Source organism: Toxorhynchites rutilus, chromosome 1 (assembly GCF_029784135.1).
Source record: "Toxorhynchites rutilus septentrionalis strain SRP chromosome 1, ASM2978413v1, whole genome shotgun sequence".
NCBI classification, from domain to species: Eukaryota; Metazoa; Arthropoda; class Insecta; order Diptera; family Culicidae; genus Toxorhynchites; species Toxorhynchites rutilus.
The window spans coordinates 125,313,606-125,385,694 of record NC_073744.1 but is presented as its reverse complement, the minus strand read 5'-3'; the positions used below and the strand labels follow the sequence as shown (position 1 = coordinate 125,385,694).

The 72,089-nt window shown below is 39.9% G+C and overlaps 1 protein-coding gene and 1 long non-coding RNA gene across 4 annotated transcripts; one reads left to right on the top strand and one right to left on the bottom strand.

Moving 5' to 3' along the window:
• Window positions 1–4,263: 4,263 nt before the first annotated feature.
• LOC129763573 (uncharacterized) lies at window positions 4,264–5,116 on the bottom strand. 2 transcript variants are annotated; one of them, XR_008740979.1, is made up of 3 exons: window positions 4,885–5,116; window positions 4,693–4,827; window positions 4,264–4,612 (listed from the first exon to the last, which is right to left on the bottom strand). It is a non-coding gene; the product is annotated as an uncharacterized LOC129763573 (long non-coding RNA). The 2 variants fall into 2 exon arrangements; XR_008740985.1 differs by having other exon boundaries at window positions 4,915–5,116.
• Window positions 5,117–36,408: 31,292 nt separating this feature from the next.
• Window positions 36,409–64,703, top strand: LOC129776643 (proton channel OtopLc-like). Of its 2 annotated transcripts, none has more exons than XM_055782402.1 (6): window positions 36,409–36,651; window positions 37,330–37,659; window positions 42,502–42,722; window positions 42,890–43,033; window positions 43,250–43,522; window positions 62,949–64,703. In XM_055782402.1, the coding sequence occupies exons 1-6, from the start codon at window positions 36,542–36,544 to the stop codon at window positions 63,980–63,982; spliced, it is 2,112 nt and encodes a 703-aa protein (XP_055638377.1). In that variant the 5' UTR covers window positions 36,409–36,541; the 3' UTR covers window positions 63,983–64,703. The 2 variants fall into 2 exon arrangements, with proteins under 2 accessions (XP_055638377.1, XP_055638387.1); XM_055782412.1 differs by lacking the exon at window positions 36,409–36,651 and adding an exon at window positions 37,167–37,274.
• Window positions 64,704–72,089: the final 7,386 nt, after the last annotated feature.

The following is a 72,089-nucleotide window of genomic DNA, read 5'->3' as shown; positions in this document are numbered from 1 at the left end:
ATTTGTTTTTTGTTATCAATACCTTTAAACATTCACGTTTTCTTAAAGGGTGTGTCACATCAAATTGCATCACGGAAAAAACGCTGTAGAAATTCGCCCAGTAGACCGATCCTTTTGAAAATTTTAGACAGTAAAATAAAAACTATTAAACAAGTTTTGGCATTTTCTTTTTATTCATACTTCGAGCCCAAGCCCGTATGCTCGCACCTTCCTCTTTACCCCGTTCATAAGGTTCTGTACAACGTCAGGTTGTAGTTTTTTTGAACAGAAATCCATTTTCTCTTGAAGTCCGCCTCCGATTTGACAACTTTTGGGTTCTTCCGGAGGGCCTGCTTCATAATCGCCCAATATTTCTCTATTGGGCGAAGCTCCGGCGCGTTGGGCGGGTTCATTTCCTTTGGCACGAAGGTGACCCCGTTGGCTTCGTACCACCCCAACACGTCCTTTGAATAATGGCACGAAGCGAGATCCGGCCAGAAGATGGTCGGGCCCTCGTGCTGCTTCAATAGTGGTAGTAAGCGCTTCTGTAGGCACTCCTTAAGGTAAACCTGCCCGTTTACCGTGCTTACCGTGGTCATCACGAAGGGGGCGCTCCGCTTTCCGCAAGATCAGATCACTTGCCACACCATGTACTTTTTGCCAAACTTGTATAGTTTCTGCTTGCGAATCTCCTCCGGAACGCTGAATTTGTTCTCTGCGGAGAAGAACAACAGGCCCGGCAGCTGACGAAAGTCCGCTTTGACGTAGGTTTCGTCGTCCATTACCAGGCAATGCGGCTTCGTCAGCATTTCGGTGTACAGCTTCCGGGCTCGCGTCTTCCCCACCATGTTTTGCCTTTCGTCGCGGTTAGGAGCCTTCTGAACCTTGTATGTACGCAGGCCCTCCCGCTGCTTGGTCCGCTGGACGAATGAACTTGACAAATTCAGCTTATTGGCGACATCCCGGACCGAACTTCTCGGATCACGTCTAAACTGCTTAACTACGCGCTTGTGATCTTTTTCACTGACGGAGCATCCATTTTTGCCGTTCTTCACCTTCCGGTCGATGGTTAGGTTTTCGAAGTATCGTTTTAGTACTCTGCTGACCGTGGATTGGACGATTCCCAGCATCTTACCGATGTCCCGATGTGACAATTCCGGATTCTCGAAATGAGTGCACAGGATTAATTCACGACGCTCTTTTTCGTTCGACGACATTTTTCCAAATTTACGAAAAATTGACAGTGAAGCATGGCCAACGTGATCTATACACTCTTATCTGATTATAAGCGAAAGCTGAAGATATAATTCCTAAAAATTAAATTTCTACAGCGTTTTTTCCGTGATGCAATTTGATGTGACACACCCTTTACTATGAGCAAGTTCATGGGTCCAATCGCAAACTACCATAGAAACATGTATTGCATCCTAATACCCCAATATGCCTAATTTGGTATCATTTGACACATGCAAAATTTGAGACAGACACATGCAAAATTTGGTAACATTTGTTCTCGAGTTATGCAGAAATTTGTGTTTCATTTGTATGGCAGTCCCCCCTTAGAGAGGAAGGTGAAGAGTCTAACTACCATAGAAACATTTATAGCACCCTAAAACCTCAATATGCCTTATTTGGTTTCATTTGCTTGATTGATTCTCGAGTTATGCAGAAATTTGTGTTTCATTTGTATGGCAGTGGTTTGAGTTCATGATGGGTTGACAATAAACCGTCCATTGATGGGGTAACTACTTTTTGGCATCAGAAATCAAGTTTTCGTTCCTCTTTATATGGACGTAAAAATAAGATTGCATACGCGGGTAACAATTTCGTTACTAGGGGGTAGAAATGAGAATGAAGTCAGTTGAAGGAAGAGGCAGATTTGTATTCATTGGTCGCGTCAGTTGGAATAACCACTGACTGGACTAGTTCATCAGTCACCTCGCTAGTCAACGCAAGTCAATTTATTTTCTAGTCGATTCACTTTTTGTTGACGGCAACTGCCGAAGCAGTTCCAGTTCTAGTCGAAGCGAAGCTACTGAGAGTAGTGTCGGTCTTTATTTTTCACCTTCGAAGATTTCGGGCCCTGCTGGCAGCTGTCGTGATTTCACTGACAGAATGTATGGCTATCCTAGGTTGTGAGTTTCTTGAATATACATTCTGTCGAATATATACCGGGAATTTGTGTTTTAAAAAAATGTTTTATTTAACATTGAAATTTATATTATTTATATTATTATCTATATCATAATAGGGTCCTTCTGAAGCAAAACACTTATCCCAACGAACAATCCAGTCATCGAAACAATTTTTATAGTTCACGCAACGAATTCGTTTTTATGTCTTCAATGCTGTCAAAATGGGTCCCATGAAACGGTAATTTGAGTTTCGGGAATTTCGAACGTCATTATTTTCAATCCAAGAAGCATAGCTAGCAATTGACTAATTTACAAATATCTGAAGTCGTACAGCATCTCGGATCATCGGACAATACTTCAACTATGCAAAGATGTAAGTGAGAATGTACACAAGCAACTAAATACGAAAATGATTTGCTTCAGAACCATCCGAAAGGAAGAAAGTGAAACGTTTTTCTAGCCCGGATTGCGTTTATCATGCGCATTTGTACAGCGGAGACTATGATTCAATTATGATAACGAAAGACAACATTTTAGCGCATAAAATATGTTCGTTGGGGGAGGATTGCGCGAACAAGAAGGAACCAAAAAGTAGAAGCAATTTATTTTGCCTTCATTCCTATGATTTTTCCTCTTGTGACGACCGAAGAAGGGGTACTATAAGGGTAGCGTCGAATGAAGGAAATTATATTACACTGACAACAAAAATCGGATTTTCATAGCGCCTTCGAAAGTCGGGTTTTATTTTGGTTACATCCGAATTTTCATTCACGGTCTCGAAATGGGGAAGCATTCTTAAAGATAATGGCATATGTATGTATATTTTAAATTAGGTTAATCCTCACGTCTGAAGACGTATATATGTAAACGACGTCATCAGTCTTCCAATATATACGCTCTCACGAATCAGGGTGTTTAGGGGTATTTAGCCCTAATCTAGATTTTTTTATCCCATCCGTTTATTTTTATTATTATGCTTATCTAGCAATTCAGCTGTAACAGAACCGAATTTATCGTGTACATTTTTTCTCATGTTGTATATTACATAGTGGCCATATAGGCGTGAAAGTATTCCTATCTCATCGATACACCTTTTTATATAATATATTACACATTAGCCATTTAGGCGTAAGAGTATTCATTCCTATTCTATCGATACATAACACACGTCGCATTTTTCGGCGTAAGAATATTCCTATTGTTCGAATGTTCACACTTGGACACAGCGGGACTGTTGATATGAGGCTTCCATTGTTGTGTTTATAAATAGCACCAATGACCGATGCAGCAAATCGATCGTATGTGGAGTGAGAGGCTGGGATCACCATTACATGATGATTGTTGCGTGGACGTAGTAACTAGAATAACACACAAAGATGGTCAGTTGAGGGCCCTGAGTTATAAGCTCATGATTGTTCGTTTAGTAACGGACACGCAACCAATTAGGCCACGAAGACTCCCCCGAATCTAGATGATTATATCTAACAATTTCTGCGAAAATTTGAAGGTGTCGTTTCGGTAATTATGTATCAAAGATGCATCAGATTTTTTCCAATTGTCGGAAATGTCGATAAAATAATAGAAATCATTGATTGCCACCATCATGGAGGCGCTGTTTTGACGCTAAGCATTGCACAAGAAAATTGGAACCCCTTCAATAAGACTGGATACTATGACAAATGGTTCTTTTGAAAATCGCCCCCAAAAAAGCTTGTCAGAATCGACCGTCCCAGTTTTTAGTGCATAGTTGACCATAATCAGATCACTCCAAATATACTAAGTAATACCTTGAAGTTTTGTACCGATCCAGATATTCCATAGAACAACGTACAATATCGGTTATCCCATGGATCCATATGTCGGTCGGTATTGAATTAGAGAGACTTTAAACTCTGAGAGTTCATTCGTCTCTAAATCCATATGTGGTTGTTTCGAAGGCATTTAAGAGGTTTGAAGACATTTCGGAGTTTTACGAAATAAGGTGCGTTTTTTTATTTCTTAATAACAAACTCAATGAACTGATAATGTATTTATTTATAATAACTAACACAACTCTTCCTTCCAGCGTTTTGCTGCCAGAGAACGATGTGCCAAAGAGTGGCGTTAAGGTAGAACGATGAATTCCAACACTTTCCGCATCTTTTAAATGCGTGTATATGTCCTCAATTGAATCTTCAGTCCTAAAACATATGTAATCCGATAACACAATTTCCGCCGTTTCGTGATTTTTAAACATCGCAAACAACTCGAAGCGAACTTAACGCATGCATTCAATGGTTAGCATGTTCACCCTAGTCATCTACTCTAGCCCCTCCAGTTTCGAATCGAGTGAGTGATACACACGAGACGACACAAAGTTCCTCTGGAATGGGGGAGGACATGTCTCCCGTAGATGGCTTCCGCTTTTGAGACGGGCGATGGCGAATCAACATTTCCAGCGGCACAGAAAAGCATTGATGAGTATGCGTTTGGGTACAGAGTTATTACAAAAAGGAGAGCTGAGGATGGTGGAACGAAATTGAATCAAACTCTGCTCAAACTGGTATTGCGTGGGACAAGTAGAAAGTTTCATACTCACTCGAACCGAAATACTATACATGCTATGTTTAAAATATTGCTTTGATGACTTTCCGATCTTTAAGTGCTGTTACTCCTGTACATCTCACGATAGACACCTCTAGTTTAGTGTTCCCATAACATATTGATAATACGCCTAACAGGACGAAATAATCTTATTTTTCTAGTCGCAATTGTTTAAAAACAGGTCTACTGAGCAATCTACTGCTGTCAATGGGCTCACCAAACATAATGGCAGTCCATCCTTCGTCCTCCGACGTGGAGTTCAAAAGGTCCATATTTCCCAGTTATCTACTCACTTGTGTAACTCGTTCGCGAATCGGAACGATTCCCGCTTGATTTGACTTTGAACTAATTTTATTGAGCGGAAAATTTTCTATTACCATATCATATACATTCACATACGACGACGAGCGAACCCGTATGTGCCTTCGTCTGGCGATGCCTGGAACGGACTAGCGGAACTGTTGACACGGTGATGATGTTCTGATAGGGATGTCCACGTGCGAGAAACATATGAAGTTTTGACGTAGGACTACGTTTCGGCTACTACTACGGCTACTACTCAGGCAACAATCAAAATCAAGCTCCCTCCACTGGTGGTGAAGGCGGTAGCTCTCGACAAATTCACCAGAGAACGCGTATCGATGAGTGTGAGAGCAGAATACAAACTATGAGACATCGGCAGTGGCATTTTCACTGAAATGATATACCCCCGCGCAAGATGCATGCCTAAACTGAGGATGCAGTCATCATCCACCAAAGAGAAACCATGCGCTTTTTCATTTCACCGGCGAATATATAAAAAAAACTAGTGTGTGCTAGTTGTGAGAAATCTTGGTGCAAGTGAGTCACACTCTCTTACACTCTCTTTACCCTTGGAGCTCGAGTGTGCGAAAACCCTTGTCCAGTACTGAAGCGCGCTGATCCACACTCCGCCACACTGAGAAGTATACTGAAGAGTAAACTGAAACGTGCAATAACATTCGAAATATAATCCACACGCATGTCTCATCTCGGTTCACTTTTTTCAGCGAACCAAAACGCTAAGTTAATTGAAAAACAATTCTCATCAGCTCATCAAAGCTCATCAGAGTGTACTCTCCAGTGCATTTCTCCGCTACACTGTAGAGTGGTTGTGCGCTCTCTTTCCACACTCTAGTGCGACCGAGTGTTGAGTGAAAAAAACTGCTCCTCTATCTTCTTGCGCTCGCACATATCTAGAACTGTGGTGAATCAGGGCTTGGAAATATTGAGCTTGTTAAGTAATATTGAAAATATATTTTTGTCAGTGTAACGCGTTTATTTTGCTTGTCGATGCTGCTGTCGCTCATTCGATGGCAAACAAATTTACAACTGTGTTCATTCGTATTCATTCTGTGCTATCTGATCTTTCCTTAAAGCTCGAGTCGTGAGAATTAATTCACATTTATTCATTGCCATTGAATTGTCAGGAATATTGTGACTGTTCATTTTCAATATCCCGATATGTGTGTGATTTTCTCATTGAGTCAGTGCCGTGCCATTTTTGAAGTTACTCCGAAAGGGCAACACAAATCAGCTGTAACAGAACCAAATCGGTGGCGCAAGCGGAAATGCCAAGCAAGATCTGCATGCACACTCACAGCTATGGATTACATAGGCTTGGACGGCGAGGAGGTATTCTGTAGAATCGATCCGAGTAACGAATGCAAACTTCGTCAGCCAAAGCTGGATGTTGCCAATTTCATCCGCTGATCCTATAGCACAGTTTGATCCGTTTGCAAAAGGAAGCTCGAAATAGTCCCATTGCGGTCGTGTCTTGGACACCACCATTTTATGATCGTGTGTTCGGAATTTGGGTCAAAAATAAAATGTTTGAAATTTGAGTCAAGACGGTATTTTTTTACATCGGAATTGGAGTCTTTTGAAGCATTTCTGACAAGTGGAATTGGAATTGCATATTCACTATGTAAAATAAAAGCATTTCAACTGAGACGGAAACCTTGCATGCTTGAACAATTTAATTTCTTGTCACTATTATAAGCATTCTGTACTTCGTTATCTTCGTCACCCCTCTCATCAGTGCGTGAACAGCAACGGAATGGCGCGCCAAACGACTTCATCGCCATTAGTCGCATCCTCTTGTCGTTGCAGGTGATCTCAACGCCCGCCACGTTGACTGCCGGAACTACTGGCTTCTTTTCGACCACGTGCAGAATGGCCAGTATGCGGTTCAGTTATCGGATGAACCAACATTTACCGCTCCAGGAGGCCCATCGATCTTGGACAACTTCCTTTCGAACTTCCTTTCTTCCACTCCACTATCTCAGCTACGACCACCTGCCGATAGCTGTCGAAGTTGGGGTAAGCATTGTTCCAGCAAGGAGGAGTGACTTTAGAACAGGATTTTACTATCCATTCTATCACACAAAGCTCCGGTGAAGTTCTGGTCTGACTTGGCAAGGTACCATTACTGCCGAGTTGTCGTCAAGTGGTATGAGGAGAACAAGATCGATTTCATTGAAAAAACTATCAATCCACCAAATTGTCCGGATTTTCGACCCATCAAGAGATGATATTGTCCAATTATTAAAGTTGAACCGATCCCTTTGCCGTGCATACGGTCAAAATCTGCCACGCTTCAGCTGCTGTAATCGTCCAGAAACTCAGTCAACTATACAACCTCGCGTGATTTTGATGGCGAAATCAACAATATATAACTTGAATTTAGCAAAGTGTAATTAACGTCCAACAATGTCAATGATCTCTGCTGCTGAGTTGCGATTACGACGTGCTTGTTCTTACCGGAACGTGGTTACGAGCCGACATTGATGACACAGAAATAACATCTGCATACACACTTTTCCGATGCGACCGTAGTAGTCTAACCAGTAATTCTACTATGGGAGGAGGAGTGCTGATAGCGGTGAAAAAGCACCTGAATTATGAACTTGTTCCTCTACCGAATTGCGAACGTCTTGAACAAGTCGTAGTTCGTGTGAAAACTGCACATCGCTCGATGTATATCGTGACCATCTATCTCCCACCGTGCTCCTGTCCGGATTTGTATTCCACTCACGCAGACGCAGTGCAATGCATAGCAGATCTTCTGGGGCCGACATCATCATATCGGTAGGCGACTTCAACCTCCCTCATCTCCGGTGACAGTTTGACGATGCCGTGAATGGTTACATTCCATCAAACGTTTCATCTGAGGCCGAGGCGACCGATCATTCCCGGCTGCATGGAAACGTGCCTGTATTGTTCCGATCCATAAATCCGGAAACTGGGTTTATGTCAGCAATTATCGTGGAATATCAATACTGAGTTGTTTGAGCAAGGTCTTCGAAAAGTTAGTACACAAGGTGTTGTACAACGTGTCATCTTTCATCATCTCCGATAGCCAGCATGGCTTCATGAAACATCGGAGTACCACGACTAACCTCATGTGTTACGTCACCGCTCTATCTCGTGAAATAGAGCTCAGGCGACAAGTAGGTTCGGTGTACATTGATTTCTCGAAGGCATTCGACACTGTTCCGCATATTACTGTTATCAACAAAATGAAGCACATGGACTTTCTCGATTGGTTTATGGAGTGGTTATGGTCGTACTTGACGGATCATTCCGCGTACGTAATGGTTAATTATACAAAATCTATACCATTCAGTATCACGTCTGGCGTACCTCAGGGTAGCGTCCTTGGCCCTCTGATCTTCAACCTCTTTGTCAATGACCTGTCTTCACTGCTCTCTTCTTCTAAGTTTTCTTCTGCCGACGATCTGAAATTTTATCGGTACATCACCTTGCCCCTGGATCATGTCGCCTTGCAAGAAGATATAAACACAGTGCTGACATGGTGTGGCGATAACGGCATACAGGTCAATAGTAAGAAGTGCAAGATCATATCCTTCGGTCGCCGTTACAACGTTGCTTATCACGAATATTTTATGGACGCGGACTCACTTGACCGGGTCAAATCTATCTGTGATTTAGGAGTGACCATTGACGCCCAACTCAGGTTCAACGAACACGTAGGAATCACGACCGCAAAAGCTTTTGCTACTCTTGGATTTATCCGCCGGCACGCCTCCGATGTCACCGATATACACGCTTTGAAGTCGATCTACTGTTCTTTGGTGCGCAGTATACTGGAGTATGCTGCTACTGTCTGGTGCCCATACTACACATCGCACATAATCAGTATTGAACGCATACAGAGGAAGTTCATACGGTTTGCACTTCGTCAACTTCCATGGAATGATCCTATCGATCTTCCCCCATATTCCGACCGTTGCCAACCGATCGACTTGGAGACCTTATCCAGCAGGAGGGTCAATATGCAGCGCTTATTCGTCTTCGACTTGCTACGAGGCAATATTGACTGTTCTGAACTTCTGGAACAAATCTCGTTCTATGTTCCACCTCGACGTTTCCGGAGTTCGTCTTTGTTGGCACTTCCCCGTCATAGAACCAACTACGGCTACAACAATCCGTTCGACACGTGTCTTCGTGCGTTTAATAAAATCAGTGACAAATTTGAACTGAATATGTCCAAAAGCACATTTAAAATTAAGATAAAGAATATTGTATAGATTACTAACCATTATTCAGTCGGTACGTCTAGGACGAAGACGGTTATAAATAAATAAATCATCCTTACATCAATTTTACCAAAACGTCATCACGCTGTGCCGAACGATCGTAGTGCTCTGCCTCAACCGACAAAAACATCCGGGTTAGTAGTTGACCGTGAATATTTTCTAGAACTGTATCACGAACACTATGTACACCGCATCCGCACCCTCCCTCCTGTTGCTTTCTATCGTTCCTCAAGCAAAACGAGTCAACTGGTTCTGTATATCCTGTTTTTTACATCACGAAACGTGCGAGAACATGATAATATGCATCAAGAAAATGCAATTGTGATCCATCTTTGATTAGATGTCACAAACAAGTACGTCAGAATAGGAAAGATAGAAGACCGATAACATTCGATAATTTTCAGAACGATCACTAGTACGAGCGCGCCGCAACCCAGTACAACATCAATTCAATGTCCCGGATGGACTCCAACAATCTCCGAACAGAAACCCTCTCGTACTGCAATGCCAAGGCCAACTAACCAACTCAGAGATGCAACGCATTCGCACCATCCAACCGAGACGCAATTTCCAATAAATCCGAGCACTGCTTGTGTAAATTTCAACATTCTAATTTACTATCAAATAGTCGGTGAAATTAATACCTCAATCACTGATTACTATCTATCGCCAATAATAAGTAGATTTGTCACGCCGGATTCATGCCCGGTTGCTCGATGATGGACCAGATTTTTACACTGCGGCAGATCCTCCAAAAGTGCCGCGAACATCAAGTCCCTACGTACCACATCTTCGCCGATTTCAAAGCAGCATCTTAAAAAATCGGCCGACGACAACTATGGTGCATCGTGGACGAACACGGCTTTCCCCGAAAGCTAACCAGACTGATTCGGGCAACGATGTGCGGTGTGCGGTGCAGTGCGCGGGTCTCTGGCGATCTGTCGGAATCGTTCGAGACTCACAAGGGACTTCAATAAGGCGACACTCCTGTCTACTCTTCAACGTGGCGCTGGAAGGTGTTATGCGGAGGGCGGGCTTCAAACTGCGGGACATGATTTTCAACAAATCTAGTCAGTTTATCTGCTTCGCCGATAACGATGCAGGGCTTGGTATGGAACTCGATTTCTTTTGCATGGCCACCACGGGCACGCTTGCAGAAGTCCAGACGCTGAACCCAAATTTCACGCAATTTCACGTTCGATATTCGTACGAAGTTCATCAATCGTCGCTGGCTTGTTCGTATAGACCATGGACTTGACGTAACCCCACAGGAAATAGTCTAACGGCGTCAAATCGCACGACCGAGGCGACCAATTGACTGGGACATTTCGTGACAACACGCTCACCAAACTAGGTTTTCAATAAATCGTTCGTTAAATTCACTGTGTGGCCTGTGGCGCCGTCCTGTTGAAACCACATATTGCCCAAGTCCATGTCATCCAATCCGGGTCAAAAATATTCGGTTATCGTTGAGCGGTAGTGATTCCCATTCACAGTAACGTGCCGGTCTTGATCATCACGGAAGAAGTACGGCCCAATGACGTCGCCGAACGATAAACCGCACCACACCGTAATTTTTACGGAATGCAATGGTGACTCATGGAGTACGTGTGGATTACTGCCTGACCAATAACGCATATTTTGCTTATTGACGAAGCCATTTAGTCAGAAATGAGCCTCATCGCTGAAGATGATTTTTCAATGAAAAACCGGATCATTTTGAAGTTGTTGTTCACGAACATACGACGCTTCTGGTGGTCTAGAGGTCGATAGTTTGGAATATCAATTTTTCCCCTTTTTCCTATTCTCAAAAACTAATATCTTTTGAAGTGCTTAACTGATTCAGATGATTTACGGTTCAGTGAAAAAAATGGATTTTTCGGACCACCCTAAAATCAAAATGATCACCCTATCGAAAAACAAATAAAAAATACGAGTCTAATATTTTGCGATTAAAAACAAAACTACCACTTTTCACGGAAATCGGAGAACCACTATGTCGGTTTGGCATGGAATGGCTGTATAGTAAAAGAAAATTGTAAGGGGTCAAAGGGTAATCAACCAATGAAGAGTTCTCCGATTGGACCCACGAACGTTCGCTTAGTAAGGAAACGTGAACGTTTGAATCTATTTATATAAAAATGGATTTCTGTCTATCTGTCTGTCTGTCTGTCTGATTCTTATGGACTCCGAAACTACTGAACCGATCGACACAAAATTTGGTATATAGGGGTTTTTGGGGTCGGGGAAGGTTCTTATGATAGTTCGAGACCCCTCCCCCCTCTCTAAGGTGAGGGGGGGCTGCCATACAAATGAAACACAAAATTTCTGCATTACTCGAGAATTAACCAAGCAAATGAAACCAAATTTAACATGTGGAGGTTCTAGGGTGCAATAAATGATTCTATGGTGGTTAGATACCCTCCCCCCCTCTCTAAAGGGGGGGGGGGCTGCCATACAAATGAAACACAAAAATAGGGTGCAATAAATGATTTTATTGTGGTTAGAAACTAGTTAGAAACTCCCACCTCTCTTAGGAGGAGCTGCCATACAAATGAAACACAAATTTCTGTATTACTCGAGAATTAATCACGCAAATGAAACCAAATTTGGCATATGGAGGTCCTAGGACGCACGAAACGTTTCCATGGTGAATAGACACTCCTCCCCTCTCTCTGAGGGGAGGGAGGAGGAACTGCCATACAAATGAAACATACATTTCTGCATAATTCAAGAACTAATCAATCGAACGGAACCGAATTTGACATGTGGAGGTTTTAGGGAGCAAGAAACATTTCTAAGATTGCTCAAAACTCCTCCTATCTTTCTATGTGGGGGTAGGTGGCTGCCATACAAATAAAACACAAATTTCTGCATTACTCGAGAATTAACCAAGCAAATGAAACCAAATTTAACATGTGGAGGTTATAGGGTGCAATAAATGATTCTATGGTGGTTAGATACCCTCCCCCCCCCTCTCTAAAGGGGGGGGGCTGCCATACAAATGAAACACAAAAATAGGATGCAATAAATGATTTTATTGTGGTTAGAAACTAGTTAGAAACTCCCACCTCTCTTAGGAGGAGCTGCCATACAAATGAAACACAAATTTCTGTATTACTCGAGAATTAATCACGCAAATGAAACCAAATTTGGCATATGGAGGTCTTAGGACACACGAAACGTTTCCATGGTGAATAGACACTCCTCCCCTCTCTCTGAGGGGAGGGAGGAGGAACTGCCATACAAATGAAACATACATTTCTGCATAATTCAAGAACTAATCAATCGAACGGAACCGAATTTGACATGTGGAGGTTTTAGGGAGCAAGAAACATTTCTAAGGTTGCTCAACACTCCTCCCATCTTTCTATGTGGGAGGAGGGGGCTGCCATACAAATAAAACACAAATTTCTGCATAACTCAAAAACTAATCAAGCAAATGGAATCAAATTTGGCATATGGAGGTTTTAGGGAGCAATAAATGTTTTTATGGTGGTTTGACACTCCTTTCCCCTCTCTAAAGGAGGGTTCCCATACAAATGAAACACAAACTTTTGCATAAATAGAGAACTAATCAAGCAAATGGAGCCAAATTTGAGATTTGAGAGTTTTTGAATACGAGAAATGTTTCTATGGTGGTATGACACCCCTTCCTTTTCTGGAAAGAAGAGGGGGTCCCATAAAAATAATGCACATATTTCAACCAAACATATTCCAACCAAACATATTCCAACCAAACATGACAATTGAAAATTTTCAGAAAACTCTGAAGGAAAATGGGAAAATTCGGAAAATTCCATTCGCATATGTTCTTTCATTACATAGTGACAAGCGTTATTTGTCCATTTGATGTTTTTATTTTTATTTTTTATTAAGTCGTTTATTTTTAAAGGCTCAGTTACATAAGTTTAAAGGAGTCAACCTCTGAACTATATTTCAACTAGAATATATAACCATGTTTCCTTAATTCTATGGTTGATAAAATAGGAAACCGATTACTCGCGGTCAACTCGAGTTCAGAAGGGTGACACATTTTCGTTATGAAAAGGATGGGATGTAAGGAGATTGTAACAATATTCACACTCATACTCACATTCTCATTCGTACTCACACTTCACACTAAATTCTTAAAAACTATCCTTACATCTAATATGTATTACAATTCACCTTATTCCAATGGAAGTGAACCGATAACTCACCAAGGACGAAAAGGAGGGGAAAGGATATAAGGAAAATCACACACGAAGATCGATAGCTTTCAGGAAGACATATATTTGGGACATGTAATCAAGATCTAGCCGAGCCAACACATCTCTCACCGGCACATTGGGCTGCCTTCCTCTAGCCCGAAGAGAGTTTTCTAAATTCGATCTGGCAACAACATACCCCTTGCACGACCAAACAACGTGTTCGATGTCGTGGTAACCTTGGCCACAAACACAGATATTGCTGTCGACAAGATTAATACGAAAGAGTAGCGCATCTAACGAACAGTGATTGAACATGAGCCGAGAGAAGGTGCGAATAAAGTCCCGACTCAAGTCCAGACTTTTGATCGATGGTTTAAGGCTAACCTTAGGGATAATCGAGTGAAACCACCGGCCCAATTCATCTTCGTTCCACTTGGGTTGCCAGTTAGCGATTGTATTTTTACGGACTAAAGAATAAAATTCATTGAAGGTGACAGAGCGCCCAGTGTATCGCTACCAATTCAGCAATATACACTGAGCAAGAATTCTGAAGACTGTTGGAGGTGCTAAAAAATTCGTTGAACACTCCAAATCCGGTGGACTCATTCATAGAGGACCCATCAGTAAACTACATATTATTACAATTGACACGCCCATACTTTGCTTCGAAGATCGTTTGAATGAACTCCGATCGATGATAATCTGGAATTCCATGGATATCCTGCTTCATGGACAGATCAAAATGCACAGAGGAATTGATGTAGTCAGGGGAACAAACACGGTTGGGAATATACGAAGAAGGATCAACCTGCATGGAGATGAATTCATGATATGAACTCATGAATCCGGAGTGAAAATTTAGCTCGAACAGCTGCTCAAAATTTCCGATCACCAATGGGTTCATGACCTTACACCGGATGAAGAACCGAAGAGATAATAAATTGAAGCGATCTTTTAGTGGGAGTACGCCTGCCAAAACCTCGAGACTCATGGTATGCGTTGAGGGCATACATCCCAACGCAATACGGAGACAAAGATACTGAATTCGCTCAAGTTTAATGAGGAGTGTTTTGGCCTCTGATTGAAAACAGAAACTACCATACTCCATCACTGAGAGAATAGTTGTTCGATACAACATTATAAGATTATCTGGATGTGCTCCCCACCAGGTGCCGGTAATTGTGTGGAGAAAATTTATTCTTCGTTGGCATTTTTTACTGAGATACCTAATATAGACCCCCCCAAGTACATTTGGAGTCGAACCAGACCCCAAGATACTTGAATGACATAGCATGAGTGATCGGTTTACCCAAAAGTTGAAGCTTTGGTTTTGCTGGTCTATGCTTCCTAGAAAAAACCACCATCTCTGTTTTCTCCGTGGAGAATTCGATCCCTAGCCCAATGGCCCAGGTTGAAAAATTGTTTAAGTTATCTTGTAAGGGTCCTTGCAGATCGGATTCGTTTGATCGTACGACAGACACCACTCCATCATCTGCAAGTTGTCTTAGGCTGCAATTTTGTGTAAGGCAATTGTCGATGTCGCTTACATAGAAGTTGTACAAAAGGGGGCTTAAACATGAGCCCTGGGGGAGACCCATGTTAGAGAACCGACTTACTGCCGAATCTCCGTGAGAAAAGTTCAAATGTTTCTCACAAAGCAAGTTATATAACATATTATTCAATAGAGGCGGCAGACCCCGAGAGTGTAATTTGTCTGACAAAACCTCTATTGAAACAGAATCAAAAGCCCCCTTTATGTCCAAGAATACTGAAGCCATTTGTTTTTTTTTCGTGTTTCGGCGTAAGCCATTTGATTTTCTGATAAAAGCAACGCAAGACAATCATTCGTCCCCTTGCCCCTGCGGAACCCATATTGTGTATCTGAGAGTAGGCCATTCGTTTCAACCCATCGATCAAGGCGAAACAAGATCATTTTCTCCAACAATTTTCGTATACAAGACAGCATTGCTATTGGGCGGTACGAATTGATGTCGGACGCGGGCTTTCCGGCTTTTTAATAGCTATAACTCGTACTTGTCTCCAATCATCTGGAACAATATTATGCTCCAGAAACCGATTGAATAAATTGAACAAGCGATGTTTCGCCACATTAGGGAGGTTTTTCAGCAAGTTGAACTTAATTCTATCCGATCCCGGAGCAGAATTGTTACATGAAAGGAGAGCAAGAGAGAATTTTACCATCGAAAACGGAATCGGGACAAACCTTCCGTGCAAAATTGAAAATCCATCGATGTGAATATTCTTCGCTTTCATTCGATGAATAGCAATTTCTCATGTTTCGAGCCACTTTCCATAATTTTTTCATTGACGTTTCTCGTGACAAACCTCCCACGAAATTTCGCCAATAAGCACGTTTTTTCCCTTTGATCAAGTTTTTAAATTGATTTTCAAGGGCTAAATACGTTTGAAAATTCTCAATGGTTCCACGTTTCCGAAAAAGTTTAAATGCATTCGATTTATCCTGATAAATCTTGGAACACTGGCTATCCCACCATAGATTGGGAGGCCTTCGGCGAATGGTGAAACCTGGGATGGGTTTCGTTTGAGCGCGAACTGATAACCATGATAACGAAAAATAAATTTTGGACGGAACGAAGTTTGCGGGGTCAGCTAGTATTCATATAAAAAAACAGATTCGGACGGGACGAAGTTCGCCGGGTCAGCTAGTCATAATATAAAAATCGTTATCAGACTTGATTTTAGTACAAGTTCTTTCAGCCCTTGCAGAAAAAAATATGTGACTCTATCACATTGAATGCATATTGATACGATATAGATAATTTTCATTCTTAATTTTTGTTTCAAAAATTTGTCTATTCCACCCGAAAATTCTTTACCATTTCCACTCCACAGAAATGCAACACGGAGCTCAATGTCATCAAAGTCGAATTGTGTTACAATGTTGCCGCATTTGCTCAATCTGATTGTATTAAAGGGTGTGTCACATCAAATTGCATCACGGAAAAAACGCTGTAGAAATTCGCCCAGTAGACCGATCCTTTTGAAAATTTTAGACAGTAAAATAAAAGCTATTAAACTACTTTTGGCATTTTCTTTTTATTCATACTTCGAGCCCAAGCCCGTATGCTCGCACCTTCCTCTTTACCCCGTCCATAAGGTTCTGTACAACGTCAGGTTGTAGTTTTATTTGAACAGAAATCCATTTTCCCTTGAAGTCCGCCTCCGATTTGACAACTTTTGGGTTCTTCCGGAGGGCCTGCTTCATGATCGCCCAATATTTCTCTATTGGGCGAAGCTCCGGCGCGTTGGGCGGGTTCATTTTCTTTGGCACGAAGGTGACCCCGTTGGCTTCGTAACACTCCAACATGTCCTTTGAATAGTGGCAAGAAGCGAGATCCGGCCAGAAGATGATCGGGCCCTCGTGCTGCTTCAATAGTGGTAGTAAGCGCTTCTGTAGGCACTCCTTAAGGTAAACCTGCCCGTTTACCGTGCCGGTCATCACGAAGGGGGCACTCCGCTTTCCGCAAGAGCAGATCGCTTGCCACACCATGTACTTTTTGGTAAACTTGGATAGTTTCTGCTTGCGAATCTCCTCCGGAACGCTGAATTTGTCCTCTGCGGAGAAGAACAACAGGCCCGGCAGCTGACGAAAGTCCGCTTTGACGTAGGTTTCGTCGTCCATTACCAGGCAATGCGGCTTCGTCAGCATTTCGGTGTACAGCTTCCGGGCTCACGTCTTCCCCACCATGTTTTGCCTTTCGTCGCGGTTAGGAGCCTTCTGAGCCTTGTATGTGCGCAGGCCCTCCCGCTGCTTGGTCCGCTGGACGAATGAACTTGACAAATTCAGCTTATTGGCGACATCCCGAACCAAACTTCTCGGATCACGTCTAAACTGCTTAACTACGCGCTTGTGATCTTTTTCACTAACGGAGCATCCATTTTTCTTCACCTTCCGGTCGATGGTTAGGTTCTCGAAGTATCGTTTTAGTACTCTGCTGACCGTGGATTGGACGATTCCCAGCATCTTACCGATGTCCCGATGTGACAACTCCGGATTCTCGAAATGAGTGCACAGGATTAATTCACGACGCTCTTTTTCGTTCGACGACATTTTTCCAAATTTACGATAAATTGACAGTGAAGCATGGCCAACGTGATCTATACAATCTTATCTGATTATAAGCGAAAGCTGAAGATATAATTCCTAAAAATTAAATTTATACAGCGTTTTTTCCGTGATGCAATTTGATGTGACACACCCTTTAGATTCGATCGGATTGCAGAATACAACATTGTGATTAATTTCAAATTCGATCGAATTCCGGAATAGGGGTGAACCATTAGTTGTTTCATAATTATAGAGCCAGAAATAAATATAATAATCAAGAAGTATTTTAATTTCCCTTTTTTTAACGATAACTTGACATTTTTTTAAAAATGATAACTTGAACACTTCCGTTTTATGTCCTACACATCCGTTAGTCCCGAGAGGGGTGAGCGACGACGATCGAATTTGCTACAGGTAAATGATTATCAAACGGCGAGTTATGTTATGCTCTCCAGCATCGTCACCATTTAACGTCGATAATCACTTTTTATAATAGACAGAATATTTTCGCCTCGGTTCGATGAAACCCGAAGTGCCGCGCTGTGACGCCGCTCAACGGGAAGTGCGCTGCACAGTTTCTTTTAACTGTCTGCTTTATGGATAGATAGGCAGCTTCCGTTAGTGGATATCCTTGTTTTGACGTGCGAAAGGAGTATTCACTTTGATCGGTGTTAACATATATGTTTAACAGAGTTACGAGCAGAATTTTGCAAACAGCAATTAAAATGCATTCAACGGTATTCGGATAGTCAGTAACTAAAGCAGTTAAATTGAGTTTGGTAACCATTAAACCACCAACATGTTTATGAGAATCAAACCAATCCATACCACCACATCAATCATTAAAGGTGGCTTCCCAGAGGATGGCCTTCAACCAATCCAAAATTATTGGATTTTTCTCCAGGTTACTATAACAGCATACACCTACGCGCATACGTGAAATTATATGGACACTGGCCTTTTGTTGTGAGAATAATTATATTATCTTTCACAATTTTCTGCTCTGCACGCATACGAAACCATGCCGGGACATCAAGCTTTTGTAAATCTTAAACATTTCAATTAACCATGAATTTGTTCCACTTTAAAATTATTTTTGATGGAACATGCTTGTTGTCTGATGAAAACTACCCTCTTGAAGGTAAAACAAAACCTGAAGACTATAGAGGTTCAATTCACGTTTCACGATTAGACTAATTTGGCGTTGGAACGCCAATTATCCACTGTGGCAGTCAACGAAACTGACATGTATCATACAGAGCATCGTTGCGAAAAAAATGTTAACTACCCTGTGCGCGGAATGAGAGTGCTGACAAACCATCACTCTAGGCATCCCCTCCAGCATCAGCCAGTATTTTACCGACAGACCACTGTTTATAATTATTTGATATAATTATCATAATTTTATTAGCAATTTATTCAATTTACTCCCTCACACAAAAACACACACATATACACACGGTCGCGAACACCGGAACTCGCGCTGATGGCGCGTTTCACGATGAGTTGGATTTAAGCAGCAGATGGCATTCTGTCTCTCACACAGTCAGGACGCGTCCATCACGCGGAGCCCATCTGAACGCATAATTGGGTCCGTCCAAAACATCCCGTCTCATGATTATGATGAAGGACGCTCCAACCAACCACTGCTGGCTGTTGTCTGCCAAACACCAGTTGCTGCGGCGGGGGACGATGCATCGAAACGCAACGCATTTCATCGTCTAGTTGTTGTGGTTTCCAGCCACACAAAGTCCCCAAAATGCATCACTATAATTTAGAGTGGGTAACGCTGGAAGATGCGAAGTTTAGAGTACCATTTGAAGTGTATGTATGAATATTTCTGGGAAAATCATCTTCGATTTTATGATGATGACTACTTCAATTGGTACTCCATTTTGAATTATGTTTCATTTTTCCTTTTAAATATACGATTTTGACATAGGACTATGTCTTTGATTTCTATATAGGGGGATCACTCTACGAAAAATGTAACAATTCGTTAAGAGTTTTCAAACGAATATTACTCAAAATCGTTATTGCGACATATTTTTTGCTATATACCATTAGACAGGAAATTTATCCAGCTTTTTTTTTGCTTAAAACATAAACAGTGAATGTAGTAAAAAAGTTAACAATTTGGCGATAAAAATGGGTATGTTTTCTTTCGATTGCACTATCCATTCGATTTCCTCCCCGACGCAACGAGCAATCTTTTTGCCTAAATTCGGGCGTTAGCTCTTAATGTGAGTTGATGCGTATAATGAATTATTCTCCATTTACCGATTATAGGTATATACCAGTTGTTATATTGTATGTTACCCAATCAATTCGTTCCCACTCCACATTTTTTTCGTGTAGGTCTTGCTATTAAAAATTTATGTTATTGTGGTCCAGGATGTAGTAATATCGAGCATGTTGTTTTGTTATGCAAAACACGCAATTAATGAAAGACAGAAGAAAGAGTAGTAACGGCTTTAATGGTATTTTTGTGTACATTTTTGAACGTTCATAGGTCCAATCGCAGAACTGTTCATTGATGGATTTTCTAATCTATCCTTTAAAATTACCTTTTACTATAAAATTCCTAGTACTACTACCAAAACTCGTCATTGTAATATCAGATTATTTTAAGACATATATTCTCGTTCAAGATTTTTCAACCACTTGCAAATAACATGTTTCTCCGTTACATGGAATAAATCATGGAATAAATGTTTGATACAAAAAATAAGATAGAATAAAGACAGCCCTAAATCAGACAATTCCTTTCTACAGTTTTGCTCTTATATAGATAGAAGAAGATCTAGGAGTGCGTTTTATCACATTAAAAAAATTCAATTATCATGTTTGGTTGGAATATGTGTATTATTTTTACGGGACCCCCTCTCCATTTCAGAGGAGGGAGGGGTGTCATACCATCATAGAAACATTTCTCATATTCAAAAGCCTTCACATGCTAAATTTGGCTCCATTTGATTGATTAGTTTTCGAGTTATGCAGAAATTTGTGTTTCATTTGTATGGTAGTCTCCCCTTAGAGAGGAGGAAGGAGTGTCGAACCAACATAGAAACGTATATCGATCCCTAAAACCTCTATATGCTAAGTTTAATTCCATTTGTTCGATTAGTTCTCGAGTTGTTCAGCACCCTCTCCTCCTTCTCTTTAGAGAAAGGAGTGTCAAACCACCATAAAAACATTTATTGCTCCCTAAAACCTCCATATGCCAAATTTGGTTCCATTTGCTTGGTTAGTTCATGAGTTATGCAGAAATTTATGTTTCATTTCTATGGCATCCCCCCCTAGGAGGAGGTAGGAGGAGTGTTGAACCACCTTATGGGCACCTTACACGATCAAAAGGATTGACAATAAGTATCTTCAATATCGTGACAGCTAGGCTTTCGACATCCGATCTAACCTCAATCAATATTTTGCCACCTTACACGGTCAATATCGCCCTCAACCCGAGACAACGAAAGTATCCGCGATGGCTAGTGGCGACAATCGAGTTTGGAATCCAAACTATTCTTCATCAGATTAGAAGGCTGAAAGGCAATTTTCAATTGGTAAAATTTGAATGAAAATATCTACTTGGTATTATTTAATTAGTTGAAGCGCGTAATCCTAACCCTAACTTAACCTTTTTCTTCAGATATTCAGATATTCCTACTAAAATGTATTATTATAATATAACGTCAATTTCAGACACAATTTTTGCATGGGATTTTCTCACCACTTGCAGAAAAAAAGTGATTCGCATTCACATAGAATATTAATTTGATTCGGAAAAGTAAATTTTCATTCATAATTTATACTTTAAAACTCGTTTTTCCCTCTCAGTAGCACATCATAATACTCATTTCACAAATACAGACTGTTCCTTTCAGTTTCAGAGATGCCAGATTATTTTAGTTTGCGAAAATATATGCAAGTTATATTATCTGCAAGCAAATGTTTTTATTCCGTAAATAAGACTATGACAGTAGAACCCCGATTATCCGCGAGCGGGTGCTCCGCCGTGCGGATTATTCGCGACTGCGAGTTCCATAGTAAATCAATAGGCCTTTCCGGAATTTGTTGATGAGTGGTAGGCTCATGATCTTTTGTTGTGGTCATGGCTTTTACATTATTTAGCCACTGGTATACACGACCTTATAGATGGATAGTTTAATGATTTCTGTATTGATAAAACATAGTTTTATGTTGTTGTTATGTTGTTTATGTTGTAGTTTTTTTTTATGTTGAAACATTTTTGTTCATGTTTACATTTCTTTTTTGGTCCTTTAATGGGTCATCCGCGATTTTCGATATTCACGATGAGTTTACTCGACTATTCCGCGGATAATCAGGATTCTGATGTAACTTGAATTAACACGTGATGTTTTTTCAGCTGTGATTTTCCCAGATCTTCTCATTTCAATTTTATAACGGAGTGTGAAGAAACACACAACTTAGACTAAAGTGGCTGCCCCGCTCGTTAGCGCAAAGAATGACCGAGTTCAACGTTAAAAAATTCCTAAGACGTTGTAAATTTTCATTCACTTTCTCACCTTCACATTGTCAGTTTACTTTAAGGTTTTGATTTGTTTCGTGAAAAGTATCGTATTTTGCTATTTCAAGTACAGTAATTTACATTTAATGCGACATTTTTTAATTGGACAGACCTGTAATGCGACACGTTTAATTGGACATGTTTACCTCTAATTGGACATTTTTGTAAACATCGAGTTCGGGGCCTAAATTATGCCCCCACATTGCAATTCGCCACCATACGTCGAATCTGTACCACTCTCATCGCTAATGTCCAATTACAGATCAAATTCACCACCAATGCGACACTGAGTGGTTCCTCGGCATGTCGCATTAAATGTAACTTAATGTATCAGTTTTCCAAACCAAAAGCTTTCATGTATGATTCCTACAATTTCAGAAGTTCATAAATTTTAATTGTAATCGCAAAAAGACTAACAAAAATTAATTGTCCGCTTGCAAATCTGGCAACTCAGTCTGGAAGTCCGTGAGGTAAAACGTCATCATCATGCATCCATATGAAATGTCACGATATTGATGCCCGAAAATCAGAAAATCCGGATTTCTGAGTTGTCGGCCATGTTCAGCTGTCATTATGCTCTCAAATGTCATCATATTGTCAATAAAGTTGACCGTGAAAGGTCCGCTTTAGAAACGTTTCGTGCCCCCTAAAACCTCCATATGCCTAATTTGGTTCTAATTGCTTGATTAATTCTCGAGTAATGCAGAAATTTGTGTTTCATTTGTATGGCATTATTAAAAAAAGGTTGAAAAATCGAACATTTTTTTAGTGAGGAGGTAAAGTGGTCATCTGTGGAGCAAAGTAGTCACTCGCACATATCACGCTAGAAGAGATAGATTTATGCGTGTTTTCTTGGCCAAATTTGTTTAAATCATTATTGAAATAGTAGGTTCATGTATGAAATGAGCTAGGCCTATTCACCTAGAATCGTTGAAATTGAAATTTGGGTTTTTCTCATACGTACAAAAACGTAGTAGGAAAAACATAGCGTTTTGCAAAATGAGGCTTGGTTTTGGTTAAGGTGGCATATTTTTTCTGGGTCAAACCCACAAAAGGGACCCCCGTGATAAGGTATATCTGCTTTTGAAAACAGAACATTGTCAGCGGTCGTCCTCCACTAACCACTTTGCCCCCCAAACAAATATGCGAAATATGTGAAATAATCGCTGAAGTTGAACAAAATATCTGTTCACATCCCCTAGAATATGTGATCAGTCGTCCAAACTGTTGATTTGTCGCATATATCAGATCAAATAAACTAAATTTCACTAGAAATACCTTAAATTCGGAACGCACAAAACTACGGCCGAATGACTACCTAGACTGTGTTTTTTGTTTTTATTTATTTCTTGACATGCGACAGCTCCACTGTCGCACAGGGTGACTCAAAAGTCATGAAATTCTTGAAACATAAGATGACTATCAATACGGTGTCAATAGTCAATAGTTATACTACCAAACAAGCAGGTGACCACTTTATCCGCACTACCCTTATAGATTTTTCTACCTAATGGGGGATAATGGCAAATAACAAAAACGTGCGCGAAGCATCAGTACCGAGATCGAAACAATTGGAAACCCTCATAGCTTTCGGAATAATAACGAGAAATTTAGTAATCCACCTAATCGCTGTTGATTAAACAAATTTCCTTCTCACGTTTATCGGCTTCATGTCTTCTGTGGTAAAGTCGGTAAGCGAAGTAGTCCTATACACCGACACCGACCAAAACTTTGAGTTTCCCGTTTGGGGTAAACATGATCATCGCATCGCAAAGATTGTAAGGACTTCAAGAGACTCAACCACACACAATCCGATGATACGGAGATCATCTACAAGCATGATTCGTTCAGAGCAGAACTGGTAAAAAATTACGCGTGAAATACTGAAGCGCGCTAGAGATGTGGAAAACTTAAATTTGCTATCTCAAACGCTTTGTTATGAAGAATTGCAAAGCAAGTACCACTACCTAGTTGGATTGCCGAATCGCAATTATGAGCAGAGCGTTCCCCATCTGCTAATCGGATTATGTGATCTATCCCTTTCAATCCAAAAAAAAATCAAGGGAGCAAATGAAGGCCAATAGCAGTGCTCACAAACGTTGACTGGTGTGTTTGGAAATTTGTCATATAATCCAGATCGTTTAACTCTCCTATGATACAGTTCTCCAACTCCCGGCCGCACCGATTCTTGCCAAGTCGTGCTCCACCTGGTCTAACCACCTCGCTCGCTGCATCTTCGAAACTCACGGCTATTGTTGTTGTCAGTTGTTATCAACGAGCCAAGGTTCGATCCCAACATTACTACCAAGAAGAATTTTATTGTGATCAGTCCCTCCTGCTAGCATGTATTTAGTCTTAGCCACTACCGTCGCATGTGTTCTTCCGATTATGTCCACGTCGTCGGCGAAGCAGATAAACTGACTAGACTTGTTGAAAAACGAACCCCGTATGTTGAAAGCCGCTATCCGTCTAACACCTTCTAGGGTCACGTTGAAGAGCAGACAGGAGAATCCATCCCCTTGTCGAAGTCCCCTGTGATTCTAAAACGATCCCGACAGATCACCTGAGATTCGCACAATGCACCGCACACCGTTCATCGTTGCCTGAATCAGTCTTATCAGCTTTCGAGGAAAGTCGTGTTCGACTATGATTCTTCATAGCTGTCGTCTGCGTCTCTGAAGTCGACGAAGATGTGGTGCGTAGGGAACTGATATCCAGCCCAATAACTTCCCACATTTTTTTTACTATTGGCGATAGAAGGCGAAAGAGGATCTGAGACAGAATTTTGTTGGCACCATTCAGGACCGTGATTACACGGTAGTTCCCACAATCCAGTTTGTCATCTATTTTAGGAATGCGATAGATTACCCCTTCCTTCAACTCCTCCGGAAACTGTTCAGATCCTGATTATCAACCTCGTTGTTCACTGCACTCGTGTAGTCCTCTTTTCGATCACCTCGCGTTCGTTCGTCAAGATGCCTCCTTCCTTGTTCCTGCACATTTCAACCCGCGGCGAAAACCCTTCGTGCAAGGCGTTTAGTTTCTTGAAGAACTTCCGCAATTCTTGAGAACGATAAAACAGCCTCATCTCCTCACACTCTTTCTTTCTTTTTTCCCGAAAGAGATGTGTTTTTTGGCTTCGCTTCAATCGATGCTGTTCCACGTTTTGTCGAGACGCTCGTTGCAGCATGCCTGCTCGCTCAGGAGCGCTCTGTACTCGTCGTCAGACCACTCATTCTGTTGTCCCCGTTGTTCATACCCGATAACGGTCTCTGCTGCTTCTCAGATGCTCCAGCATTCATCGAGAGGAGCAGCATCCAGTTCGTCTACCCCCGGTAACGCAGCTTCAAGACGCTGCGAGTATGTTGTAGCAACGCTCGGCTCCTGCAGTCGTCTTAGGTGATACTGTGGTGAGCGCTGGTATCCTATGCTATTGGCGACTGACTGTTTAGAACGCAGTTTGACCATCAACAGGTAGTGGTCCGAATCGATGTTAGCGATAGGTTCTGACATCAATGATATCCGAAATGTGCCGACCGTCGATCAAAACGAGGACAATTTGTATTTTCGATTGCTGTGGTGATCTCCAGGTGTAACGGTATTGGAAGCTGTGCTGTAAGAAGGTGCTTCGTATAGCCGTGTTCTTGGAAGCAGCGAAGTCGACAAGTTCTAGGCCGTTTTCGTTGGTTCTCGGATGGGCGTTGAACCTACCAATTATCGGTCTGAACTTTTCCCCTTAGCCGTCCTGAGCGTTCAAATCACCGAAGACGATTTTGATGTCGCGGTTTGGGCAGCGATCGTTTTCACGCTTTAGCTCTGTGTAGAATTCGTCTTTGTCGTCATCGGTGCTAGCTAGATGGGGGCTACAACATGTGAACGGGCACTGTGAACAGAGCGAACAGGAGGAAAAGTCCTGCTAGAGAGCGGACAACATGAATTTTGGAGAGTCAATTGTGTGTCACTTCTTGCACTAAATTGTGGTGTTCTTATTTTGTTCATAACTTTTTATCCCATGTAGAACGCGATATAATGACACAAAGCGTCGGTTATCATGCCACTGAGTAAAGAATGTTTTTGTAGTTTTGCATCATATTTTTGTTGATTTTTATGCGATGCCAAGTACAGATTGAAATGGTTACCATCAGTAGGTTTTAATGTTTTGTTTATTAGAAATGGTGAATAATAGTGATGATGGAACAAACATATCATCTCCTGTGACCCTGTGCCTGGCAACTAGAAAAAGACCGCCGCGATAGCTGTTATAACTATAACACCAAGAAGGAAAAAAAAAGTAGAAGGGTCCGAGCCTAGGGGCAGGGACGTAAGTTTGACGTTGGGCTGTAATTGTTCGGAACAATTGTTTTTTTTATGTGATTCTTTTCATTATTCATAAATATCTAGTTTGAATTTTTTTGAAACTGCAAATGTTTGTTATATGTACTCATAACCATCACCTACGTTTTACGAGTTATTTCAGCGTTAAAGATAATAATGGGGTTTCAAGCAGAATGAACCCCTTTCAAATAGAAATTATGAATGAAAGTTAGCTTCTCCATTGTCATCGCGGATACATTTCGTTTTGTTTCCACCGTGAAGTGTATTGGGCCAATGAATTTCTATGGAATTGCGGGCATCTTACTAACCCACTCCACCATTTACATCACCCTTATTCCTACACATTGACTGGATGTCCAATTTGTTTGATAGAACGAATTATTGCCCACAATCTTGTGTTGCATACAACATTCACGGGAACCAAGTTGAAAAAATGCATAATACATGATTTACCTTTGCATTCGCTCGCAAAACATACCTCTCTTATTCGTGAAATTGCTCATTTCTTTTACTATTTCCACTGTTGATGTCTCAGGCGAAAAAAAAAGCTGGATAAATTTGCCATCTAATGGTATATATTATAACATATATCGTAAGAGGGATTCTACGTAATAGGCATTTGCATTTTTCTTGATTTTTCGTTACATTTTTCGTACAGTGATCCTCCTATATAGAAATCAAAGACGTAGTCCTACGCCAAAAACGTTTGCGATGTGCACATTATTCTCCTGCAAATCGCGAGGGGAACAATGAATTATGACTGAACCATCTTCAGCTGCTTGTACAAAAACCATCCAAACCACTAAAACTTTCTATTATTTGTAACTATTTCGATAAATTTCAAGCAAGATGTAAAGAATGTATTTTCCAGCAGTGGGAGCTGTGTTCTTCGGTGTAAAACTGAATGTGAGTATTCGTTATGCTTTGTTGTCAATCTTAAATTTCTAATATCTTCTCAATGAATTTTTCTTCCAACTTCTCAACTTGCTTGTCGTATCCTGGCTCTGGACTAATACTTATGACAGACATACAACTGTACTAGTGTTGTACTTCGGAATTTTGTATGTCTGTCACCATGTACAGCGTTAGAATTATGCAAGCAACTCGGTACAATCGCTGTATCTGTACCGAACTATTTTACCGCTGTACAAGGCTACAGTTGTACTATGCGTAGCCCCATAGACGGTTAGTGGTGGGTAGCATGAACAAACCGAATCAAAGCACTTGGGAAACGTTTTTTCATTGACTTTCTCTTAAGTATATAACTCAGTTTGGGAACTTGTTTGTTGTGTTTGATAGTTTAGATGGTGAAAATTGGAAAATTCTGTTTGTCAGTTTGACATACGGTACAATGTACAACCAAAGTATGTCTGTCATGGTACGATGGTACCTGTACAACACTGTACACGTACAATGCTAGTACAGCTGCATGTCTGTCCATGATATAAGTGACCAAGTCAACACCATATCCCCTTCCATGTCACCTTCTTTCTCTACTTCGTTTCCGACCAATACCGAACGACGTCGGCCTGATGTCTGCATAGCAGTTTTATATAGCTTATTCAATCAAGGTAACTATATTAGATAACTATATTAGTTAAAACAAAACAAAAATGTACTTATACACTAGACAGAATATATTTACACGAACAACCCATTGTGACCGATGTATTTGAAATGGTTGGCAACAGTATAGATGTTGAATACTTGTGATTCATATTTAAGTTAACCTACACCCAAACTAGCGTTGGCAGAAAACATTCCAACTTTGGCAGAAAAGATGCCATTTCCTGGTCATGAGAGTCAAATGCGCAAATAATGAGCTATTTTGAAGCTTAAAAGTGGTTTGTATGTATGCGAGCAGACATCCCATTCTGTTTTCTATTCTCTTTTCATTTGGGATTGTGCAAAAAAAAGTCCATACGGCGTCAATGGGGATCGAACCAGTTGGAATGCGAAGTTACTTTACACGGCCACGCTATCCATATAGCTGCCAGCGCTTTTATAAAGAAGCGTGATGATATTACACCTCATCATAAAATGAAGTTAGAAGGTGTTTTCTAAGCCGACAAAGAAGAACATGAACGAAAATATATCTTTCTCTGTCTGGTCCGTGTATTTGGCAAACTATACGAAAAGCTTTCATTTAAATGTGTCTCCTGTTTCGCTCCCTCATATTTGCTCTAGCATATATATTATACAAATGATATACATATATTGGGGAGTAGAACATTTTATGTTATCTTTCAGCTCATTCAATGTATTAAATCGGGATGCCAGAAAATGTGCAAAAAATTAACTTTGGGTGTATACTGTAGCAATCGTAGACAGTTAGACAATTATTTAAACTGTTTCCGAAGCTTTGCGATCCTACTTGCGGCAACGTGATGGACAAACCGGACAGTCTTGAATAGAAAAAGTCTGAGAAATAATACAGCGCCGGGATGTATCAGAAACGACTTTTCTCAAGTTCAAACCATCAGGTCACAGCAAGCCCATACGTATATGAAGCTCCGAACGCTCTAAGGAACGTCCTGAAGTAATCAGTAAACTTATTATTAGTATGCTGAGAAAGCTGCCGTCAAGCGTGAATCTGCAATGGACTCAACATTTGGTTCAGTTTTACGTAGTGACTCTACATACATTTAGCGACTGTCTCATGTGGTAGAGTTGGTAAGCAAAGTAGTCCTACACACCGGCAGCCAGTACCAAAAGTTTGCGAAACTCGAACCAAAAGAAAAAGATATATTCTCATGTCAAAGCCGTAGAAGGTCCGAAAAATATCAAAACCCATCAAAACCCTACTTGATCTGGAATAAGCGTGGTCATTGCGGATAGTAAGGCTATAGTGGGATAGGGGGGGATAGTGTAGTTTCTTGATATCCGAAATTAACCCTTTGCGGTCGAATTGAATTTGGGCATGGGTGTCGTACTAGTCGGAATTATTTTCCCTTGAATCATGCAAGATTATGAAAAACACACATTTATTTTCATTTTTTTTTTTTAATTTTATTTTTTTTAGAACTATATATAAATATGTAAAATATATATTAACTTAACAATGTTAATATATATTAAAAAAAAATTATAAAAATTATATTTTATAATTCGTCTTCGTGTGAATTCTTTCGAAACAGTCTCACAGAGTAAATCATATGAAGTATAATCAATACATTTTTTTTTATTATCCGTTGAATATTATCCATTGTATATCCGTTGAATTGTCCACTCGTGGTCGAGTGGTTAGCGTCTCACAATATCATGCCGGGTGTTCGAGTTCGATTCCCGTTCTGGCCGGGGATTTTTCGTCAAAGAAATTTCCTTCGACTTGCACTGTGGTCACGCGTATTCAAGAACTTGCCCCTCGGAATACATTCAAGGCGAAATCTCAACTTAGTATTAGCAAATGACGCTAGTTAGCAAATACGTTGAGACGTTGAGATTTATTGCCATTGATGCAATAAATGTGTATTTAATGCCAGCAATGTGTATACGAAATGATCATCACTTTTCACTTTTAACAAACAAAGACTTGTTTACATGAGATAATTCAGATGACATAAGACACTTATGGATACAAATATTCTACTCTTGAAAAACAACTTCTTCAACATAGTTTAAACCAGTAGTTACTCAAATAATGATTTCTGCGTATCCGAAATGATCAAAACTTTTCACTTTAGATGAACAAAAATTTATTCGCTTGAGACACTCATGCGATTATTCAAACATGAGACAATTATGCAAACAATAGTTCTGTTACTTAGGAACAATCTTTCTCAATAATGGCTAAATTCTGCTGTTATGATTTTTGTCACATATTTCTACGCATTCAACTTACTGTGCGTTGTCTTATGTGGGTGGCTACTTTGTTTTACGCTGAGTACCGTTATCTATTACTCATGTGAGCACCGTATTGATTCGTGAACAGGTTCACTAGACATCATGCTTCGTTTAGGAACAGCATAAAGTGATACTTGGTTCAGTAAAATTCAAGATTAGCATGGTCTCTTACTGTGGTGGCTGAGAGCAGACAAACGACCAGAACGGTAAAAAAGATATGGTGGCTGAGAGCAGACAAACGACCACAAAAAGTTAATAGACACAATAGATGTCTAATCAGTATAGATGCCGCTTTGGTATGAATTCCAGACAAGCCAAAATAAAACGTTTTTATATAGAATGGCGGCCGTTTGAAAAAATAAATTGCTTTTAATTTTAATGCTGTTTTTATGACAATTTCTTTTTTTTAAAGTGAAATTTAAAAATTATAATTTGTATCGATTCAAGCAATGGAGAGATATACAGGGTTTTCCAACTTGCAAACTGCGAACAGAAGAATCGAGAAAGAAATACATACGAATCAACAAACAGTATAAGGCGCTCAACAAACATCTCTATCGCAATCATCAGTATCGTCTTCAACATAAGCTTAGATCTAATCCCAAAAGATTCTGGAATCACGTGAAAGATCAACGTAAGGAATCCGGCCTTCCTTCCACGATGTCTAATGGAGATCGGGAAATGTCTACCGTTGATGGAATCGCCGATTTGTTCATGGCACATTTTCGCAGTGTTTTCGTTAGCGAAGTGGTTTCTGATGAACTCGTTTCAAATGCTGCAAGAGAAGTTCCCATGCACTTAGGATTCGTTCATTTTTCCTGTTTTTAAGAAAGACGACAAGCATTATGTTACGAACTATCGAGGCATTGCCGCATTGTGTGTTGTGTCCAAACTTTTCGAGTTAATCGTCCTAGACTACGTTAAACACAGTTGTTCCAGTTATATAGCTGCTGAACAACATGGATTCATGAAGAAAAGATCAACATCAACAAATCTAGTGCAATACACATCATTTATAATCCGCGAGCTTAATAACGGGGAACAGGTTGATGCTGTCTATACTGACTTCTCGGCTACGTTTGACAAAATCAACCATAAGATTGCTGTTGCCAAACTAGAGCGGCTTGGCTTCCATGGTGCACTCCTCAACTGGTTTCGATCTTATCTCACGGGTTGTCAAATGTCCGTCAAAATAGGCGATCATGTTTCTCAACCTTTTCCTGTGTCTTCTGGTGTACCACAAGGCAGCCATCTCGGTCCATTCATATTTCTGCTGTATTTGAATGACATTCACTTCTCAATCAAATGCCAGAAGCTGTCTTATGCGAATGATTTCAAGCTGTACTTTATCATAAACGATCATACTGACGCAGTTTTCCTTCAACAACAGTTGGACATATTTGCTGAGTGGTGTCAAAACAATATGATGATACTGAATGCTTCGAAATGCTCTGTCATCAGTTTCTGTAGGAAGAAATCACCCATCTGTTTCACATACTCTCTTCGTGGGCAGTCACTAAACCGAGAGTCTATTGTGAAGGATTTGGGAGTAATGCTTGACTCTCATCTCACCTTTAAACAACATGTGTCATATGTCGCCAGCAAAGCATCTTCTCTGCTTGGATTTATCTTTCGCTATGCAAAGGATTTCAGAGACATTGCATGTTTGAAAACCTTGTACTGTTCAATAGTCCGCTCAACTTTAGAATACTGTTCAGTAGTTTGGGCGCCGTTCTACAATAATGCAGTCAATCGTATTGAGTCCATACAGAGGAGATTTGTACGCTTTGCTCTTCGAAAACTACCCTGGAGGGATCCCGTTAACCTGCCAAGTTACGAAAGTAGATGTAATTTGTTGAGCCTGCAACTGCAATGTTTATTGTTGATCTATTACGATCAGATATAGACTGCGTTGCACTTCTCCAACAGTTAAACATACACATAAGACGAATAAATTTACGTTCCCACTCGTTTCTGAATATTCCGGCATCTCGTACAAACTATGGTGCAAATGAACCTCTGACCAGCATGTGTAAAATATTCAACAAATGTTATTATATATTTGACTTTAATAATTCTCGTGCTAGTCTTAAGTTTATGTTTTACAATATTTTATCAGCATGACTATTGAATGTATAACTTGTTTGTAATAATGTAATAATGTTAGTGTTATGTATAAGATAGTTTAAGTAAGTTGTATCTGTTGGTTTGAAAGTAATCTGTTGATACTAAAAAAAAAGGAGAAGAAAAATTCCGAAAGTAAATTGAAATAAAACACACTTAAAATTCGAATTTCGATGAAACTTTTATTTCATATTAAAGTTTGGTTTATGCCATTATGTGTGAAATACAACATCATTAAAATGTCCACCTAGGGCTTCCTCGCACAACTTGATCCGGAACAGGTAATTTTCGACGACTTTTATGGGGCGGCATCTCGGTCATAACTTCACGAATGTTGTCTTTCAAATGTCCAAGAGTTTGCGGAGAGTTGGCATAGACACGGTCTTTCGCATAACCCCACAAAAAAGTCTAGCGGGTTTAAATCGCATGATCTGGATCGCAATATGGCCATGTTCGGTCGTGTTATGTGGCACGTGGCGCCGTCCTGCTGAAACCACATGTCATCCGTATCCATATCTTCAATTTGTAGCAAAAAAAAAATCGGTTAACATGCGGCCATAGCGCTCACCATTCACAGTTACCGTCTCGCCGTCCTCATTTTCAAAGAAATACGGCCCGATGACTCCACCAGACCATAATGCGCACCAAACAGTGACTTTTGGCGGATGCAATGGCCTCTCAACAATCACGTGTGGATTTTCTGAGCCCCATATACGGAAATTTTGGGTGTTCACATAGCCACCGAGCTCGAAATGTGCCTCATCGCTGAAGAAAATTTGATGCGAAAATTCAGCATTTTGCTGCTGTTGTTCGTTCACCCAATCGACGTATGCCCGACGTATTCCATGGTCACCACGCTCTAATTTTTGTACCAGTTGGACTTTATATGGATGTAGGTGCAAGCCCAAATGCAAAATTCGCCACAATGATGTGCACGCCATGGAATCGAAACATTCGGGTCATCCTCCACACTGGCAGCAACAGCAGCAATATTTTCGGCCGAACGCACAGCGGATATTGTGAACGCAGGTTTCACAATATCCGCTACGGATCCAGTTTGTTCGAATTTACGCACTACATTAGCGATTATGTGCTCTGTAGGCCGTCCATAACGACCAAAATCCGCCCGTAATGCTCGAAAAACATTTGCCGGTTTTTCATCATTTTTATAGTATAATTTAAAAAAAAATAACACTAAATGTGAAATAAATCGTTTCAGCAGAACTTGAGATCAGGGCATTACAATTTCACTTCAATTAACACATCGTAACTCAACAATGAGTCTACCGTCTTACAATTTTATGCAAACTCATGCAGGCTTAAAATAGCGCTACTCTCTCTTCAGGCTCAATAAAGAGAATATCACTTCACCTTCGTACAGTCTCGTTTCATTTCACGTGCATTTCTCTCATTCTTCATGCTGGAGCGAAATCATCAAATCGTCAAATGAAAATGAAAGGTTCTTATATCGTATGGACGCGTATTATTTCGAATAAAAATTCCGTTGGAGCTCGAACCGTATTCACTGAAACTAATGAAAATAACGATGTGAAAGAATGTGCAGTATGACAGCAGACGTAATCTGCTGTTGGTGCCGGTTGAAAAACTAAAATGCCCTCACATGCCTTTTTATAATCCACTTTTTGGAAAAACGGTCCGGAAAAATCCAGTTTAAAAAAAATCGACTGAAACTTTCAATTGAAAGTTGTGATCTTCCTTTCACATGTTAAACTGAAAGTGACAAATGGCCCATTCAAATGACAATGAATAATACAGTTTCAATCGTCGAGTTAAAGCGTCTGCAAGGAAACGACAGCAGAGTGAAAACGAAATTGAAGAATCGATGTTTCAGTATGCGAATGGAGTACACATAATCTAAATTGAAATTGGCTGAAAAGAAGAAGAAGAAAAGTTAATTTCATCTTTTAGTTTCGAAATTGTTAAGCCCTGCTTGAGATACCATGTACGTCAGCTTGAAAAAAATAGTTCCGAGAAAAACACTTTTGAAATTTGAAGTCAAGGCCGTCAAAACTAGATACCGCATAACTAGAATAGCTATAACTCGATAAGAAATGGTAATTTCAAAAAATTCTAGCAAGGATTTTTAAACGCCAGAAATATAGAAAAAAAAGGTAGAATATCCCCTTAACCTTCATATACTCGCGTATAGCTCTGACAGACCGAGCATCAATGAGGTGGCTGAATTAACACTTTCGTTGCCCCGTCACCCAGATATGGTTGACACTTTCCTAGTTCAAATTGAATAGGATTTTTAAATAGGAATTTGCTAGAATAGGCACCTAAGTGTAACTATAGGATATGTAGAAAAATAATAAAATTATAACCATATCATTATAATGTTTATACTATTCTTTTTATTAATGTATAGTGCGGATGGTTTGTACTGCAGCTTTATGCGATGCCCATATAATATTATTTCGGCATGTGTTATTGTTGTCAATTCATCTCCAAATTAAATAAAATATTGCTAGATCAATTGCTAGGTTGTCTACAAACTAAGTTTCATATTCATTCAATAATTTATCCGCAAGTTGTGCTACGCAAGAAACCCAGAAAAGTCGCTTTGGGCGACGAACGTGTTAAATGACTAATAAAAAACTGAATTAAGTTAAAGAAAAAATGTTTTCTGGAGTTTTTTCACTCAATTATATCTTTCTTTTTTGAATAAATACCAACAACGCTTAAAAATTCACAATAGCAATAACACAGAGACGCACACAGTCCAAAGTACACAAATTACGATTTTTCGCGCGAGTATAGAAGTGTCAAACGAAAGTGAAAACTCCGAATCACGACGACAGGTAGAAGAAGTGAGGTAGGCCCGAGAAGGAAGGAAAAATAGATTGAATCGGCATATATTGTAGGGTTCCCACTCGTTTCACGCAAACGATTGTTGTCACTTGTCACTGTTGTCACTGTCTTCGAAGCAACGGAACCCATTAAGCCAGGTTGTTTTACTTAGAGCAACACCCCATGAACTTTTTGGAGTTCTCGATGGGCTTCCGTCGCTATTTTCTTCGAATGAAAGGAGAAAATCAACACTTCCCACAAGTAACGACTATTTGGCACAAAATCAAACAATTTCACACAACCAAATGTATATGATACCAGAACAAAATCGCTAATGTGTCTAAGCGGTTTATTTACTATATAATTAAGCTTGGTTCACGACTTTTTGGATATGCCTAAGTTGACCAGCACATATTGCTGGAGCCATCTGATAAACAGCGGTAACTAAATCGTAAATCGAACTCAAAACATCTATTGCGACGCTAATTGGCCACGGGAGTTAAAAGTTGAGCGTGTCTAGTCAAATGAACAAAGGGAAGAAAATATTTGGTCGCCGTGAATTCTAGATAAAGCGGTCGTGAAACAAATGCGGTACTGTTGATGACTAGCATGCTAAAAATATAATTCTCTGTTTGAGCATCTCATCATCCTCAACTCTAATGTGATGAACACGTGTAAATGACGTGATTCAATAAAACAATCGAAATAAAACACCCTCTAATAGTGAGAGAGATAAGAAAAAAATCAAATTTTTTCTCTGGTGGACATCTCATTATGTGTTCATAACAGAAAAATTCTTCAGTTCTCAACAAAACCAACCAATTGAGTCACACATCATCGCACAACATAGATAACGGATGCTATAAAACTTTAAAGGATATTCGGAAAGCTAGCCTGCAGAAACTGATTTATGTCGGTGCACTACGCCTTATCTCGCAATCTATTTCAGCACCACATCACCATCCGAATCAATCGTCAGTGTTTATCTCTGTCATTATGATAATCTGACACGTTTTTATGAGTCCTTTCCCTCTTTGCCACCGCACTTTTTCGCCTCGCAGGTATGCGGGTTGATATGCAGATAGGTGGCGGTAGATAAACACCAGCAGCCCCGTAGGTGTCAATTGATTACAATGTTTGGGCATCATTTTTGCGAAGCCCAAAGCCGGCAGAAGTGCAGCGGCAAACGACGCAGAAGAGAGCAAGTTGTGGATTGTTTCGGAAGTGGTTCAGTGTGAAGGAGTTTACAACGCAGATCGGATCGTGAGTGAGGTTTTAAGCGGGATAATTTGAAGGTTTAGAAGGAAGTACAAAAATCGATGGATGGTGATTTTGTTTTGATCGCTGGTGATCCTGAGGAGCCGGATGGGAACTCGCATAGAATGACGGAGCGCTTGAATACGGTTGTGGAGGAATCACCCCAGGAAAGGTGCGATTTTAATTATTGCGTGTAGCTTACGATGTAGTTTTACAGACTTTTTGTGTTGAAGTAATGTACCGCAGACGATGACGGTTTTAGCAACGATCGACCTTAATCTGTCAATATATATGTCGAGCTGTGGTATACTTTGTTTAACCATGTCAACTCAAGAACTTTTTTCTTTCATTAAAAAAAAGTATGTGTATGATCTCCAATAAGTATTAATAAGTTTTATTTTTCTCACAATCTTATCAATACCAAAAAAAACTTTAAATCTGCTGCTTAGTCTCCTGCAGAGAGTAATTTAGCTTCACTCCAAGCTATCGTGACCAGATTGAAACCGAATCAATCTTGTTGATGCTGAAAAAGGTTGTTTTAGCATGTTATTAACACCCAATATTACACCTCATCGCTGGTTCGCACTTTAGCAGTTGTGACTATATGAACTCGAAACAAACCAGTCACGGGCAAGCTTCTGTTAAACATTGTTGGAATTTCGTTCGGCCCACGTGTATGATCGTTATCGTACCGCCGTCAATGAAAACAAACCCTCAAGAACTCAATTTCGGCAGCTTTTGTTCGTTGTCTTCGATGGAAAGCGATACTGACCTTATGCATTGCATTCAAAAGCTGTACCACAACTTCATCTGTTGATTACATAACCACTAACGATCGTTTTCTTTACAGAAAGCAAATGGCAACTCCAGAGTTTCAGCTCCTTATAACCAAACCACCGAACGAAGCTGGTACACCTGCGTCCCCTAGACTGTTGACACCAAACTCCAGTTTTTTGTACAAATCCGAAAGTCGACGCCATACCGCGACCAGTGATGAGGCCTTTGACATCGGCTCTCGCCGATCGTCGTTACTCAACGGGTTCCCAAGATCGTCAAGAAGACATTTGTTCGAGTTTCTTCAACATCACGGCAGTCGGATATCGTTGAACCGGAAAGCGGAACCTAAAGCTGATTTGCCGATCATAACCGTTAACCGCAACAAAAATCGAGCCGTAGCAGAGTAAGTGATCCTGATAAAAATAATATCTCCAATGTCTTCAATCTTCAACACTAAACCTATCGATGTTTCATGTATACCTATTCCTACCGCAGCTGGTCAAGAGACCCCTTGTGAAAAGTTAGTGAACAATGACTCGATTTATATAATTTTGTTGAGAAACGTGGTATATCATTTTTCTCCTGTACACTGAACTGCTGTATTTCGACATTTTGGGATAACAGTTATTACCAAAATAATGAAATTACAATTTTTGTCACGATTGTAACTCAACCATACCATGCCAGACCGATATAGATTTTTTTCGGAAAAGTGGTAGATTTGTTCTGCATCGCAAACAATATGAACGGTTTTGACGTAGGACTACGTCTTTCATTTCTATACCGGGGTGTAAAATCAAAGTTTCGAAAACGAAAGCGTTACGCCGGAGACCGAGATTTTGAGTGTTAATAGCTCCTAAACAACTGAACGAAATGGTATGATAAACACTTCATTCGAAAGATAAAATGTCCACGCGTTCTATACTTGTTACTTTCTGATCCAAAAACTTGTTTCAATAGTCTTAAATTTGCTTTCAAAATAGGCTATTGAAATCACCAATCGGTATATAAGCGAGCGCCGCTCGGAAATCCACTCAGTTCTAATTGAACAGCGATTGGAGCATGTTGTCGCTGTTGTGGTGAAGCTCTTCATTTATCATGAAAGCGCGGATGAACGGTGTCACCAAGAGCCTGTTTGTGCACCTTAGGCCAGAAGGGAATCCATCAGGAGGAGAGTGATGCTACAAACGGTTCCCCGGGAAGATCTCGAAGCAGCCGCTACACACACACACATACACGCACGGAATTATTTCCGTTTGGATCGAGAAAGATCCGGAAAATAATCTGCCAGTTCCTCTAGGAATTTAAAAATACATTCATGTGAAAGAGTTTATTTGAATGTTTTCTATCCATGTAACACTGTGACCAAATATGTTTCAATCAAGTGCTATTAACAGATGGGTATCGAGTTAGCATTAACCACTGGTGGGCTTCCAGTATCGAGGAAAATGTGGAAATATCTAATCGTTACTGAAAATAATCTGCCAGTTCCTCTGGGAATTTAAAATTACATTCATATGAAAGAGTTTATTTTAATGTTTTCTATCCATGTAACACTGTGACCAAATACATTAGGTTTTGTGATTTTTCAATCAATCGCAATCAACAGGATAGCTTCTGAAGATTATTCTTCCCCATCAGTAGGATATTTCCGTATCCAATATTGGATGCATAAAACCTTGTGCCTCCAACGTAACGCTCTCGTTTTCGAAGTTCTCCAAATATTCATTCATTCAGAATGAATTCAGATTCAACTTCATACAAATGATCTCTAAATCAACGATAGTCCTACGTCACCCTTGCGGTTATACCATAGATATAACCCACTTCCTGTTTTTTTTTATTTTTTCGTTGGGGTGACCATTTCCGTTCTAGGGTGATCCGAAAAATCACTTTTTTTCCTAAAATGACTTTTTTCAAAAATTCAAAACTTTTGAACTATGGTAGGGCGGGGTTTGTTGGTCATATGGGTAAGTTGGTCAGTGACGATATCTTGGAATCTGAGCGTCCAAAAAATTAGCGATCTATGGATGAAAAATAACGAATTACTGATACAAAAAAATAAGCAAATCGGAAAAACTGTTTATTAAGTAGTTAACGGACAATACGGACATGGTTCCGATTTCACCAAAAATCATTCACGGTTTGCGCATTATAAAATGTGTTCTAAAACTGGTTAATAACCATGAAAAAAATCGGCTCAAACTTAGAACAAAGCTTTATTGTACGTATTAGCTTTAAATGTTAATGGAAATCGCTTTTCAAATTATTTTTGTTGAATTTCCATGAATATTCTTTTTCATATATACAGGGGCTAGTTGGTCACACAAATTGCTCGTTTGAGAGCAACGCATATAAAATTTTCAGATATGCCGTGTTTCATTACGCAAGCTATAAACAAATATAGTAAGCATATATTTTACAGCTAAACTCAGTGTATTTGAAACGAGACAACCACCACACAAACCACTTGCAATATAATTGTCATATTTCTATTTTTTGCTGTAAAATTTTCATTAAATATAATAAACGCTATCATTGAATATCAGAACTCACAATAATGCATTGAGTAATGTAGCATACCTGGAGGCTATTTCTATATACTTTGGGGCGAACGGTACAAATGTCATCAAACAAATGCGAGCAAGAATGCAAGCGGTTGTGCGTCGCAGGGATGCCAGGTGATTTTTTTCAAAAGTCTTTACATGGTACGAGAAAATGTCTACGCCATAATATCGGAGGAAAGTTATTCACACAAAAACGGAACTGTGATAACTATTTGTTTATTTTAGCTTTGAAATTTTTCATATCCATGTAACCGTGTTGTGAAGTGGTCGTTTGAAAGATCCAGTTTAATCTATTGTATAGTAGGGCCAAAATAATAATAAATTCAATGTCAAAATCATTCGAATTTTCGAGCGCAAATGATTTAATGTCTTCTAGAGAGAATATGTATTCGGATCGCTTCGTTCGCTGAGACTGAAGCACTACTTTTTTGACGACATTTTCGGCCAAAATTTAGAATTTCATGGAAATAATATCTCTTAAAAATCCACGCACGCTATCATACTGAAATTTCTTCACACATTTCAAAATCAAATATCTTCAAAATGAAGACATGTCTTCAAACCTGACATCTCTGGTTCGCCACAAAGTGGAAGAGAGACGAAATCGCTAGAAAAGATTGTCTGACTAATTTTCAACGATGATAATTTGAAATTTTCATTAATTTGTTTTATTACATGCTACATGATATTAGTCAACTGTGTTTGTTTTGATTTAATTAAATTATTTATAATGAAGGAAACCTATTATTGCCCAATTTACCCCGTGTGTGGGGTTAGTTGGTCAATTTATTCTGAAATATAAAGACGTTAAATAAAACAAAAATGTCAAATAATTGATTCTCTGGTTATTTTTCATTGAAAGGGTAAAATGTATGCTTCATTATGGTACATAACATTCTAACGCAAAACTTCGAACTACAAAGTTATAACCAAATTTATTCAAAAATGACCAACTAGCCCCGCCCTACCGTACTTGACCAATTCTAATTATCGATATATCAAATTAAAGCCAATCCCCTCTTCTTTTTAGTAAAAATACTTCAATCGCAGAAAATTTGAATTTTGTTTCCGTTATTATTGATTGTAATTGTTTTTTTATGGGTTTCATGGTCTCGGGACCAAGGGCGCTATATTGTTTTATATTTCTTCTAGAAAGCTGAGTATTTTTTACACAAAATATCTCAAAATCAGAGATGTGTTTTTTTTTCTTTTTTGAGTTATGGCTTTTCAAAGTTAACCGATAGTTCGGAATATCATTTTTTCCTTCTTTTCCTATTTTCGAAAATTCATCACTTTTGAATTACTAAACCCATTTAGATGATCGATATATCAAATTAAGACAACCAATGAGCTAGATTTATTTTAAAAATATTCCATTTGCGAAAAAAAAAGAATCTTGTTTTCGTGATTATTGATTGTATCTGTTTTATATAGTTTACATGCTTTCGCGATCAAGGACGCTATATCTTTTTATACTTTTTCTTGAAAACTGAGGATTTTTTACATAACATATTCAAAAATCAGAGATGTGTTCTTTTTCATTTTTAAGTTATGATTTTTCAAAGTTAACATGTTGTCTTCGTTCAATATTTTTATGCGACTATACTGGATCTATGTAACTAGAATCCAATTTATTCGCTAGTTTGGTATTTTTTCAAAGAAAACTAGCTAAAATGCTTTAATTTGGTATGTCAATCATCTGAATCGGTACAGTAGTTAAAAAGTTTGAGTTTTTGAAAAAAGTCATTTTTGGAATATAGGTGAAAAATTATTTTTCGAATAATCCGTTAAATTTGAAAAATAATAACTTAAAAACGTAAAAAAACACATCTCTGATTCATAGATATTTTATGTAAAAAATCCTCAGCTTTCAAGAAAAAATATAAAAAAATATAGAGCCCCTTGTCCCGAGACCATGAAAACCATAAAAAACAAATAGAATTATTAATAACAGAAGCAAAATTTAAATTTTCCGCAAATGAGGCATTTTTACTAAAAAGAAGCAATATGATATGTCGATCATAAGAATCGGTTGAGTAGTTCAAAAGTTATGATTTTTTGAAAAAAAATCATTTTAGGAAAAAAGTGAAAAAAATTATTTTTCGGACCACCCTAAAACGGAAATGGTCACCCTAACGAAAAAATAAAAATATACAGGTCTTATTGTTTGCAATAAAGAACAAATCTACCATTTTTCACGAAAATCTGAGAACCACTATATCGGTTTGGCATGGAATGGCTTAGGAATGGTTACTGTGAGCTCGCTTGGATAGTCAGCAATACAATTAATTCTAATCATTCACTATTCATTCACAAATACAAAAAAATATGTAAAACAATAGCAAAAATGTGTGATGCAATGGTTTTGTATCACAAACACACATACAAATCTTTCTGATATCATATGAATGTCGGCATGGGTCAAATGCCCTGCCCTAACTACCGCAACGGGTGGTAGTTAGGGCAGATTACATATTTTTATCAGTGAAAAAATAACAAGAGAGGAATAAACACTGAAAAATATATTAGATGTATGTTTTAAGAAAAGTAGTGTAGGCAAATGAGGTTGTGACAATGTAATTTGCAAGACAATTTTGATAAAAAATTTAAAATGGGTCTTTTGACCCCTCATGGTAGGTTTAGTGTTAATGTATTTTTCTTCTATATTCTCCCGCCAGGGATCAGTTCAGCACTGTCATATCCGCACTATATGCCAAGTTACTGATAGTGATCGGTATCGCGCTCCCTATCACCGAGGTGGTTTCGGAGTCTGCACCGAGGAACTTCTATCAGGGTTTTTATCTGTACCTCTATACAACCAGTTTTATGTTTGTGTTTTTCCTGTACGCGATTCGATTCCGACACAACGTTAAAATTAATCAACTCTTGAAGCAGTACCGTAAGTTGAACTACTTTTACTCTATTGCAACTACTAAAACCTGATTTAAAATAATGATAGAACCCATAATTCCACATTAACTAAACACTAACAGCTTATTTTTTCCGTATCCAACGTTTAATTCAAATTGCCTCAATTTAACTATCGCACTATATTGATTTTTCCAGAAGACACGAATGCCATTCCGGACGCACTCACGCCGGAGCGAACCCGCCTAGGGTCGTTCTATTTACGCGTTGGGGCCATTGCTTTTGGCATCGGCAGTATGGTCTACTCGGGTCTAGATTTCGGTCAATACTTCGAACTAAAACGTAAGTCACTTATCAGACACTTTGCAACTGTCAAAATGCAATTTCAAACTGATTCAATTCGATTCTTCCCCCAAGGGCAGGGAAGCGACTGTCTCTCTTTCTCCTACTCTCTATCTCTCTAAGAGCAGTATATATGTGCGTATACCCGTACTAACCACATTGTATAAATTCTTGCATATTTACCACCGGACAACCTCGGGACGCAACGGAACGCAGGCGACGCAAGATGTCAAAATTTTCTAATTGCATTAATACCGGCCGCCCGGATGGCACTGTGCATCCTGCAGATGCAGTTCATCTTCCTCAACGGCGGCCAGTTCCACATGGACCAGCACAAGTTCGTGTCTCGATTCGGCCTGATGCACATGCTGGCCACCAACGTCTGCGAGTGGCTATACGTGATTATCGAGGAAGCCAAACACGAGATAGTCCACCTGGCGCACCAGGGGATGCATCCCGTTACTTCGACGGTGGCCACACTGGCGGCAGGTAAGTCCAGCAACTGTCATCCGATCACGATGGACACGGCGGGAAGATTGGAGTACCGGTTTTTGAAAATTTTATTTGAAAAGTTTTTCATTTTTTTTTTTGACATAGAACTACGTCTTTCAAAATGGGTTCTAAATCTCGAAACAGGTCACGTTTTAATGAAATAAAGTTAAGATTAATAACTATTTTCACTGTGAACGAATTCCCCTGATTTGCATACCAATCGAATCGGAAATTCTCTAAGATTTGTCTGATAACATTACAATCCGCTAATCTCTAAACGGTTTAAATTCATGAAAACTGGAAGAACATCCTTTTTTCCCATACATTTGTTCTGCCGATTTGGGTGCTAACCCTACCCGTATTTCGTATGCTTATAACTTGAACATTTCTTAACAGATCGGAAAGATGTTTGCATCAATTGATAGGAAATATGTTTACGCCTCTATCACAATTAATAAAATTTTATTTTTCGTGAGGAGAATAATTGAAAAACTGTAAAATGTCAAGCGTAATCTAAACGCCCTAACTGCCAAGTTTTGATTGGCCCGATTTATGGTTTCCCCAACACAGACTTCTAAATCGATTTACCTGAGGAAATCCGCTTTGCAAATATTACATACAAGTTGGGGGTATTTTTGTTCCCACCGAGCTGTAATTCCCTAACTCGGACTTCAAAATAAATGTGCCTGGGGGAAACCGTTTTGTCAAAATATGCAAGAATCAAGCAAACCATTTGTCATGACAATTGTCATGCGTAAATGCGAAAACAGAATAGAAACATACGGTATGAGGCATGATGTCGACGCCAACCTCTCTCAGTTTCTATTCTGTTTTCGCATTTTCGCATGACAATTGTCATGACAAATGGTTTGCTTGGCAAGAATATAATATATTACAAAAATTTCGATGCATTCTAAAATAACATTTGAAGTGTTAAACAAGTGGATTGCATAATATAATTGCGTAGTTCTACGTCAAAAATATGCGGTCGTGTCCTAGATACAACCCCTTACAATTTTTTATTTTTAAGATTACCACTATAGTAGTGATACAATAAAAATCATGAACATTTGCAAACGGTCCGTAATCGGCTGTTTGGCGAAGCTTTACTGAAGCTGAAGTTTGATCGCAGAACAGGAGCGTTGTACGGCGTTCATGTCAATTTCACGAATGCATCTTTTGATTCTACCAATCAACTGTTTGTAATTCATGGCTTTTTAGCTATTTTTGAACACCAAAAATAAATCCCGATAAAATCTTCGATTGAGTGACACTGAGACTGATTCGTCGGATAGAAATTTTTTGGTACAAATGGGACCGATCGATCGGAACGATTGTATTTTTGACGTAATACGAAGATGCTTCATCCGGCGAAAATACGTATTGTTCATCCGCGTGATGTTTTTGTTGAAACGAGATGAAAATTTATCTCAAACATTTGCTATGGTACACGTCTTGATTGAAGGCGAAACCAGAGGCCTTGGACCATGGCTTAGAAATATCTCTCTCGGAAATGGCAATGTATAGCATGACTTTCTGTTCAAGTTTATGTTTAAACTTGTATTTTATGTTTGGAGATGCAGTAGAACTATCCATGGAATAGTATCGACGTTTCCGGAAAAGTGCGTCTCGAACTTCCGTCGTCCAAAACAAAACATTTTGCAGATTAATTTGTTATCAATCAGTAGGATTGAGATTTCAGCGATATACACTCTGTCCAACTTCTATAAGACCAGGTAATGATCTTGCTGCTTGTTGTCATAACAAAACAATCAATGTTTCAATTTATATTCTAGTGTGTAGGTATTGGTGACCACCATACACTGCATGATTTTCATATGTGTGTGTGCAAGCGCTGAGCGTAAACGAATGTTTTCGTATTTTCAACTGTCGAGTTTCGTTGTTTTAGTTGTTTTGATCAATTAAATCTGGAAAATGCCGAAGGGAAAAGTCCTCACGGAGGGAGAAGAAAAACAAATCGATGCATTTCACTGAGAAAATGTTGGTACTGTCATCCGGGGGCAAATTGATCACCGGAGTGAAATTGATCAAACGTGCTACTAATACAAACTGCATTTTTTTGGAGGTATTATGTAATCAAATTTAAAAATGTTTTATTTACCATTTTCAATAATCATTTGAAGATGCTTTTATCCAATGATTCCCAACGAATCGCTTATTAAATTGCATAAAAATTAGTATTTTTCTGAACAGCATTTTCGTGTCCATTTTTAAGCATGCTAAAGAAACATATGTTCAACACATCAGAACGATAATCATAGGCGCTAAACACATTCAATCACAACCAGTCAAATCTCCACGAGTTGAAACAGTAATCAAATAGTTATAATTGCTATTGAAACAAGTGAGAAAAATCAATTTTGCAAAAAAAAGCACCATGAAAGGCTATTTTTTTCTTAGTCAGACAACCTGAATTTCAATCGAAGCCCTGTATCTCACTGCTCTACTAGCTTTAGGAGCAATCATTCTGTTTGTTTACTTTTCCACGTTGGGCTTTGAAAATATTTAAGTGTTGTAGAAGTCAAGTTTTGTTTCGTTCAAAATGACCCGAACTTACAAGAAGCGATTGGGTGCAAGAGCGTATTTAAACTATTCATCCGAAACAGTTGAAAAGGCGATTTCAGCAGTGAACAACGAAAATTATTCCATTCGTGGAGCTGCTAAGATGTTACCATTCGGAACTCTGTTCAATAAGATAAATGGACTACACTATCGAAAGAACGGAGGACAGACCATACTTAGTCAGGCAGAAGAAAATGACTTATCTGCAATTATCCAATTTGCTGGTGAATGGGGATTCCCATTAAAGCGTCGGAAGTCAAACAGTCAGTCAAAAAGTCAAAAAGTCAAACAGATTAATAACTACCTGAAAGAGAAAAAAATAAATACAAGGTTTGTCTTACCGGTGATGATTGGATTTCCGGATTCATGAAACGCATGGAGACAACGCTCTCATCTCGGATGACACAAAACATCAAGAGAAACCGCGCCAAGGTAAGCCCAGCTGACGTTAGCGCATATTTCGACAATCTGGCAAAGACAGTCAGCAACATTCCGGCAGGAAATATCAATTATTATGATGAGACCAACTTTACCGATGACCCAGAATATACAAAAGTGATTGTTAAGGAAGGCCGGAAGCATGTGGACCGCATTATGGATCATTCGAAGAGCGCTTATTCTGTGATGTTTGCCGGAGCTGCTGACGGGAACATGCTGCCACCTTTCGTTTTATATGCTGCAGTGCATCTCTATCCTGCCTGGACAGAGGGTGGACTAAAGGGAACTCGATACAATCGCACCAAATCAGGTAAGGTAATAGGACCTTATTTTCTACCTTAAATATACATACAAGACATCCTTTAATTTCAGGCTGGTTCGACATGACAACGTTTGAGGATTGGTTTGCATTGACATTGCAGTTGCATTGACATACTGCAATGGTTTGCAGAATAACTATCCGAAGGTTATTATCAGTGATAACGTAAGCTCGCATCTATCATCGAAAGTGATTCAAAGTTGCCTGGAAAATAATATCGGACTGGTTTTCTTCCCTCCAAACCTGACCTATCTATGTCAGCATCTCGACGTTAGTTTCTTCAGACCATTAAAGATGGCGTGGAAGTGCACTCTCGAGGACTGGAAGAAGAGAGAAAAAGGTGTTGTACCGAAGCATAAATTCCCGGGACCGGGAAGAAAACGCTGGACCACGTAGCACCACAGAGCTCCGCTAATATGAAGTCTGGTTTCAAAGTCACAGGAATATTCCCGTTGAATTCATATGCTGTTTTGAAAAGAATGCCAACAAAAGTATTACGAACACCGGAAACTCGTTTTCGGAACGTCTAGTCACAATGCTTAAGGAGGAACGATTTGGCAAGCCAATCGATCGTATTAATCTGAAAAGGAAGCGAGTGGTACATATACAACCAAAAGAGAGTGTCACGACAGATCATGCAGCGCAAATTTTGATTAGAAAGGGAAAACTGGATTCGAATGATCAAAAGAACATGGAACCGCAAAAGAAGAAAGCAACAGCGACAAACAAGGAAGCAAAAGCTAAGTGCTGATAAGTAAAAATCATCTGCAGCACTTAATCATAGAATTTTGTTATTTTTCGTATACGAACTAACTGACGAACTAAACTAACTGAAGCGAATTGGACGCGAACAGTTACATTTGAAAGAAAACTTTCCAGTTTAATCTGAATCGATCCACGGGTTCTGGGGACATGGCTGGAACAGGGCAAGCACCTTAGGTTCCAGAACCTAAGGCTAAACAGAACCCACCATTTGGAGGATTTGGATTTGGAGGATTGCTCATTCATGACCATTTCGAGGGTTTTTGACCAACCCGGATGGTCTCAAGATGTATATCCTCCATATCAAAATTTAGATCTAGATATGAGAAAGGCACGACTATACTTCTAGGTAGACTAAATCACGTTTTTGTATCTCCAAACCCTTGAATTATCATTTAAATGAACGTAGGTAAAGAAATCACTGAATTTATATATTATATATTTGTGCATATTACACTAGAAAATAATGAAAAAAAAGTTTGATCAATTTCACCCCAAAGCTATGTTTTTAAAATTTCCGCTAAAAACTTTCCAAACTAACGCTTCGCATTTCGTTGTTTGAGGGTAAAGTGGTCAGCGGAAGATTACTACTGACAATGTTCTGTTTTCAAAAGCTAATATACCTTATCACCTTCTGCACCTAAAGTGGTCCCTTTTGTGGTTTTGACCCTGGAAGAAATGCTATCGCAAGCCAAAACCAAGTCTCTTTATGAAAAACGCTATGTGTTTCCTACTACGTTTTTGTAAGTATGAGAAAATTTCAATCACGACTTTAGGTGAATAGGCCTAGCTCATTTCATACATGTACCTACTATTTCAATAATGATTTAAGGGGGGACCCCTGTCTGGAAGGGTGAAAAATCATGAATTTTCGTTAATTTTTCTCGGATGTTAGGAATAAAGTAAAGAGTTCGGGTATTTTGTTTTATTGTTTAAGGAATGTTTGTATTTTACATTTTTTGAGTACGCGAAAAATTTAACTTGTTGGTGTTATCGGTTCTGAAGAAACGGGGTATCCAAATTACAATGCATATTTTGAAACTTTAGGACAAGGACAGGACTAGAGCGTTACATAGGGTTTTTTTTACAATTCGAAAAATTGCCAAAATGACGGCCATTTTAGTTAAAAATGAGATATTTTTCATGAAAAATCACTGTTTAGAGAATCAAAAAACGCTTATGTAGATAACTCATTTTTACATGCTGATAAAAAATTTCAGCCAAATCGGATCCTTTTTTCAGCTAGATCCTAAAAAATCGATACCACCAGCTGAGAAAACATGGTTCCGAGAAAAACGAGTTTAAAATTTCGTACAGCAATATAATATCCCTTGAGGTGACCTCATACTTTTAGCTGTAACTTTCCAACGAAATCAAATATAGATAAATCCTTCTAAGACAACATTTCTGAGGGCATAAGCTTCCCCCTTTAAACAAATTTGGCCAAGAAAACACGCATAAATCTATCCCTTCTAGCGTGATATGTGCGAGTGACCACTCCGCCCCCCACAGGTGACCACTTTACCTCCTCACTGAAAAAAATGTTCGATTTTTCATCTTTTTTTCTAATAATGAAAAATGTACTGCTTTCAATTTTTATAATAAAAACCACCTACTATCTTGAACTACAATAATTTGAGCTGCAATATTCAAACCTGCCTCTTCATTCAATTAACTTCAATCCACACTTCCATTTCCCCCTGACACTAATTTTGTACCCGCGTACGCGATCTTATTTTACGTCCACATAAAGAGGAACAAAAACTTGATTTCTGATGCAAAAAAGTAGTTACCCCATCAATGGACGGTTTATTGTCTACCCATTGTGAATTCAAACCAACGAACTTAGACATTTATCAGGTATGCTAGAAAGGTCCTCGCGTTAGTATTAGTAAATAGCGTGCAAAATAGAGCACACACACTGCACGCTATTTTATACGTGTGAGTAATTTTCGTGTACAATACAATAAAATCTAGCTTACCTATAGCGTATGTCAAACCACGTTGAACTCAAACATCGATGCATACATAATAATACATGAACGGGAGAGAGGAACGAACTCGTTTTGGGGGGGAATCACATCAAAATGCAATGAAGACAATTTGACTGGGAAGAATGAAATGATATAGTCGAGTTGGTAGAGGGAGATAGCGACCAAACGACTGACTGTTTAGTCGTTTTGGCGGAGAAACTACGTGAAGAAGCCAAAAGTCATTTCCGACTGAATACGGATATAGTCAGTCAGATAGTCAGCTGACTATCCTCAGTTGACTATGACTATGCCGAGCTCTGTTCCCAAGGATAATCCAATCCTGACCTGATTATTTCGCTTCCATTTGTATCACAGATAGTCCCAGTAGAAACTTTTACTACAGAGCTGTTCTTTATCGAACAAAAAATCATCCTTTAATTTCGAATTTAGAATAGTTCATGCTAAAAATGCCGACTGCCCACTGCAAACATGTAAATATTCTCTACAGTTGTTACTTTGACGAATTCATCATTTTATTACAGAGTTATAACAGTCTATTATTATTTTTTTCATATCAAAATATTTGGTTACTTTTTCTTTGGAAAACATTATTTGAAAACTTTTTGCCTGGTTGAACTGTAATCATAGACAAAATTATTGGAAAATTTATGGTCCTCACAGAAAAAAAACCAAAGCACACTTCTAAGAGAAGCTGAACGTTAATAATCAATATTTATCCGAAACAAATAACATTCTATCAAGTACACAATTCGGGTTACGCAAAAGCAAAGGGAAAAACGTTTGTCTAGCGCCGATATTCAACTGGTCTTTGCGCACATAGAGCAACTGGTTTGAGTATTCCTGGAAAACAAGGGATCATTTGATTTGGTTCCCATAGAAATCGACACAGATGTGTACTTCCTGAACTATTCAATTTTTGTATAATCAGTTGTCAGAAAATCAAATGAACTTCGTCCTGGGACAACTGACAACTCAAAGGAATAGTTATATGGTTCTGCCCCAAGCCTCATGTCTCAACTCACGCCTTTACTAGCCAAAGATATTAAAAGTAGTTTGATAAAACCGTGTACACTCAGACAGCTTGCAGATGACGGCGTGATTTCCAAAACGGACTATTGCAAAATCCCATAGATAAATTGTCGCCTTAAGCAAGGAATTTAGGGATCGAATTCTCGCCGCAAAAAACGGAATTGGTAGTGTTTATTCAAAAAGGTTCCCAGTCATTTGCTTTGAAATGCCTTGGGATCTGCATTCCAGATAACGCATTTGTAGCAAAAATGCCGAATGTGAGTCAATTTCCTCTGTTTGATTTTCTTTAAGCAGCTAAGCGTAATCTTCTAAAATTGGAACGAATTCAATATAATATTGCTAGAATATGGTCAGCGTATAGCTCTTGCATTCAACACATAACATGAGTCTCTAGGTTTAGGCTGAAGTAACGTTTGTTTGGAACCGATTCTGGGAAGCTTCTCTCCGCTTGATTTTTTTTTTCAAATCCATGCTGAACGATGTGGCTCAAAAATCAATTCCATCCGTTCATAAGATTTGTGCCTCTTGCATCATATCAGTTTCAACTCCATGGGTTATACTCCAGCACTATTGCGCATGACGTTTGATGACTCGGAAACCGCTAAGAAAATCTCCTGTGCTCGTACAAAGACAGAGCCACTTAACCAACTTTCTTCGCATGAATCGTCCAAATAGTATGTATGCTTTAGTCATAATCGTAGCTGTAACAGGTGTCCGACCAGCTGTGATTTCTAATTCCAATCAGATGTTATCCATACGTATTGTTTTTGAAGTTTTTGAAGAGGTCTAGAATAAGAATTGAGTGCATTTGTGTTCTTTTTTCTTTATTAGAGAACAATACACTCTTTGATAGCCTGTCGAACACCAGATTCTATACCTGCTCATAATGCTCAACACTACAGTGCGTGCGGGAGCTCCAGGTTGAGACAACGACACCTCATTTCTATATTCAGCCATTCCAAATAATGCGTTCTCAGCCTTGGCGACCTTCTGGATGCTGGGTTCGTCGTAGAGCTGTTCGTGGTTCATTCTCCTTCTCCATACTCCGTTTTCCTGTACACCAAATTTTACAACAAAAATTTTCAAAACGTTCTGTGACCTTAGCACCAGTACTGGTTTTAAAAATAATTGGGTGTGAATTGAACAAAAAAAATCGGAAATATTCACATTTTTCTGAAAACTGTGATCAATTTGTCCCCGGTTTACGGTATCAGAAAAATTTCTCGTCGGATTGGACGATCTCATCAAGTAGTGCTCAATCATTTGGCGAATCCTCAAGGATACGGTAAGACGGAGAGAGCTCCACGTAAGTCGAAGCTCTGACCTGGATAAGCGGGAAATAGCTAGAACAGGTTCAAATACTTCCAAAATAGCTCATAATTGCGAATTGACTCTCATGCACAGGAAATGGCATCTTTTCTGCTAAAGATGAAATGTTTTCTGCCAACGCAACGTTGTGACAAAGAATGTTTCCAAAAGAACACATTTTGCTATATACCATAACGGAAAGTTCTTCAATGTATACGTTATCTTCACTGACGAAATAAAGTTCAATTCGGATGGTCCTCGTGGTTAAAACGGGTACGGGCGTGATTTACGGAAGAAGGAACAGTATTTTTCAACCAGGAATTTTGGTGGAGGCTTGTGCATGGTTTGGGCGGGATTCTGTGCAACAGGAAAGCTCAAGATAGCTTTCACATCATTCAAGGATTACACACATGTTCTGGAATCCTCTCTCCTACCGTTTTTGCGTGGATATCGTCACAAAAAAAATCGCATTCGTGCAAAACAATGCTACTATTCATACCAGCAAGTAAACTAAGCAATGAATTAAGGACCAAAAACTTATTTTTTGGACTGGCCGGCTCGCTCTCCCGACTTGAATCCTGTTGAAAAAACTTAGGGGGGATCCGTGTACGCAGATTAAACACTGTTGGAAAACGGTACACCACGACTGAAGCGCTCAAGGTCGCAATTTCGGAAACATGGAAAAATATCGAGAAATCCGTCCAGCAGAATGTGGTAAATAGTATTCCAACACGAATTTTCAAGGTTATTAGTCGAAATGACAAGGTTACCAATTATTGACATGTAAATCAGCCGATCGTTTTGAATTTTTCATTGAAAATACTTATGAACTTTGAAATGGTCTTATAGAAACTGGACAGCTAAAATTATCACATTTAAGCACAATAAATTAACAAACAACTCTTTTGAACGGAATTGACGTTAAACATAGCATTCAACAATGTATGAATGTATCTTGTTGAAATTCTAACTGTTTGTATTGCAAGGAAATAGAATCAGGGTGGTCTTATAGAAGTTGGACAGAGTGTATTCCGGGGCTCTTGTCATCTTTCGGCACTTTATTCTCACCCTTTTCAATGTTTTGCAGATGTACAGTTGAACTTTTTTGCGGCATCGCGTTGGCTAAGCACGAGAAAAAGAACGAAGTACTTTTGCGTCCATAATTTTGGCTGGGCTTCCATTACCTTGCTTGCGAGTAATTGTTGGGGTCTTAGGATATGGTAAACAGCCGAGTCCGCAATGTTTTCACTCTTAAAATGTTGAACCGTTGTTTCTTCCCAAGTCCAAGGTAGGCATATTCCTCTACCACCTCGAGCTCGTTGCCGTCGATTAAAACACTGCTACCAAAAAGAATTCTGTTGCCAGTCCCAAGCTCAAACAGTCCTGCTTCGTGTTTCAGTCGGGTATACAAGTTCGACGTGTCGCATGTGTTCTTCCTATTATGTCCACATCATCGGCGAACCAGACAAACTGACTGGACTTGTTGAGAATCCGGCCCGCGTGTTGAAGCCCACTCTTCACATAATACCCTCCAGCGCCACGTTTAAGAGTAGACAGATGAGTCTATTGCCTTGTCGAAGTCCCCTGTGATTCTCAAACGATTCCGATTCCGTATACCTGAGATCCGCACAGTACACAGCACACCGTTCATCGTTGCCTGAATCAGTCTTGTCAGTTTTTGGGGAAAGCCGTGTTCGTCCAAGATTCACCATAACTGTCAATTGTATCATGTGCAGGATCAGGATCATGTGCAATGTAAAAATCTGGTCCGTCGTCGAACAACCGGGCATTAATCCGGTCCCGATAACTTCCCACAAATTTACATACTATTGACGATAGATGGCGAATGAGGATCTGAGACAGAATTCAGGATCGTGGTTGCACAATTCACATTACGCCATCCATCCACTCCTTCGGTTATTGTTGTTTCCCAGATCCTGACTAGCAACCGGTGCATACACTCTACAAGTTTTCCCGGACCTCCCTTGAAGAGCTCCGCAGATAGCCTTGTGCTGCTTCGGCTTTGTGATTTTTTAGCTGAATAATGGCCTCCTTAATATCACCCATCGCCGAGGGTGGTATGTCGTCATTATCCACTGCACCGGTGTAGTCCTCATCAACGCCATCTTGGTCTCCTGTCTGCGCACCAATCAGGTGTTCATCGTAGTGCTGCCTCCATCTTTCTAACGCAGCTTCAAGACGATGTGAGTATGTTGTAGCAACGTTCGGCTCCCGTAGTCGTCGTATGTGATACCGTGGAGAACTCTGATGTCTTATGTTATTGACGACTGACAATTTAGAACGCTGTTTGACCATCACCAGGTAGTGGATTGAAACGATATTAGCGCCACCATAGTTTCTGGCGTCGATGGTATACGAGAAGTGCCGACAGTCGATCAAAACGTGGTCAATTTGTGTTTCCGTTTGCTGAGGTGATCTCCAGGTGTAACGGTTTATGAAGGCTGTGCTAGAAGAAGGTGCTACGTATGGTCATGTTCTTGGAAGCAGCGAAGTCGATAAAACTGAAGCGCTGAGCCTACCAATTACCGGTCTGAACTCCTCCTCATGGCCAATATGAACGCTCAAAACACCGATTACGATTTTGAAGTCGTGTTTTGGGCAGCGTTCGTGTTCACATTCTTGCTGCACGTAGAATTCTTCTTTATCGTCATCGGTGCTAGCTAGATGAGGGCTGTGGACGTTGATAATGATGAAGAAGTGGCCTCGCATCCACAGTTTACATATTCTTTCGTTGATTGGCCACCAACCAATCACCCGTTTCTGCATCTCCCCATCACGATGAAAGCTGTACCCTAAGGATCACAAATGGGGTCTACTTTTGCCTGCAGGTACACGAAGTACCGATGGTACGCTTCATCCAGTCATTTACCAACCAAGCTGTTGCAATTAGTTGCAATATTTCCATTTGTGCTCTTAGAGCAATCAGCGCATTTGTATTTCGAGCGAGCGATATAGGCACAACTGATTCACAATAGTATATGAATATTGTGCCTTCCCTTCTCTGTTGAATTATAGAAGCTCTCAACTTTTTCAGTTTATTCGCCTCTAAAGGTCATTTGATAATGTGTTTGATCGTTGTCATACTGAGTGATGCTCTGACATAACCAATGATTCACTGTGGTCATTATTGTTGGTTACAAGACCGTGACAGGACTGTGTTTACGCGCGATCAACCACGATCGCACTGGTTGTGTCGATGGTCGCTTATTTATTTCGTCTTCCCTATTCGAGGAAGAACCCGCCAGACGAAACGGGCCTTTTTGGATTCAGGCGTTGTGTGTGACGGACGTTTGTCCAAGAGTTCTGTCGAAAAGTCTGGACAATGATCCATCGACGAACTCCCAGATGAAGTTGAATTTTGAAGCACTAACAAGGGCCGATGAACGAATGAGAGGCGTGAACGTTTCCTAAAGCAATAAAAAGGCAATTTTAGCAAATTGTCAAATAAACTCTCAGCGTTAACAGATGATCGACATATCAAATTAAAGCCTACTAGCTAGTTTTTTTTTAAATAACACATTTGCCAATTAATTGGATTATAATCACATACATCCAGTCTAATCGCATAGAAATGTTGAACGAAAACTGAAAACATGTTAACTTTGAAAAATCATAACTTAAAAACGAAAAATAACACCTCTCTATTCGGATTCGGTATTCGGATATATTATGTGAAAAAACCTCAGCTTTCAGAAAAAAATATAAAAAAATATAGCGCCCTTGGTCACGAAACGATGTAAGCAAAAAAAAACAAATATAATCAATAATTACGAAAACAAGATTGGCTTTAATTTGATATGTCAATTATTTGAATCGGTCCAGTAGATCAAAATTTATGATTTTTTGTAGTAGAAAAAATAGGGAAAAAAAGGATTTTTTGGACCATCGGCTAACTTTGAAAAATTATAACGCAAAAACGAAAAAAATATAAAAGAATATTTAGCCTACTAGCTAAATGGACTAGCTTGGGTTCTCAAGTGGGGATCAACACTAGGGTAGGAGCCTGCCTGTTGGTCTCAAATGTTCCTATCTCACGCCTCTACGAAGATCATATGACGACATTTTTAGATCGGGCGTGAACTGGAAACACACACCTGGTCTTGGCTCCGAGAACGGGTGTCGAAAGTGGCTAAGTGAGGGGGTGCGAGCGAGTCAGAGCGCTATATCTCTCCCGGGGAAGGCCTCCCGGGTCATGGAGGCCTTGCCAACCCGCTGTCTCCCGGGCAAAGGAGATATACCCAGACAATGTAGCTAAGGTCAAGACGAATACTACGAATGCGATCACCCGAGGAGGGTCCCCGAACTGGAGCTGGTCCTGGAACGGGCGTAAGAGCGAGCGGCCAGCGGCTGGAGGGCGATGTGCAAGAGCGGGCCACCAGCCGGGTTCAACCCGAAGAGCTACCGCCACACGGAAACAGCAGCCATCGACATCACCAACGAAACGCTGCGCCTACGAGGCGTGTTGCGACTGTCAGACGACAGTCGTCCACACTTGTGGGTACTACTAGGCGACGGATCATGTGGACACACGAAATGAACGAATTCGTGATCCGTGCCTATTACATCTGCACTGCTTTGGAGACGGCTGAGCAATTCATTCGCGATTGGGGCACGCGAATCGGCACCAGTGGAGGCCACAGTACAACAACCCCCTGAGCCGGAAGATCCACAGCCAGATCAACAACTACTACGCGATCTGGTCTTCCATTACGACGAGGCGATCTCACAGTTCCGCGACACGGACCCTTTGTCGCGCCCCAGGATCCCGAAGTTGCAGCATTCCCGCAGGCCGACAAGTGCAGTAAAGCTCATGAACGAGCACGTTCTTCCGCTGCACTTGGTTGATGCTGAGAACATGGAGGAGCTGCAACTGAAAGTTTACTGTGCTGCTGTGGCGACCGCCAAAAGCTTAGGATACCGTATAAGGCCAAGAGGCGGACTGCTCCAACATCTCCGTGAAAGGCCTGAGCCTCCATGGCGAAGGAGATTGGAGCAACGGATCCTAAACAAGCGCGCCGCAATTGGAAGGCTGATGGCGTATAAAAGAGGCAGCAGATCGGCAAAATTATGTCTGAACTGAACTTCGCCAGCTGGGAGCTCACCAGCTGACGGAAAAACTCGACACACTGGTACAGCAATTGAGCGTCCTAACTAAACGGCTGAAACGTTACTCTGACTCTGCAAAGCGCCAGGAACAAAATCGGATGTTCAGAGATAACGAAAAAGCGTTCTACGACCACATTAGTGACGAGAAGCCCGACTACCGCGAAGGTTTGCCAGATATTAGCGATGTGATGAACTTCTGGGCTGGTATTTGGAAAACCCCAGTACAACATCGCGAAGGGCAAATGTGGTTAAGACGGGAGGAGGAGAGTTGTGGTGAAATTGGAGAGATGCCAGCTATCATCGTCGGAGAGAACGATGTTCCGCGAAGCCTCGCGGTACCTGAGGAACTGGGCAGCACCGGGCCCCGATGGTGTTCAGAACTTCTGACACAAGAAGCTGACCGTCGCACATCAAAAGATAGCTGAGTGCTTCAACAAGGTGCTACGTGACCCACACAACCTTCCTGAATTCGCCACCCGTGGCGTCACATTCCTCCTCCCGAAAGACAGCAACACATTGAACCCATCAAAGTACAGACCGATAACGTGCCTATCGAGTCTGTACAAGATATTAAGCAGCATCATAACCGCCAAAGTTTCTGCCCACTGCGAACAACACCATATCATCGCAGAAGAGCAGAAAGGATGCAGAAAAAATACGCATGGCTGCAAAGAGTAGGCCATCATCGACGCAGCCATAGTCGGCCAGGCGGTTTATAACCAGCGGAACCTAAGCATGGCCTATATCGATTACAGGAAGGCTTATGACTCCATACCTCACTCGTTTCTCGTCCGGGTATTGGAGCTCTACAAAATTGATCCCGTCGTCGTTAGGTTCCTGCAGCATGCGATGAGGCAGTGGAGTACGTCTCTGCACCTCAGTGATGGGGAAAATGTGTTGCAGTCTAGAACGCTGCAGATAAAGAGGGAGATATTCCAAGGCGACTCTTTCAGCCCGCTTTGGTTTTGTCTGGCACTAAATCCCCTCAGTAGGACGCTCAATAGAAACGGTCATGGCTATAAAATAAGGTATGGCGACGGCGCCCACGAAGAAGTGACCCATACCTTTTACATGGACGATCTCAAGGTCTACGCTGATTCACGTCAGCGTCTAGGTGTAGCTATCCGGGTTGTCGAAGATATAAGCAGGGACATCTGCATGGAGTTCGGCCTCGACAAGTGCCGCTGTGTCCACCTGCTGAAAGGACAACTTACCGAATCCGGAGGCTACGAGGTCTACGGCGAGTTTATACAAGACATGGTTCGTGGCGAATCCTACAAATACCTTGGATTCCGACAGCTCACCGGGATTCGCCACTCCGACATCAAGACGGAGCTGCGAGACAAGTTCTTGAGTCGAGTGAACTGTGTCCTGAGGACTTTCCTCAACGCGGGGAACAAGGTACGCGCGATCAACACATTCGCGGTTCCCCTGCTGACCTTTAGTTTTGGTGTAGTCAAATGGAGCAAAAATGACCTAGAGGACCTTGAGAGGAGGATGAGGAAAGCATTTAAAGAGGCCGGAATGCACCATGCTCAATCGGCACTGGAGAGAGTTTCACTGCCACGCAAAGAAGGGGGACTTGGAATAGTCGACGCGTGGTGAACTCTCTTCAGTAGTAGAAGCCGACATGATAGCCATCCAGGACTGGATAATGCCGACGAGAAACTGCAGGCGGTACGTCTGGCATCAAGACGTTGATGACATTTGCCGGATGTGCCATCAACCAGGTGAAAACATAGAGCACATATTGGGAGGCTGTCCCGTTTTGGCCAACGCAGCCTACACCGAGCGCCACAACAACGTGGCCCGTATTGTTCATCGACAACTGGCGCTCCAATGTGCTCTACTGGAAGACAACGTACCAAACTACCGGTACCTGCCTGCACCTGTCCTGGAAAATGACCGTTTCAAGCTGTACTGGGATCGCACTGTTCTGACCGACCTCTCGATCCACCACAATCGCCCAGATATAATGGTTTACGACAAGAGCGACCGCAAAGTCACCATCATCGATGTCGCTATTCCACTGAACCAGAATCTGGAGGAGACCCACGGTCGCAAAATCTGCAAGTACCGACCATTGGCCGTGGAGCTCAAGGAACTGTGGGGGCTTAGGGAGGTCCCAAGAATTGTTCCAGTCGTTTTCTCTGGAACTGGAATTATCCCGAAGACACTTTTGGAAGCGCTAAAGGTGTTGAACATCGAGAAGGAATTGGCCGGCATTCAAAAGTCGGTCATCCTTAGCACCTGCGCGATTGTCCGACAATTCCTCGGTCAGGACTAAAACAGCACGAGCATGCAGATACGTGCATTCCGCAGAGCCTAGTCCCCCTTTGGCATTCAGAAGCCCGGGGGCAGGTGAAAATTCTGGCTAGGTTCGCCTAGTTAAGAAGTGAGATAGGCCAAAAAAAAATATAAAAAACTATAGCGCCTTTGATCCCGAGACTATGAAAACAATAAAAAACGAATACAATCAATAATAACGGGAGCAGAATTCAAATGTTCTGCAGATATAGTTTTTTCTTTGAAAAAAGTCATTTTTGGCAAAAATGCAAAAAATTGTTTTTTTGACCACCCTAAAATGGAAGTGGTCACCCTAACAAAAAAATAAAAAATACGGGTCTCATAATTTGCGATATAGAACAAAACTACCACTTTTGACGAAAATCTGAGAACCACTATATCGGTTTGGAATGGAATGGCTGTATATAAAAATGGATTTCTGGCTGTCTGTCTGTCTGTCTGTCTGTCTGATTCTTATGGACTCGGAAACTACTGAACCGATCGAAATGAATATTGATATGAAGGGGTTGTTGGGACCGGGGAAGGTTTTCATGATAGTTTGAGACCCCTCCCCCTCTCTAAGGGGAGGGTTGCCATACAAATGAAACTCAAATTCCTGCATTACTCGAGAATTAATCAAGCAAACGAAACCAAATTAGGTATATGGAGGTTTTAAAGCGCAATAAATGTTTTCACGGTGGTTAGACACTCCACCCCTCTCTTTAAGGGGGAGGTGGCATACAAATGAAAGACAAATTTCTGCATAACTCGAAAACTAATCAAGAAAATGTCAAATTTGGCATGCAAAGATTTTAGGAGACACAAAACGTTTCGATGGTGAACTCGAGAACTAATCAAGCAATTGGAACCAAATTTGACATATGGGAATTGTAGGGAGCAATAAATGTTTTTATGGTGGTTTGACATTCCTCTCTAAAGAGGGGGAGGGGATGATGCTAAACAACTCGAGAACTAATCAAACAAATGGAATTAAACTCAGCATATAGAGGTTTTAGGGATCGATAAACGTTTCTATGGTGGTTCGACACTCCTCCCCCCTCTCTTAGGATGGGATATCATACAAATGAAACACAAATTTCTGCATAACTCTAAAACTAATCAAGCAAATGGAGCCAAATTTGGCATGTGAAGATTTTAGGGGGCACGAAACGTTTCTATGGTGAATAGACACTCCTTCCCCCTCTCTAAGGGGAGAAGATGGGAGGGGTCTGTCTTTATTCTATCATATTTTCTGTATCTAACATTTATTTCATGTAACGGAGAAACATGTTATTTGCAAGTGGTTGAAAAATCTTGAACGAGAATTGTGTCTGAAAATAATCTGATATTATAATGATGAGTTTTGGTAGAAGTACTAGGAATTTTAAAGTAAAAGCTAAATTCAGCGGGGTCAATTAGAAGATCAATCAATGAACAGTTCTGCGATTGGATTCATGAACTTGCGCTGAGTAAAAAAACTTGAATGTTTGTATTTATTGATAACAAAAAACTTTTGGGCGGGACGAAGTTTGCCGGGTCAGCTAGTACGGCATGAAAATCGACGTGGTGTCTCCACTGAACAAAATTTGCACCGCTCTTTGCTTTATCTTCCATTCTTACCTTGTTTTGGGCCAACTCTTTGTGTGTAATATCAGCATGACAGAAAATGTTGCCTACTCGCTAGCTGCGTTGAGATTGTTACAGTAAGTTTATACAGTAAGTTTATTCATTACTATCAACAGACCTGAACATGAGTGCCCTAATGATACCTAATAAATTAATAACTTAAAATACTTAATCTACTTAAAACTATGCCTAACTGGAAAGAGCGGTCAAGAATGCCTTTCTTAAACTGGCGCGAGATAAGTGAAAGTCAAAAGATAAGTAACAGCGGTTAAATACACGAAACATACTCGATACGGGTTCGTTGTAACCGTAGTTTGTGCGAGAGTGAGGAAGGCAGAGAAATGTATGTGAACGCAGGATACGAGGGCGTATATTAAAATCGATCGACTGAAGAAGATCAGCACAATCGATTTTCGAGGAAATTAAATCGGATATAAAAGTTGCCTTCGCTACATCTCTACGTAAGCTCAACAAATCGAGTCCGATCAATTTACAACGATCCTCATAGCTGGGTAAGTTCGAAGGATCGCTCCAGGGTAAGTTGCGTAGGGCGAAACGGACGAATTTCCGCTGGATCACCTCAATTCGCTGGACACTATTTTGGTAGTAGGGAGACCATACTACGACGCATATTCAAGATGAGAGCGCACTAAAGCACAATAAAGAGCTTTGATACAATGTGGGTCTTTAAATTGCTTTGTGATGCGAAAAATGAAACCTAACATCCTAGATGTCTTGATGGTGATGTATGAGATATGGTCGCTGAACGTTAGCTTTGAGTCTAAGACGATACCAAGATCCTTGATAGTTACAACACGTTTCAAAGAGATATTGCGTATTTTATACGAAAATGTTACAGGCGATCGATACGAAAATGTTACAGGCGATCGTTTCCGCGTGAACGATATGACTGAACACTTTGCTGGATTTAAAACCATTCTATTGGTTTCGCACCAATCAGAGAAAATATCGAGTTGTTGCTGTAGGAATATCGCATCATCGACACTATTCACAGTGTAGAACAATGTAAAATCGTCCGCATATGCAAGTTTGGGACACTTTAGACAAAGATTAATATCATTGAGGTAAAGCAGGAATATATAAGGACCGAGATGACTTCCTTGAGGTACGCCCGATGTCACCCGAAAATGAGATGAAACGGTATCGCCGATTTTCACTGACATCACACGATCAGTCAGATATGAGTGTAACCAGTTCAAAAGAAAACTATGGAAACCTAGACGCTGCAGTTTGGAGACAACGATATCGTGATTGATTTTGTCGAACGCGGCCGAAAAATCTGTATAAACAGCATCGATCTGGTTACGAGACTGCAGAGAGCGGGCGATGAACGATGTGTACAGCACCAGATTTGTAGAAGTAGACCTTCTGGGCACGAAACCGTGTTGTTGGTCGGAGATGTAACTACTGCAGGCGTGTGAGATGAAATCCAAAACTATTATCTCAAATAGTTTGGAGATAGAACAAAGGCAAGCGATACCTCTATAATTTTTGACGTCCTTTTTGCTGCCTTTTTTAAAAACGGGGTAAACGAATGAATTTTTCCATGCCTTCGGGAAAACTCCACAGCGTAGTGAGCGACTGAACTTAGCGGTGAAGAGAGTATGCTTGAACACTTTTTCAATACGATAAAAGGGATGCCATCTGGTCCAGGATTCGAAGATCTCTTAAGATCCAAACACGCAAGTTGTACCTTGCTGGAACTTATAGCAGGATTAATACAGATAGCATTATTTGTTATTTGATATATGAGTTATGCATCAGACAATTTATTTCCTCTAGTGTCCTCATAATGAATTACTATTTAGCTATCGCTATGGTCTGAATTGATGCACACAATTCCGCTTTCACACATCGTAATGCTGCTTAGTTGATTGAAAGTTATTATCCATCTTCTAAAATTATCTATTTCTCGTCCTTCCATTCGCAGGCAACTTCATCGAAATTGGCAGCGGTGCTAAGCTGAATGATTTTCATCTGAATGCTACCCATCGCCATCCGAATCATCACCGTCACCATTTGACCAAGCGCGAAGGGCCCGCCACTATCGCTGGCTTCGAGTGCCACCGAACCAACATAATGGGGTCATTGGTTCAGAGTGCAGCTCCCTTTCTGTTCCCTTGCACGATCGAATATTCGCTAATCTGTGCCGTTATACTGTTCGAAATGTGGAAGAAGCTCCTGGCGAAGGGCCCAGGATGCAACGCTTCACGAAGAGGCTCTCGAAAAAGCCTGACCGGAAAGAGTGCCAACCTGTTGTCCATCGACTGCTCGAACGCACAGCGGGGGATGTTCGGTGGGATTTTGGTCATCGTGCTGACCATCATAGTACTGATTATGTATTTCGTGCTACACAAGGAACGGTACTTCCAGCGAATGGCCACGATTGAAGTGACGATTAGCGAAATCATTTTGTACACGCTGATGTCCTTCGCTGTCATTTTGGCCATGCTCCGAATGCGGGATTTGAAATTTTCCCAGAAAAAGTGCAACGGTGGAATCAGTCTCGATTGCACGCTGCTGGTGCTTGCTCAAATCGGCACCTATATTTACTGTATGTTTAGTATCATTGGAACGTTTTTCTCGATTGGAATCTCGGAATATGCCACCGTGTATTCACTGCTGGCGGAGATAATTTCGTTAATACAAACTTCACTGCAAACACTTTTCATCACAAACGCTTGGTGGAGAAGATGCAAGGGCGCGAAGCAAAACCGATCCAAACCGGGAAGAGAAATTATAACCTTTCTGCTGGTTGCTAACATGTCCGTCTGGTTCATCAACACGCTGATAAAAACAAACGCCAGCTTCCGGCCAACGCTGATGAACTTTTATGGCATATGGGCGTGGACAATTATCACACATGTATCCATGCCACTTGCGATATTCTACCGATTCCATTCAACTATTTGTTTATTTGAGATATGGAAAAGTACTTATAAGGTGAGATACGACCAATATTGAACAGGCAGGATCAAAGAGGTGTATGAGCTAAAGTTAGAGATTAATTTTCAACACATTATTGTTAATCGAAATAATAATTTATGTTAATAGGTACTAGGTAATGATTTTGTTTCAATAAAAAAATCACCATGTAAACCAAACCAATGTTGTTGGAGCATTGACATAACAAAACAATACACAAATTGAATGCAGCTGAAAATGAAGTAATTCACTCACTGCTACCTCTATAATTAATGGCTCATTTGAGTCTATTTGCAACTCGTCACTCACTCACTCACCACCCCTGATCGGTCAGCACATACCATTAAATCGAGCAATTAGTTGGAGTCACAATGTAACAGAACGCCTTCTCCCGACATAAATCAAACGAACTCGATGACATGATATGATGAATTTGCCACAGCCACAGCGTGTATTTGCTGTGAAATAATACCCAACTCTGTCTATGCTCGCTCTAACGGCCTTAACTTGAGTTTGAATCAACTCAAAATTCGGGTTCGAATAATTCAATCCTCCATTCAATTTAACAGAAAATTGATTTGTTTAGTTTTCGCAGTGGAATTCATTAATAAAGGGACAGTCTATATCAATGTGATAAGTGCGGATAATATGAGTTTGGAAATTGAATGTCTAAATGTCGAGGAAGTAAGATTAGATTTGGTCGACAGCACTAATGTCTCATAACATCAACATTACAATGAAAAAATATTTATGTTATAATGTTAAATCATTCATTGATAGAATAAAATAGTAAAATGTACAAAAATTATAAATGGATCCATTCATCAACATGGTTAATTCACAATCGATGACATTCATTTCTTCCCCACGCTACCGATTTGAATAAGCACCAGTAAAAGTTTTTTTTTTTTGTACTAAATTTATTTTCAAATGGCTCAGCAACATTAAGTAACAATGAGCCGTGTTTATGAATAGGGAAAAGCCTCTTTGAGTAGAACAATGCCAATGTTCTTTCTCAAAAAGGCATAAAAACCCTATTATCTTTTCGAAAAATGTTACAATATGGACAAACAATATGACAAAATTCACAATAAGATAATATTATAGGCTTCTTGTTTAAGCTTCTTGTTGCAGAGATGACCATCTCCTAGGAACTAGTTATCTCATTGGGACTAGGGAAGGGATGAAAATCTGCTCACTTTTCGAATTCTGAAGAAAAAAGTTGAAATAGAGAAAAGGAAACGCTAATAATAAAAATCAAAACAATAAAGGAAAACTAAACATATATATTCATATTTGAAAGTGTATGGATTTGAGAAAATCATAAATTAAAGAAATAGCATCAATATTACGAGTAGCCAGAACGTCGCGAATCGGAAAATTAGGTGGCATTCCCTTATTGCGAAAATTTTCAATTAAAGATAACCTGTCATTTTGAAACTCAGAACAAAACCACACAATATGATCAATATCCTGATATCCTATACCACACACGCATAGGTTACTATCACTGATGTTAATTCGAAGAAGATGTGCATTCGAAGAATAATGGTTAGACATGAGTCTGCACACTACCCGTATAAAATCACGAGAAAAATTATATCCTTTAAACCATGGTTTGAGAGAAACCCTAGGAATGATAGAATATAGCCATCGGCCTTTATCACTACTATTCCAACTTGACTGCCAAGATACAAGTGCCCGTTCACGAGGAAAATGAAGATATTCATCGAAAGTAATAGGCCTATAGAATAAGTCTCCTTCCATAGTGCCCTTCTTAGCAAGAAAATCTGCTTTCTCATTTCCAGGTATCGAACAATGAGACGGAATCCATACGAAAGTGATATTAAATGAACTAGTAATCAGAGCACTTAAAAGTTGATGGATTTCAGATAAGAAATACGACGTATATCTAGTTCTCACTGAACGGAGTACCTCTAAAGAGCTGAGACTATCAGAAAAAATGAAAAAGTGATCTGGGGCCAAGGTCTGAATATGGAGTAAGGCCATGTATATTGCAGCCAATTCTGCAACAAACACCGAACAGGGTAAACTAAGCCTACGAAAAGTGAAGAAGTTGATATTGAAGATACCAAAGCCTGTGGATCCATTAAGACTAGATCCATCAGTAAAAAAAGTTTTGGTTGGGTCAATATGTTTATACCTTGACAGGAATATCGCAGGTATAACTAAATGGCGGAGATCATCTGAAATATTATGCACATAATCCTTCATTGACAGGTCAATAGTAATAGAGCAATTGAACAAAATTGAAGGAATGATCTGGAAACCAGATAAAGCAGATGGACTTTCCAAAGTCATAAATTCATGATATAGAGACATTCGCCTAGATCGAACGCCTGAGTTCAACATTTTTTCTAAGTTTGCTATCACCTTCGGATTAAGTGTTTCACACCGTATTAAAAAACGGAATGATAACTCGAAAAAACGTACGGAAAGAGGAAGTATGCCAGCTAGAATTTCTAGGCTCATTGTATGTGTTGACTGCATACATCCTAGAGCAATACGCAAACAGCGATATTGAATCCTTTCCAGATGCAAAATATGGGTACAGGCAGCGGACCTGAAGCAAAAACTACCATACTCCATAACAGATAAAATGGTTGTTTTATACAACCTAATCAAATCCTCAGGATGAGCTCCCCACCAAGTTCCTGTTATGGATCGAAGAAAATTTATTCTTTTCTGACATTTTTGTTTCAAGTAGCCTATGTGTTTACCCCATGTTCCTTTGGAGTCAAACACAACACCTAAATACTTGAATGACATCGAGTGACGAATAGGTCTATCCAAAAGTTTAAGCTGTATTTGTGAAGGATGATGTTTTCTTGAGAATACAACCATCTCTGTCTTCTCAGTAGAAAATTCAATACCCAATCTACAGGCCCAATCAACCAAATTGTCAAGAGAATCTTGCAAAGGATTATGAAGATCGGTGTTGTCTTTGCCTATTACCGATACAACACAATCATCTGCAAACTGTCTCAAAGTACAATTTCCCGATAAACAAACATCAATATCATTTACATAGAAGTTGTAAAGAATTGGACTAAGACATGAGCCTTGAGGAAGACCCATGTAGCTAATGCGTAAAACTGACGAAGAACCATGAGAAAAACTCATATGTTTTTCACGCATTAGGTTAAACAAAAAACTATTTAATTTCTGGGAAAACCCATTTAGACGAAGTTTTGACGTAGGACTACGTCTTTCATTTCTATACAGGGGTGTAAAACCAAAGTTTCGAAAACAAAAGCGTTACGACGGAGACCGAGATTTTGAGCGTTAATAGCTCCTAAACAACTGAACGAAATGGTATGATAAACACTTCATTCGAAAGATAAAATGTCTACGCGTTCTATACTTGTTGTTGTTTTTGATCCAAAAACTTGTTTCAATAGTCTTAAAATTGCTTTCAAAACAGGCTATTGAAATCACCAATCGGTATATAAGCGAGCGCCGCTCGGAAATCCACTCAGTTCTAATTGAACAGCGATTGGAGCATGTTGTCGCTGTTGTGGTGAAGCTAATTTCGTTTATCATGAAAGCGCTGATGAACGGTGTCACCAAGAGCCTGTTTGTGCACCTAAGGCCAGAAGGGAATCCATCAGGAGGAGAGTGATGCCACAAACGGTTCCCCGGGAAGACATCGCTACACACACATACACGCGCGGAATTCTTTCCGTTTGGATGCCATTCAGCATCGAGAAAGTTCCGGAAGGATCTAATCATTTCTGGAAAATAATCTGCCAGTTCCTCTGGGAATTTAAAAATACATTCATGTGAAAGGGTTTATTTTAATGTTTTCTAACCATAGAACACAGCGATCAAACAAATTTGATTTTGTAATTTTTCAACCAAGTGTAATTAGCAGGAAAGCTTCTGAAGATTATTCTTCCTCATCAGTAGGACATTTCCGTATCCAATATTGTATGCGCCCGCAATCGATTATTGCTCAGTCGCCGAAAGTTCCGAGCTCAGAGAGTTCATTCCCCTCTAATTTGCCTTCCAAATTGCCATCGTAAACCACACCTTCTCTCGATTCAATCACACACAAAAAGCATACTTAAGCGATATTCTGGTGGTGAGACACATTCATTTTTCGTGAGGACATCGACAAGACAACATCGCGGAATTCTTTCCGTTTGGATGCCATTCAGCATCGAGAAAGTTCCGGAAAGATCTAATCATTGCTGGAAAATAATCTGCCAGTTCCTCTGGGAATTTAAAAATACATTCATGTGAAAGAGTTTATTTGAATGTTTTCTATCCATGTAACACTGTGACCAAATATGTTTCAATCAAGTGCTATTAACAGATGATTATCGAGTTAGCATAAACCACTGGTGGGCTTCCAGTATCGAGGAAAATGTGGAAATATCCAATCGTCACTGAAAATAATCTGCCAGTTCCTCTGGGAATTTAAAAATACATTCATGTGAAAGAGTTTACTTTAATGTTTTCTATCCATGTAACACTGTGACCAAATACATTTGGTTTTGTGATTTTTCAATCAATCGCAATTAACAGGATAGCTTCTGAAGATTATTCTTCCTCATCAATAGGATATTTCCGTATCCAATATTGTATGCGCCCGCAATCGATTATTGCTCAGTCGCCGAAAGTTCCGAGCTCAGAGAGTTCATTCCCCTCTAATTTGCCTTCCAAATTGCCATCGTAAACCACGCCTTCTCTCGATTCAATCACACACAAAAAGCATACTTAAGCGATTTTCTGGTGGTGAGATGCATTCATTTTTCGTGAGGACATCGACAAGACAACATCGTTGCTGAGGGTGTTGGACGGCGAAGGATCGAGATCTGCCCTGAAACGCAAGCAGTTTGTTTGAAACTGTGAGGGAGCACAGAGAAGCCGTCCTTCAGGAGAAGAGAAGGTGACCATCGAAGCAGCCGCTACACACACACATACACGCACGGAATTCTTTCTGTTTGGATGCCATTCAGCATCGAGAAAGATCCGGAAAATAATCTGCCAGTTCCTCTGGGAATTTAAAAATACATTCATTTGAAAGAGTTTATTTGAATGTTTTCTATCCATAAAATATCCATATAATACATTTGGGTTTGTGATTTGTTAATCAAGTACAGTTAGCAGGAAAGCTTCTGACGATTATTCTTCAGAACAAGGTTTTTTGTATCCTATATTGGATGCATAAACCCCTGTGCCTCCAACGTAACGCTCTCGTTTTCGAAGTCCCCCAAATATTCATTTATTCATTCATTCAGAATGGATTTAGATTCAACTTCAAACAAATGATCTCTAAATCAACGATAGTCCTACGTCACCCTTGCGGTCATACCATAGATATAACCCACTTCCTGTTTTTGAAAAAGAACTTTATGAAAGTGTGGGGTTTAACTGGGATGTATGAACGAGTTCCTCAATTTGGGGATGTGATACGGAGTGAGAGTAACAGAAAACTACGCAACGTTTTACGTCAAGCTTACGTCTCGGACTGGCTCTCGAGCAGAGTCCGGGTCGTCATTTTATTCCGATTTCTGTTTCCTGCTTTCTTCACTTATCTTACATAACTTACAATCTAAAGTCAGACTCTCGAGGGAAAGAACTAAAACGCCTAACATGTGTCGCAAACGGAATTGTAAATAAGGAAAAAGACGGTACACAGCAGGGCGCTGCCGATGTTTAACATTTATGGCTAGCAGCCGTGCGGAAACATAAACACGTGGTGTTACAGCATAATGTGTTTTGCGTTTATGGCTTAATGAATAACAAAACAGAACCGTCGGTCGCTAAAGCGTTCTCGTGAGAATTTAGTGCGTTTAGCGACCTTGAGCGTTTTACGTTATTTTGGGTTTGATGCATTTAATGTTTACCGGATGGGTGGCCTAAAGGTCATATTACACCTTTCCCCTTTTGGAAGATTGATGTAATCAATCGTATGTGTTTGATTTGGGAGTTCGTCTGACCTCACGATTACAAATAATTTCTTATTTATTGGGTACTGTATTTTAATGTATAATAGATATAAAATGTGGTTACAAAGTGTATGGCCCTTTTTTTTTTTTTTTTTTGGATTTTATTATATTTACAATTATTATATTTATAATTCTTTTGTTCACATATTACGTATGGTGAGGTGTATATTTACATTGCTTGTGTTATGTTTAAATTATCTAAACTATATTTATATAATCTTAAATTTCAATATATATTTTTCAACTATTCGGTACCCTTTTCCTCTTTTAGGATGTAGGTTTGTAGGGTATTAGTCTATTTTTATGTACAGTTTGGGTTTTTTGTGTTTTCTCGTTAGAAATAGTCACATTTGGGTGGCTTATGTTTGTGACCTTGAATGGTCCATCATATACTTTGTCTAACTTTCTTCTATTTTCGTTCGTGACCATTACTAGGTCGTCGATGTTTACTTCTAATTGATTCGCTTTCTTACTTTGTACTTCGTTTCGTTTTCTTCTGACTCTGTCTATTATCTCTCTGGCTGTATTGGATGCTTTTTGTAGCTTATATTGCAGTTCTTTATGATAATCATCTATATTATATATTGGTTCAATGTATGATGCTGTATTTAAATTTTGAGGTACGGTTGCATTTGTTCCAAAGATTAATTCATAAGGTGTGTAAGCAAAGTCAGTATGGGGTGTTGTGTTGTAACAAAAAGCATAATAAGGCAACCATTCATCCCAGTCACTATGTGCTTGGTTGACAAATTGCCTTACGTACTCGTTGAGACAACGATGGTTTCGTTCTAGACCTCCTATAGTTTGAGGGTGGTATGGTGTAGAAAAATTGTGTTGCAGTTTCAATAGTGCAGACAGGTTTTCGAATAATTCATTCTTATATTCGGTTCCTTGATCAGTTTGAACTGTTTTGGGAATTCCGTAGATGAGAATACAATTTTCGACAAATGCTCGCGCTATTGTTGTTGCTTGTTTATCAACTATTGGTTTAATAATGACATATTTCGATAAGTTGCATTGTATAGTGAGTGCGTACCTGTTTCCAGAATTGGATCTATTAAAGGGGCCAATTGTGTCAATAGATACACAATCGAATGGTTTTTGGGGTGTTCTAATTTCGGTAAATTTTTCATTGGTGTGGATTGTATGTTTGTTTTGTCTGCATTGTATACAGTTTCTTACATAGTTTCTCACGTCGTGTTTCATATTCTTCCATGTGTAGAGTCTACTTAGCTTTTTGTATAGTCTGTTAATTCCAATGTGTCCTCCGGTTGGAGTGTCATGATTATTTATCAGGATTTCTTTAAATTCATCTGAGTTCTGTATCACACGCTTGGGTGTGTACAATACTATTTGCAAGTCTTTTAGCACGTCGTTACAGCTTTTCTTGAAAATCTGTACATTGCATATTTGGAATATAATGCTTGATAGCGCTAGAGCTATCGCACTAATTCTCAATTTTTTGGCCATATTTTCTACTTGTTTCAATACTTTTCCTAGGTTTTCTTCATTATTGCTTGCAATTTTTATTCTTGTCGACATTAATTCTTTTGTACCTGATTTCTTTGTTAGTGCGCACTTAATTTCATGACATCCTTGATTATTTATGTTTTCGCTAGCATTTGTTCCGTTCGTCTCCAATACGCGTCCGAATTGGAGTTTTGGTAAGTTATACCATTCGTTTAATTCGACTGCTTCGTATGCTTTGAGTTGATCAGGCTCATTGCTTACGACAGCAGTGGTTCGTTTTTCTGTTTCATTTTTATTTTCGTTCAACTTTCTGGTCATTCCTCTTGTCTGTACCGCTAAAATGTTAATTGATTTCAGCGTTTCTGAATTTATATTAACCCTTGATAGTGCATCTGCTGCAACATTCAATTTACCCTGTACGTATTGTACCTCAAAATTGAACTCTTCCAGGTCGAGTCTCATTCTTGTTAGTTTTGATGACGGATTTTTCATTGAAAACAGGTAAACCAATGGTCTATGGTCTGTTTTCACAGTGAATTTTCTGCCGTATAAATATGGCCTGAAAAAGGTAATGGCCCAGTGAATTGCTGTTAATTCCTGTTCTATTGTCGATTTATTAGCTTCTCCTTTAGTAAAAGCTTTACTGGCATACGCGATTGGTAGTTCTACTCCATCGTGGGTTTGTGCTAGGACTGCAC

Coding starts and splice junctions, on each gene's coding strand:
- LOC129776643 (XM_055782402.1), top strand. CDS start 36,542: ATGGATGGTGATTTTGTTTTGATCGCTGGTGATCCTGAGGAGCCGGAT. Junction 36,652..37,329: donor GAGGAATCACCCCAGGAAAG/GTGCGATTTTAA, acceptor TTTTCTTTACAG/AAAGCAAATGGCAACTCCAG. Junction 43,523..62,948: donor GGTGGCCACACTGGCGGCAG/GTAAGTCCAGCA, acceptor TTCCATTCGCAG/GCAACTTCATCGAAATTGGC.